Source organism: Sorex fumeus, unplaced genomic scaffold (genome assembly GCF_029834395.1).
Source record: "Sorex fumeus unplaced genomic scaffold, SorFum_2.1 ptg000098l, whole genome shotgun sequence".
Classification (NCBI taxonomy): Eukaryota; Metazoa; Chordata; class Mammalia; order Eulipotyphla; family Soricidae; genus Sorex; species Sorex fumeus.
This window is the reverse complement of record NW_026606155.1, coordinates 66,491,642-66,563,730: the sequence shown is the minus strand read 5'-3', so window position 1 is coordinate 66,563,730 and position 72,089 is coordinate 66,491,642. Positions and strand designations below refer to the sequence as shown.

Below are 72,089 nucleotides of genomic sequence, written 5' to 3'. Positions count from 1 at the left end.
ATATTTTTGAAATTTCCATTGGGATTTTATAAAATATATATATTGCCTTTGGTAAAATTGATAATTTAATTATTTTAATTCTTCATATCCATATGCATGGCCTATCTATTTCTTAATATCTTTTGTTACATCTTTGAACAGTTCCTTTAGTTTGCATTACATAGTGTCTCACTTTCTTTTAAAATTTATTTCTAAGCATTTATTCTTAGGGATTCAATTGTGAATGAAATTGTTATCTTAATTTCTTCTTTTTCTCATTTTCAATCTGCATACAGTAGTCTAACAGATTTTAATACATTGCCTTGTCACTAGCCACTTTGCTGAATTCATTCTAACACATTTTTATGTAATCGTTTATATTTCCTATATATTATCATATCATCAATAAGTAATGATAGTTTCACTTTTTTTTTGCAATCTGAATCGTTTTATTTCCAATTACTGTCTAATTGCTCTGGATAAGGCAATATATTAAATTTAATAGATTTAATGATAGTTGACAGCCTTGTCTAGTTCCTGATTGTTTTATTTATTCAGGTAACATTGTTTTCTGTTCCTAAATATTTATAATTTTGATGTGCATTGTTGCACACCATGCTTGTTACCAGAGCACCAGTGCTCCCTGAACACTTTTGAAAGAATTCTCCCCTTCTACTCTCCATCTTTGGTTTCTTCGGTTCTGTCATCAGAATATGAGTTTTTATTTAGTAAGAGCTTTTTTTTAAATTAGCACATGTAATACTCTCTATTCCCCCATTTGTTTCTCTATATACCACAGGTGAGTGAGATCATCCTAGACTTGTACTTCTGCCTCTGACTTATATTGCTCAGCATGACATCCTTCAATTACACCTATGTTTCTGTGTAAAAAGATGAGCTCAACACTTGCAACAATATGGATGAGATTTAAGTAGATTATGCTAAGTAAAGTAAATCAGAAAAATGGAAATATATCTGATATGTATCATGTAGAATAAAACATAAACAAAGTAAACAAAAGAAAACAGAAAACAAAACCTTAGAATATAACAATGAAATGGTGGCTACCAGAGGAGAAGGCATGAGAGGGAGGTGGATGGAAGATGCTAAAACAACATGGAAAATGGGGTCAAGTAAATGGTAACCAGTATTTTGGTAATAAGTGTGTTATAGTATACATATTAGATGAAGCTTTACTCATAAAACAGCTATTATGTTGCAAACCACTATTACTCAAAAAAATTGAGAGATACACAATACATAGTTGAAATTGAGTACTTAGAGGATGTTGTAAGATTATCAACTGGACTAATTTCAATGTTGTTACATGTCACTGAGAGAAATAGGAAGGCCCAAAGTGAAAGAGAAGGGAGATAGTTAATCTATGCAGCAGTCAAACATATACAAACTTGTAAATTGTTCTCTGTCTTAAATGGAAGCAGTTTGGGGTAGTCCAAAACAATTACAATAGTAACAGCTAAGACCACCAATCACAAATAGCAATAAAGTAATAATAATTATCAGTATTTCTGAATGAAATAAATCAATTATTGCCTGTAATAATGTCTCTAAATATGTAGCATAGGCTCACAATTTCGCACAGTAATATAACTAATCTACAGGGATTGTTTGGTGACTGAATTCAGAAAATAAATAGTTAAAATGTTTAAAAATAGCTTTGTGCTACTCTATTGAAGGCTCTAACGATTATCTGAAAGACTACTCATGCTGGTGGCAGTTTCTAGTTATCAATAATTAATTCCCTTTGGGCTTTAAGGGATTAATCACTCCTTAATTTCCTTTTAATCATTTATCTTGAACTCTTTTGCTCTGTATTTCCTTCGGGGAATAAAAAAAGTAAGTCCTCTTACTATCACAGAGAAATATTAATCACATAAGAATAGAAAATCTTCTCATTAAATCCCTGAAACTCATTAAGGAAGTTTAAGTTATTCTAACACTTCCCTGATATTGTTGTAACTCTTGTAGTGAAGAGCTTTGACTTTCCTGCCAATTAATTGTCATATATGAGCTGACCTAAAAGACCGGAGTGCGTTTTCTATGATGGGTAAAAGAAAGAGTTATATCTGTTTTTGCTAAAGCAACTAATTAAATATTTCTCTGCCAAAACACAATTCTCCCATTTATGCAATTACATTAGTATGTGCATATAAGCATATTACATAGATGCTTCATTTTATTGGGGCTATTTGGGGGGGGGCACACAACTGACAGTGTTCAAAGCTTAGTCCTGACCCTGTGCTCACGTATCACTCCTGATGGTGTTCAGGGGACCATATTGGGTGCTGGAGTTGAGCCTGGGTCAGCCACATGGAATGCAAGTACAGTAATTGCTGGACTACCTCCCCAGCCCCACGATATGTTTCCTTTTATACAACTGATGTTCTTCATACTCAAGGATATTTTTCATATGATATACAGAGATTTCAAGCTAACCTATGAAAAAATAATGTGTTGAATGAAACAGTTTTTTTTAAATGTAGGAACACTGCTATTTATTCAGCTATTGACTAAGCTGACTGAATTTGGCATGCACTCCACATTACTTTTTATTATTATTATTATATATTTTTAATCATCATGAGATACAATTACAAAAGCTTTCCTGTTTAAGTTTCAATCATACAATGATCAATACACAATCCTCCACCAGTGTACATCTTCTACGACCAAGGTCCCCAGTATTCCCTCACCCAATCCCACCCCTCCCCCCTGCCTCTATGGTAGACAATCTCCTCCATACTCTCTTTTGTATTACTTCTTATAAATAGCATAAGATGTCGCATGGCTATGACAGTGACCATGTGCTCCTGGAATTCTAAAATTTTAGATAGTTAGGGTCTGGAGATCTCTGTAGCAAGCTGATTGGTTCAGAGATTCTTTTGTGTTCTCTGGACCATGGCCAGTAAGAAGCTTAAGTAGCAGCCAGAGGCAGTTTGGGGGAATGACCTCCAGGGTTCCATGGTGACCAGGGATGAGAGGGACCACCCCATCACTATCCCTTGAGGCCTAGAGTTTGCTGTCACTGAACCCATGTACCTGCACTTCTCATTAGGTTCTGAAAATTGGCTGGTGCTGGGCTTTTTAGGGGGCAGGTGGAGTGCTGAGGCACCTGGGTGAAGTCAGCCTGGAGTACCAGAAAGACAGGGAGGCAACCCCAATGAAAAAGCCACAGTCAAAGAAATCATTGTTGAAAAGTTCCCAGAATTAAAGAATGCAGACATCCAGATCCAAGGAGCCAGAAAGGTGCCAGCTAAAAGAGACCCTAATAAAAACACTCCAAGGCATATTTTAGTCAGAACAATGGATGCTGTGGACAGAGACACAATACTACAAGAAGCAAGGTCAAAGAAGGGAGTCACATACAAAAGAACACCCCTTAGATTCACAGCAGACCTATCAGAGGAAACCCTTCAAGCCCAAAGGCAATGGTGGGATATAGTGAAAAAACTCAATGAAATAAATGCCTCATCAAGAATACTTTATCCAGCTAAACTCTCACTCAAACTCGATGGACCGATACACTGTTTTGTAGATAAACAACAGCTCAGGAAATTTTATAGACTCAAAACCAAATCTAAAAGAAAGATTAAAGGGGCTCCTGTAAGATAAGAAGGAAAACACTCATAAACACAACCAACCCCTACAGAAAGATGTCACAAAACCCCATGAAAATGATCTCTCTCAATGTCAATGGTCTAAATGCACCAATCAAGAGACACAGAGTGGCCAAATGGATCCAGAAACTGAAACCAACATTCTGCTGTCTACAAGAAACTCATCTGAACAATCAGAGCAAACACAGACTCATCGTTAAAGGATAGAAAATAGTTCTGCAAGCGAACAGCTCCCTCAAAAAAGCTGGGGTGACCATACTAGTATCCGACAACATAAATTTCAGGTTGAAAAAGATTAGAAGGGACAGCCAAGGCCATTTTCTATTTATCAAGGGATACATACAGCAGGAAGAAATCACACTCTTAAATGTATACGCACCTAATGAGGGATCAGCTAAGTATTTAAAACAACTGCTAACAGATCTTAAGGAGGACATTGCTAGAAACACAATAGTAGTTGGATACTTCAACATTGCCTTATCACCTCTGGATAGATCAACAAGAACAAAACCCAACAAGGAAACATTAGCTTTGAAGGAAGAACTAGAAGAGAGAAGGCTAATAGACCTATACAGGGCTTTACACTCCAAAAATAAAGAATACACATTCGTTTCCAGTGCACACAGAACATTTTCCACAATAGACCACATACGAGGTCACAAAACATACCTCAATAGAATCAGGAAGATAGAAGTAGTATCAACAATCTTTTCAGATCACGATGCACTCAAGATAGAAGCGAATCATACAAAGACATCGAAAAACAAATCAAACATCTGGAAATTAAACAACTCAATGTTGAACAATGAGTGGGTCAGGAAGGAAATCAAAGACGAAATCAAAAGATACCTGGAAACAAACGAGAATGAAGACACGAGCTACTAGAACCTATGGGAGGCAGCTAAAGCCATGCTATATGAAAAATTATAGTGTTGCAAGCATTCCAAAGGAAATAAGAAATGGCTTACATAGATAACCTAGCCACATAGATCAAGATTTTAGAAAAAGACCAACAAAAGGAACCCAAAATTGGCCAAAGGAAAGAAATAATAAAACTTAGAGCAGAAATTAATGACATGGAACCCAAAGAAACAATCCAAAAGGTCAATGAAACCAAGAGCTGGTTCCTTGAGAAAATAAATAAGATTGATAAACCATAGCAAGACTCACAAAGAAAGATAAAGAACCCTAATAAACTGAATCAGAAATGAAAAAAGGGACATTACAATACAAACCAATGAAATCCAAAAGATCATCAGAGACTACTTTGAGAATCTATATGCCACGAAACAAGAGAACCTAGAAGAAATGGATAAATTCCTGGATTCCTATAATCTCCCAAGAATGAACCAGGAAGACTTGGGATACTTGAATGACACATTCATATCAAGGAAATTGAAGTGGTAATCAAAAGTCTTCCCAAAAACAAAAGCCCAGACCCAGACAGGTTCACTAAAGAATTCTTCCAAATATTCAAAGAAGACCTCTTGCCAGTTCTTCTCAAGCTTTTCCAGGAAATTGAAAAAACAGGAACCCTCCCAAACAGCTTCTATGAGGCACATATCTCCTTAATACTAAAGCAAATAAAGACACCACCAACAAATAAACTATAGGTCAATATCCCTGATAAACACAGATGCGAAGATCTTCAACAAAATATTAGCAAATAGAATCCAACAACTCATCAAAAAGATCATACACCACAACCAAGTGGGATTCATCCCAGGGATGCAAGGATGGTTTGACATTCGGAAATCAATCAACATAATCCATTATATCAACAAAAGTAAGGATAAAAACCATATGATCATATCAATAGAAACAGAGAAAGCTTTTGACAAGGTACAGCACCCATTTATGATGAAAACACTCACCAAAATGGGTTTTGAAAGAACTTTCCTCAAGATAGTCAAAGCCATCTATGACAAACCCATGGCAAGCATTATCTTCAATGGGGAAAAACTAAGGGCCTTTCCTCTAAGATCAGGGACAGGACAAGGATGCCCACTATCACCACTTCTGTTTAACATAGTACTGGAAGTACTTGCAATAGTGATTAGGCAGGGAAAAGACATTAAAGGTATCCAGATAGGAAAGGAAGAAATCAAGCTCTCACTATTAGCAGACAATATGATACTATATCTCAAGAATCCTAAAGACTCTACCAAGAAACTCCTAGAAATAATAGCCTTGTACAGTAAAGTCGCAGGCTATAAAATCAACGCCCAAAAATCCATGGCCTTCCTATATGCAAATAATGAGAGAGAGGAAAGTGACATGAAAAAAATAATCCTGTTCACAATTGTGCCCCAGAAAATCAAATACCTCAGAATCATCCTAACTAAAAAGATAAAGGATCTCTACAATGAAAACTACAAAACACTACTCCATGAAATAAAGGAGGACACGGGGAAATGGAAACACATCCCCTGCTCATGGATAGGAAGAATCAACATCATCAAAATGGCAATACTCCTGAAAGCATTATATAGAGCCAATGCGATCCCTATAAGGATACCCATGAAATTCTTCAAAGAAATAGATCAAGCACTCCTGAAATTTATATGGAACAACAAATGTCCACGAAAAGCTAAAGCAATTCTTGGGAAAAAGACATGGAGAGGCATTACCTTCCCCAACCTCAAACTCTACTACAAAGCGGTAATAATTAAGATAGCATGGTACTGAAACAAAGCCAGGGTCACAGACCAATGGAACAGGGTGGAATAACCCTACACACAACCCCAAATGTATTAACATCTAATCTTTGGTAAGGGAGGAAGAAATGTGAAGTGGAACAAGAAAAGCTTCTTCAACAAATGGTGCTGGCATAACTGGACAATCACATGCAAAAAAATGGGCTTAGATCTTGACCTAACACCATGCACAAAATTCAGATCAAAATGGATTAAAGATCTAAACATCACGCCAAAATCCATAAGATACATTGAAGAAAAGGTCGGCAAACCCCTCCAGGATATTGAGGCTAATGGTATCTTCAAAGATACCATTATCCACTGACCAACCAAGTGGAAACAGAGATAAGCAAATGGGACTACCTTAAATTAAGAAGTTTCTGCACCTCAAAAGATACAATAACCAGAATACAAAGACAATCTACAGAATGGGAAAGGATATGTACCCAATATCCTTCTGATAAAGGGTTGGTATCAAGGACATACGAAGCACTGGTTGAACTCTACAAGAAGAAAACATCTAACTCTATCAAAAAATGGGGTGATGAAATGAACAGAAACTTTCCCAAAGAAGAAATCCAAATGGCTAAAAGGAACATGAGAAAATGCTCTACATCACTAATCATCAGGGAGTTGTAGATCAAAACAACAATGACATATCATCTCACACTACAGACTGGCCCACATCCCAAAAAAACAAAAGCAACTGGTGTTGGCATGGATGTGGCGAGAAAGGGACTCTCCTTCACTGCTGGTTGGAATGCTGACTGGCTCAGCCCTTTTGGAAAACAGTATGGACGATTCTCAAAAAATTAGAAATTGAGCTCCCATTTGACCCAGCAATACAACTCCTGTGAATACATCCAGGCGAGGCAAAAAAGTACAGATGAAATGACATTTGCACTTCTATGTTCATTGCTTCACTATTCACAATAGCCAAAATCTGAAAAAAACCCGAGTGCCCGAGAACAGATGACTGGTTAAAGAAACTTTGGTACATCTACACAATGGAGTACTATGCAGCTGTTAGAAAAGATGAAGTCATGAAATTTACGTACAAGTTGTACTACCTGGAAAGTATCATGCTAAGCGAAATGAGTCAGAGAGGGAAAGACATAGAAAGATTGCATTCATCTGGGAAATATAAAGTAACAAATTGGGAGACTATCATCCAAGAATGGCTGAGATAAGTACCAGGAGGTTCACTCCATGGCTTAGAGGCTAGCCGCACATGCTGAGGGAGAAGGCAGCTCAGATAGAGAGGGGAGCACCTAGTAAAGAGTATTGGGAGTACCCTCTCAGGATGAGAGATGCATGCTGAAAATAGACTACAGACCAAACATGATAGCCACTCAATGCCTCATTTGCAAACCACAGCACCCAAAAGGAGAGAGAAAACAAAAGGGAATACCCTGCCACAGGGGTGGGGTGGGATGTGGTGGTGGGGGTGGGAGGGATTCTAGGAGCATTGGAGGTGGGGAATGGGCACCGGTGGAGGGATAGGTACTCAATCATTGTATAACTGAAACCCAAGCACAAAAATCTGTAAGGTCAACAACTGTACCACATGGAGTTTCACTAGTAAAAAAATAAATAAATAAATAAATAATATCATTTGGGTAAGCTTAGATGACTCCACTTTGAAAATGCTCTTCCTAAACCTGCAAGTCCATGCTTCTATATTAACCAGTGTAAATTTCAATTTGGCCCTACTCTTTTTTTTTTTTTTTTTTTTTTATTTATTTATTGAATCACTGTGGGAAAGGTTACAAAGCTTTCAGGTTTATGTCTCAGTCATGCAAATATCAAACACATTTCCCTTTACCAATACTTATTTTTTACCATGAAGAACCCCAATAAAACCCCACCCCCCACCCCTCCCCGTCCCTGTGAAGCAGATGAATTCTAGTTAACACTCTATCTGCTTTGATTAGATTCATTGTTTCAATAAAAGATTCACCACTATTATTTAGAGTTTACCCCCCCCCCAAATCAGACATGCTGAAAAAGCATTGTGAAGTGATTTGCTTTCTACGGCTGGGTTCAAGAATTAAATGTTGGTTTTGGATTTCTGCTCTTTTACCTATTGACCCTGGAAGTATTTCTACTGAAAGTCAGATAGTTAAGAAATTGGTTTCTGTGTTCTGGAGTCCTGGCCGTGCTGGAGAGCCGCTCGCGGGGGGCAACCGGTGGCCTCGGTAGGGCGTGAAGGGCGGACCGAAACGCCCCCCTTCCCATGAGGTTTTAGTCGCCCCCACACTCCCGGCTCATACCTGCTGTCCACAAGGCTCCCATGTGGCCGCCATCTTTCTTTCCAAAGAGGAGAGGGCGAATGGGGCAACACCCTTTCCCCTCCGGCAGACTTGATGGCCTGGATCAATGCAGAGTCCGTTCACTTTTCTGCTCCAAGCTGCTGGGTTCTGCATTAAGTCCTTGTGCTTCTGGGGCCGTGGCCGTGCTGGAGAGCCGCTCGCGGGGGGCAACTGGTGACCTCGGTAGGGCGTGAAGGACGGACCAGAACGACCCTCTTCCCATGAGGTTTTAGTCGCCCCCACACCCCCGGCTCATATCTGCTGTCCACAAGGCCCCCATGTGGCCGCCATCTTTCTTTCCAGAGGGAGGAGGGCGGAAGGGAGCAACACCCTTTCCCCTCTGGGCAGAAATGATTGCCTGGATTAACGCATAGTCCTTTCACTTTTCTGCTCCAAGCTGCTGGGTTCTGCATTAAGCCCTTGTGCTTCTGGGGCTGTGGCCGTGCTGGAGAGCCGTTCGTGGGGGGCAACTGGTGACCTCGGTAGGGCGTGAAGGACGGACCGGAACGTCCCCCTTCCCATGAGGTTTTAGTCGCTCCCACACCCCCGGCTCATACCTGCTGTCCACAAGGCTCCCATGCGTTGGCCCTACTCTTATTACACATGTAAGACTCTCCTTTATCTCATCTGCAAGATTTTGGATTTTGATTTGGGGACACTCCTGGTGGTGTTCAAGGATCACTCATGGCAGGCTCAGGGGATCATGGCCTGGAGTGATCTCTGAGCACAGATCAAGGAATAAACCTTGAGCACAGCCAGGTGTTGCTCCCCAAAATAAAATAAATATTTTGGTCCAAAAATAGAAATAATATATACTTTTAGGAGATACTGAATTCCTTTCTTAATCCACTTTAAATATTAACTTTATAATGATAGTAGTATGCAATAGAGATCATGTAAAGCTATGTGGTTCCGAACCCACCAATATTTAGCAAAAACTATGAGGAAATTTTAAGTATAGTTTAAAATTCAAAGTTCTTCACACCTAGAGTTTAAATGTAATTCTAAAGTTGCTTATATATCTCTCTAGTTTTAAGTCAATTTACCAAGTATGAAAATGTTAATATCCCTCAGTAACTCACAGCATGCCACTATCAGCTTAATTTGGTATTATTTCATAGAAATGTTGCAATTACAATTTAGTCCACATTGATCAGCAAAAGTTAAAGGGCAAAATTAATTAATGGAAATAGTAAAGGGCAAAAAATTAATATGACACATCTAAAATAGTGTAGAGAGTCACTGTTATTTTGAGATTATCCTCATTGATTTTCAAAAGAACAGAAGGAAAATGCTGTGACTAAAGCAGCATTTTGACACTCTAAACTGTATATCGACACTTTCTTAAATTACTAAAAATGACAAGCATATTATAGATTTGAAATCTCTGACTAATAGATCTAACAGTGACTAATGCAATGACATTACAGAAAAAATGTACAGCAAATGTATTACAACTATGCTTTCAAAATTGGCATGTAGGTTTATATCAAAACCTACATAAAGATATTATATCACCCATGTCCCTGTGTGGAGGGTCTTGGGCACTTTGACAGTTGTCATAGGAGGTAACTGCATATACCAAGAACATACATGTCAACGTAAAGTAGACATATTACCTTAACTATAACAAATTAATATGTGTATATGATTTCACCAGTTGGAAAGAGAACTCAACAGTCCTTAGTGCATGCTTTGCATGTAGGATGTCCAGGTTCAATCTCTGACACCACATGAACATACTGCCAAGAACTGCCCAAGAGCAATGAGTAAGGAGTAGCCCTTGAGCACTGATTATAGGGTGCCAAACCAAAATAACATTTTTTAATTTAAATATGACTTCAAGTATTAAATGTCACTAAAAGTCTTGAGTACCACATGAGGATATACATTTTTAAAATAACACTTTATAATTTAGATATCATGGTTATAATAATATCAAGTTTGATATTAATGCACAAAGTTACTGCACCCCACCCCACTGTAACCAAAGTGTCCAAACCTTCTACCACTAACCTTCTGTCATCTATGGTCACATCTTAATGAAACTTACTTTAATATTTAAAGAACGAGATAATTTTTGACAATTAATTTAACATAATTATAGAATATATGAAGATATGAGGTTAAAGTAAGCAGTTGATGGCAACTGAGTCATTAACACTTAACTTTTTCTCCCTTTGGTGGGGGGAACCCTATTTGTTCCACCTCTCCCTTTATCACTTGTCTTTTTTTGTTTATTTTGGGGTTCCACACCTGTCTGTGCCTGGGCTTCTTCCTGCCTCTGCACTCAGGGTTCACCCCTAATGGTGCTCAGGCACCACACAGGGTGGCAGGAATTGACTCCAGGTCAGCTACATACAAGGCAAATGCCCTACCCACTGTATTATGATTTTGACCCCAAGTCACTTGTCTTTTGACAAAACTGCTCAATAAATTGTCTATACTCTATTTCAAAATCTTCTCATTCCATTTATTTATCTTATTTTATTGGGGGGGTTTTATTGGGGGGGCACACCCAGGAGTGCTTGGGGCTTACTCCTAGCTCTACATTGAGGGATTGCTTCTTGCAGGGCATAGAGGACCATAAGGGGGCCAGGGATTGAACCTGAGTTGGCCACATGCAGAGCAAGCTCCTTATCCACTATGCTATGGCTCTATTCTCTTTTCAATTAATTATAACCATGACCCACAGACTTCTGTTTCTAACAGATGTCTTTATTGTAATAAAATTGCAATACTCATGGTCATCAATGACATCCATATTGCTAAACCTAATCAATTTTCTTTTTCCGTCTTACCTGCAGCAGAAGAATATTTGATACAATTGATCACCAGTGCTTCCTGGATTCCAAGTCATCATGAAATCTTTGTTTTAATATCTCTGAGTGTTTCTTCTCTGTCTTTGTGTTCATTCGTTCTCATCTCTCAAACCTGTTAACTACTGGATTCTTTTATTTCATCTCTGTATATTACTCTCTGAGATTTCATTACATTTCACTGATTTTAAATATTATTGTCTATGATGACAACTTACATATTTATATCTCCAGCTCATAACTATTGCTTTAATTTCAAAGTCTCATATTTAACCATCCATCTAATATTTTGACTTTGGATATCAAAACAACTTTATTTTAACCAGTATTCTGGATGTCATATTAAAACTTCAACTACCCCAAATCTCTACTTCATTGGTGAAATGAAACTCTAGTTTTCTCATTGTGCAGGTCAAAAGTTTTTCAATCAACTTTCATTCCTCTCTTTAATTCATATCTCATATCTCATCAGGCAAACATATTCTATATTTAAAACTCTTACAAAACAAAACTTCTTTTTAACCACCTCCCTTGCTAATAATCTAGTGAAAGACACCTATGGTTTTTAAAAACTTAAATCATTGCAAGTTACAACGTTATTCATGACTGAGTTTCAGGCATAGAATGTTTGAGCTCCAATCCCTTCACCAGTGTGTCCACTTTCCCAGTTTAATGCCTATCATTTCTTAATGGTAATTTTGCAATAGTCTTTATCTATGAGCTTCCTACACGATATTCAATAGTTCATTCTCAGCAGGGTAGAGGGAGAGTTTATTTAAGTGTGCGGTGTGTTGTCCTGTCTGTCCTCCCATTGTTCATCGATTTGCTCGAGCAGGGCCCAGTAACATCTCCATTTTGAGACTTGTTACTGTGTTTGGCATATTGAATACATCACGGGTAGCTTGCCAGGCTTTTCCGTGTGGGCGAGATATTCTCGGTAGCTTGCCGGGCTCTCCGAGAGGGGCAGAGGAATCAAACTCGGGTCGGCCCTGTTGGCTGCTTGCAAGGCAAATGCCCTACCTCTGTGCTATTGCTCCAGCCCTGTGCAGTGTGTTATCTGCTCAAAACTCTCTGCAATGGCACCGATTTCACTCATACTGTAGTTGAACTCCTTACAAGGCCTTCAAGAGCCTACACAATACCCGCCTCTTATTGTCTCTTATTTCATCTTCTAATCCCATTAGAGCTTCTATTTAACAAGAAAGGAATGTCCCTTCTGTTTCTGCTATTATTAAAACACACCAAAGTACTTCAACTTCATAGTATCACAAAGATTATTCTCATACCAGGAATGTTCTTTCTCCAGATACCCATATGGTTTACTCTCTCCAACTCTTGATTTATTCTCAAATACCACTGTGTGATAAGTAGGACTCTTTGTGGTCTATGTATTACAAAGAGAAAAATGACTGGATTTAGCAATGTGTAGGTAATTTTGTGACCATCATATTGGGAGAACATATTGAAAAAAGAGAATGTCATATTGATGATAGTTCAATAAGATAGATGCTTTCATGGATTGCCAGTGTAAGAGTACGTTAGTACAACCCTAATACACAATTATTTTTATACATAACAATCATCTTTCAATACAATCATTCTTTGATACATAAAAATCATCTTTGTGGTGGGGAGAGCAAAGTAATATCAGGGATCAAATCCTTCATGTAGGCATGATATATTCTTGATTGTTGAGCCATATGCCCATATTGATGCAACTGTCTTATTTTTTTTTTAATCACTATGAGATACTGTTACAAAGCTTTCATGTTTGAGTTTCAGTCACAAAATGTTTGAACATCCGTCCCTCCACTAGTGCACATTTTCCAAAACCCATGTCCCCAGTATACCTCCCCATCCAACCCTCCCCCGGCCTCTACGGCAGACAATTTCCCCCATATTCTCTCTCTGCCTTTGGGCATTATGGTTTGCAATATAGATTCTGAGAGGCTATCACATGTGGTCCTTTATTTACTTTCAGCACACATATCCCATCCCTAACGATCCCTCCTACCAGAATTGACTTAATAATCCCTTTTTATTCCAGCTTCCTTCTTCTCCAGCTCATGAGGCAGGCTTCCAATCATGGAGCGATATTCCTGGCCCTTGTGTCTACTGTCCCTGGGTGTTAGTCTCATGTTATTTTATATTCCACAAATGAGTGCAGTCATTCTATGTCTGTCCCTCTCTTTCTGACTCATTTCACTGAGCACAATGTAGGATAACATTGGTTTGTCTTTTCTGCCTTGTTAACCTAAGGGAGCTTAGGTTTTTTGGGTTACTCCCATCACAGTGCTTCCATTCTCTGTGTTTATTTGTAACCTCTTTCTTTGTGCTCTACTTCCCAACTGGTCAATCACATTTATTTCCTAATCAGACTCTGTTAACTTGTAAATATTGCTTTTATCTTCCCCTTAAGTCCTTTGTATAGCTAATTTAAAGCAATGTCCTTTTTGTGTGGGCATAGGAAGACAGTTAATGCTGTGCTTTTGTAACTTAGGAGTTAATTGACTCCAAATGATATTCACTCCTGGGCATCTGTTCTCTTGACTTAAGCCTCAGTGGCTTTTACTTCCTAGCACCCCAAAAGCAGGGTCCTGAGGAGGGACTGGATGGACCCAAAGCAAGCTGTGAGCTACTCTGGCATCAAAATGGGCCAGGTCAAAGTGCCATAATACCTGACTATAAGTTAAGAGCATGGTCATGGACAAATTCTGTTATGATCCAAAAAATAACAACTAGATTAGGACCCTGCAAGTATTAGGAAAGACTAAACTGGTCTGAGTGCTGTAGTCTAAGATCTAAAGTGAGATGCCCCCAGAGAGCCACCCTACAAGCTTAATGTATGTTTTATTATATCCATACAAACTAACTAATATTAAGAAGTAAAATTAAGATGTTGATTAAGTTATTGGACTAAGGAAAGGAGAAAAACCACTTGGTGGTATTTTGCCCTTGAGCCTGATCAGCGGTCAGGAAGGGCTTTCATATGTGATTGTGCTACCCGACCTGGGTGTGTGGTTGCTACCCCCAATGCTGGGGGAGTTGGTGAGAGACTAGAGAGAGACCAAGGCGGCTAGTCAGAGAATGGAGAGATGAGCGAGGGAGACTGAGGAGACAGGAATGAGGGGCTTAGTGAGATTGGAACAGGTGCGTGGGGAGAATGGAATAAACGGCAACTGATCACCTGAAACAGCCTGTCCCTCATTTCCTCCTTTGTTCACCCATGGTATCTGTTGACCATCCAGGGCAGGGAAGCTGCGCAAGACCACAGGCAGTAAGAGAAAGCCACGGGACCTAGCCACCTGGAGTTTACACAGCATGATATTCTCCATGATCATCCACTTCTAAGCAAATTTCATTAGTTTATCTTTCCTAACAGCTGCATAGTATTCCATAGTGTAGATGTACCAAAGTTTCTTTAACTAGTTGTCTGTTCTCGGGTACTCAGGTTGTTTCCAGATTCTGGCTATTGTGAACAGTGCTGCAATGAAAATACAAGTGCGAATGTCATTTCTACTTTGCTTTTTTGCACCCGCAGGATATATCCCCAGAAGTGGTATTGTGGGGTCATATGGAGCAACTGTCCTTTAAAAGGTCACAATATATGACCCAAAAGATACTTCCCCTAAAACAACTGAACCTGGATCGTCAGAGATAGACATATAAATCTATGAAAAATGTGCATATCTCAAGTCATTTCAGCATAAAAAATTAATTATCTAAGTGTAAGGCATCATCTAAATTTTCATCCTCTGTTTCTTGGTGTCATATAAAATAATAATTTAGGGGTTGGAGAGATAGTATAGCGGTTAAGAGGGGTTAAGATGGTTATACTTATTTTGCAATAATGTTGACCCTAATTTGATCCCTAACACCACATTGTCTGCAAATCACGCCCAGGGAGTAGTCATGAAGACAGCCCCCCTTTGCCCCCCCCACCCCATCTAACACCAGAAGGTGAAACCCTGGAGGGTCACAGGATACCTTCAGGTAGTCCAGATAATCCCTGGCATCACAGGGTCCAAGAAGCACCACATCCTTGAATTGCTGGCCCAGTTTGCCAAAAAGCACCAAGAGTTGCTCCCGTGGTTCCTGTGCATCACTTGAGAACCTCCCTTCCCCTCTAAAAGAATTGTTTCTGGTACAAAAGACAGAAAAGGCACATGCAACTATGTTGCTGCATGTACTGTGTGCAAGAAGGGTGACTTTGCAGTTCTAAAAGCATGTTGAATGATTTTTTTTCAGCTAAGCCATGAAAGACAGGTAAACTATTTTATTAACACCTGTGCCCAATGCCATTGCAGATGTGTCAAGACCAGCTCTGGCTGGAACTGAAGTTAGACAGTTATTCTTATTCATAAATAAGTGTATGAAGCCCTTCTAAATTTCATGCTAAGTTTCAACTTGAAGAATTAGAAACAGCTGTCTTGACAAGAAGATTCTATGTCTCTGGTGGGTAACTTGAACCTAAGTGAAGGCCATGCTATTTTCCTGAGGAATGACAGATAGTTGTAGCCCTGAGTCCCTGGTATCACACTTGAAAGAACTCATTAACCAACAAAGCATTTTTAAAAATTGCATTTGCAATTAGTGTCACTATGACCTTGCTGGGTTTTTTCCAATCCAGTTTTACTTCAGTTGAGACAAATACTGAATACAAACAAACCTAATTTTTTTTAAAAAGAGAGAATATACCTGTTTAGTTATGACTTCTAGTTATTTCATATAAAAGGGAGGAAATGACAGGGGTGGAGGCAGTACAACAGATCCCCAGCATCTCATATTGTCCCCCAAGCATGAGGAGTGATTCCTGAGTGCAGACCCAAGATTAAGCCCTGAGCATAAGCAACACCAGATGTGCAAAAGGTGGGGGGGGGGGGGGGAGAGAAGGAAGGAGAGAAAGAAAGAGAGAAAGAGATAAAGCAAGAGAGAGAAGGAATGGAGAGATAAAGGAATGGAGAGAGAAAAGAAGAGGAAAGAGAGAGAAAGGAAGGAAGGAGGGAAGGAAGGAAGGAAGGAAGGAAGGAAGGAAGGAAGGAAGGAAGGAAGGAGAGACAGAGACACAGAGAGAGAGAGAGGAGAGAGACAAATGGAGACAGGGTGAGAGAGACATACTAGGTCCGGAGATTTAGTACAGGGGATAAGTCTCTTGCATTGTGTGTGGTTAACCCTGGTTAGACACCCATAGAGTCCCTGAGCATCGCCAGGACGATCCCAGAGCACAGAGCTATGTGTGAGTCCTGAGCACAGTCAGGTTTGGACCCACAACAAATGAACAAGCAAAAGAATGAATAAGAACAGAAAGTTTAGAAATCTGTAGTCTAGTATAATATTAGGTTAAGTATATTTCAACATGATAATCCAACATAAATTTACTTTTTCAAGTAAGTCCTAAATATTCTAGCACAAAAACTTGAAAATTGTGAAAATGCCCTCCTTCACAGTTGAAAATAATTATAAAAAGTTAACAGGTAAAAAAACTGTAAGAAAAGGTCCTGGGTTCTTTCATACTATGAAAACTATACATATTATGCTGAACATAAGATTTAGTGAGTTAGCACAGACGCAAGGGAGCTCCGGTGGCTTAATGCCAGTGGAGGGCAGCAGAGAGCTACTTGAGAGTCAGGACTCCCAGCTAGGAGTAGGATTCTTAAGAGAAATCTATAGTGCAAAGGGCGCATTTAGAAAACCAGGCCTCAAAATGACCAGCAAGAACAGAATTCCAAAATATATTATTAAATAAGTTCAAGGAATCATGAAGATAAGAAGAAAATTTCAGGATACTCAGAATAATCAGGAGTCCTATTTAGTTCCTGGGGAAAACTGATTCTGATGGTGTTCTCTCTCCTGAGCTACTAAATCAAATATCTTCCATGTGGTGGAATTCATTCCAATTCCAAAAATCTCAGACCTTTAAATTATTAACAAATATGTTTTTAGTACAATCTTTTTTGCAAAGACGACATGTGCTGTGAAAAGTATATAAAACTGCTAGCATTCAGAGGAGAAAAATCATAGATAAATGATGAGTAGCAAGCATGGTTACAATGGTTACCTGGAATATTTTAAAAGCTGAGGCTTTTGAAATGTGCCTAATAAACCATTCTTTCCAGTAGCCTTGTGAAGGTGCGAATTCGAAGGCAAGCCAGGAGCAAGATGTGATCTATCCAAAGCCAGGATTCATGTTCCTTTTCTGTGTCATCTTAGTGTTATGAACTTAAGCAAATGCGTTTCCCTTCTAGGTCAATTTTATTCCTTTTCAAAATAATGCTACTTTCAGGCTAAGCGGGATTGGTGGAAGGAAACTGGGGACACTTGTGGACGGAAGATGACATTGGTGGTGGGATTAGTGTTGAAACACTATGTGCCTAAAACTCAACTTGAATGCCTTTGTAAATCATGGTACCTCAATAAAATAATAAAAAATAATGTCTCCCTCTATTAGATTTGAAAAAACAACATAAGATATCCATGATAATTTTATATAGCTTTTTATTGCTAGTCTGATCATAGTAAAAGCAGGAAGATACCAGCCCAGAGAGATAGTATAGGTAAGGAACTTGACTTGCACGCATTTACTGGAGTTTGAATCCCTAGTACTGCATACAGTCTCCTGAGACCCTCCAGAAGTGATCCCTGAGTACTGCTTGGTGTGGCACCAATCACCACTCCCTAAAAAGAGAAAGTAGGAAGATACCTAGAGAACAACAGAAAGGTATTTATAAAGCAAACCTTCAAAGGATTTAATTATTTTCTTCAATAAACCCTGAACTTTCTGTCAATTCTGGTCAGTATAGTTTAGATTCTCCTCAATAGACCTTTAGCTTAATGGTGAATTAATTAAATGCTAAGCATATTTGCATCTTAGATTAATATTTCCTTCCTGTGAACAGGATTTCCTTACTAAATTTATTTGATAGTGTTCCAAGCCAGATAGAAATGGCAGACATTTTATTGTCACTTTCTAAAAAAAAAAAAAATTATTCTCGGGGTCATAGAAATAGGGAGGAAATTTGCAGCCCAAAGACTTTGGTACTTTGGAACTGGCTCATAACAATAATAATAATCTGAAATAAAGTAGTGATAAATAATTGTTCCTGTGATGATATGGGGACATATTAGATAAACTCAAATATAGTTGTCATAGCTTTGTGTCTGGTTTAGTTACATCTCACACTGTGATTTTTCTGGATGGACAACAAGAGAGAACTGAGTGCATGTCAATGAGTTGTTAAATGTTAACTGCAAGTTCAAGACTTTTGTCAATGTTTTCCTAATCAGACAAAGGGTGATAAGGGAGGGATATGGAGAAAAAGGACGTATGGACTCTCTACATTCTCGTTTATAATCATATTTTTAACAGGAGAATTCAATACTGTCCTGAAAAGCCAGACAGTATAGAGGCACCAGAAAAGGTATCTTTTCTTTGAAAAAAAAAGAATTCAAATTTATCATTTGGGGGAGGGGAGATGGATAGGTTTAATGGTGTCAAATAGTTACTGCATGCATAGCATGCTAGCTAACCCATTGAATCTGCTCAACATCCCCAGCTTCATCATTTTGCAGAAATATAGAGATACTAGGGCTGGAAAGAAAGCAAAGTGGGTAGGGCACTTGCCTTGCACTCTGTAAACCCAGGTTAGAGCCCCATACTTCAGATGGTTCCCAGAGCTTCACCAGGAGTGATCCCTGAATGAAGAGCCAAGAGTCAGTCCTGAGCACGGCTTCGTCTAACCCCCAAATGAAATCAAGACAAAACAAAAAGAAAGAGATCTTAAAATCAAGAAGAAAATAACAAGGTCAAGGGTTCCAGCATAATAGCAACTAGTCTAATTATCTTCATATTCTGCAATTCTATTTGATCAAACTTGTTAACAAATCTTGGTCAAAAAATAAAACAGAGTAAGTAAAATCGTCTTCTTTACACTGAGTCATTTACTCCAGTAGTATTCAGGTGTTTTGTTAATAGAGCTCATAGTAAATAAATCCTGAGCACAGACAAGAGTGACCCCTAAACCAAACCCAAAACAAAACAAAAAGCCACAGAGAATGAGAATTTTTTTTTTCATATTGCCTCTATCTAAAGAGTTAAATTCCAGCATAGGTTAAAATTGTTATTCTGAAGAGTCTTAGGCTATATAATCTCACTGTCATAATCTTTATATATGCCCAGATATTTCATTTCATATTTACAGTAAAAAGAAGAGAAGGACTCCATCTGGGATTGGGAATTCCATTTATATGAATTTTAAGGTATTTTGAGCAAAAGTGATAGGGACGTATACAACATGTACACTGTGTTTTATCTTGAAGATAGCAATTGTTTACAGTATATTACCTGATATTAACTAGATAGCAATCCCAAACCAACTGATAGGTTGGTCCATACAAAACTAAATCTAAAATGTCTATTTTTTCATTGTTAAATATTTATGCCAGAATGCATCTGGATGAAATATGGAAATTTGGGGAGCACATGCTTTACATGGAGGAGGCCTGAGTTTTGTCCCCTATTGACCATTGGGTATGACCACCAAAATGGGAGGAGGAGGAGTAAAAACAGCAAACCTACAAAATTAGTTTTAAAACTTGTCTCTTGACCTAGACCTTAAAACACTTGAAAGTGTTCTTTAAAACCATAATTGCCCTCCTGAAGATTTGAGGTTGTTAAATCCTTTTCCTTCTCTCCTGGCAAACTTACTAAAATGCTCATTGATATGACAAAAGCAGTTTAGCAATTAAGATTTTTTTGAAGAAAAACCAAGATGTCTCCTCTGAAAATCAGAGATCACACACCTTCCGTACAACTATTGAGCACTGTGGTCACTAGATGGCGCTGCTGCCGTTTGAATGAGATTCTTTTTCCTGCCCCCGCCCCTCCACCTTTTTAAAAAAATTAAGATACAGTTCTGGGCACTGTTTTGGTTTTTTCTGTTGTTGTTGTTTGTTTTTTGTTTTATTGTTGTGGTTGGGATTTTTAGTGAGTTAATGGAATTTTATATATATATTTTTAAATGCAAAGCAATTTATTTGTTCTATGAAGAAAGAACTGAAAGATGCAGTAAACTGCTTGCTTCAGGAACTATAGAAAGTTATAGAGCCAGAGAAGGAAGTCTGTTCTCCGGTTTACACTTTATATGCATTAAGAAAAACTGCTGCATTGAAGAATTAACGAAATCAATCGGCTTTTAACCAAAACCCACTGAATAATATGTACTACATATTATTAATTTTCTTTTTCTTTTTCTTTATTTCCTGCATGCCTTCCTGGAAACTGGATACAGATGAATCATGAAGACCCATAATTTTCCCAAATCAGACTTGAAAGAGAAATTGACAAAAGTCTTCCATCCAAGTTTAGGTGAGTTCTGCCTCCAAAAAAATGTCCTCCACGGAGCAGAAAGGTAAATGCCAGCAAACCCAGAAAAGTTTCCTTCAGAAAGTTATTATAACTAAACAAACATACACGACCTACACGGTAAATCCAATACAGAGAGAATTTTCAATGCAGCCTTCCTGTCAAAAGAGGGAAGGGGGGAAAAAGCAAACCAGATGGGTTTTTCTTAAGAAGACTACAGCTAAAAAGGATGCAGATGCAGCTGTGAGAGCAATGCTGACCTGCTCTTTCAGACTGAGGAGAGGAGACAGGGAATGGAATGACTGGACAGGTGGGTGAAGGCAACTTAACGTCAGAGAAGCCACCACATACCACTGCTGATGTGTTCAGCTACCCCTCCTCTCAAGAGAAAGCGAGAAATGTACTAACTAGCCCTTGTGTGGACTGGCAGGGAGGAAATAGGAGCCAGGAGCTCTCCCACACTTGCTCAAAGTTGTTGGACCCCCTTTTTATTTTTCATCCCCCACCTCAAGAAAAGAAAAAGTAGGAGGGGGGGAATGGGCTTGCATTGAAAAGAAAAGAAAGGGGAGAGGCAAGCAGCCTTGGGAAAATCTCCCAATGATGAGCATTTTTGTTGCGTTAAGTGGCCGGCATTAGCAGCCTAAACACGTAGGGGAAGGCTAACATCGCCTGTTAATGTAACGCAGGGAAGGGATGGTAGATCTGGGAGTTGAGCTAGAAGCGCTAGTTTCATAGAAAACAAAACTGAAACACCAGAGGGCTTAAATTCATAGGTGATTGGTTAGAGGGAGTTTAGGACAGGCCTCATTTCCCAGAAGAGGCAAATACTGGGTTATCACTGCTTGATAGATATAGATAGATACGTATACGTGTGCATACACACATCACAACCATCTTAAATATTTGCCTGCAGCATAAAAAGAAATTCTTAGTCCAGAATTCTGAGGTTGTCTCTGGGAGGAACTAGAGAAATGTCTCTGAATCTCCTTTAGACAAAGGGTGTCACCGAACTTAGCATAAACCTTTAGCATCTCCACCACCCTCAAGCCGTTTCTTTTCTTGAGAGGAAGAGAGAGAGAGAGAGAGGAGAGAGAGAGAGAGAGAGAGAGAGAGAGAGAGAGAGAGAGAATACGGGACAGGGATAGGGATGTGGTGAAGTGAAGCTGGGAGGAGATAGGGAGATATGCTGGGATAGTGTGAGAGAGAAAAGAAAGGGAGGAAACGTGAGAAATGGAAGAAGGCCTGGAAGAAGAAAGGAGGCCACTCTGAGGGTAGGGAAAACTGAAGGAATAAAAGGCAATTACAGTATTACAGTTCAGTTATTTATCAGGGTTGGGATGGGTTTGGTTCGGTTTTGTTTTTTGTTGTTTTTTTTTTCCTCAAAACTACTTTAATTGTTAGTAGCTTCCTTTCCTTCCCAGCAAACTTTCAGCCTTAGTAGTGTTCGAATTGCATTAAAGTCAAAAAAAAAAAAAAAACTCTGGACGGTTGGGGCGGGGAGAAGACCTGGAGGGTGATGTGCGCTGAGGTCCAGTTCGCTCTGCAGCCGGACTCCCTCCCACAGGAAGCTAACGCACATCCAGCACCCTGTCGCGTTGCTTCTTCTGCCAAGGCCGTTGCACTTTCCTGGGTCTCTTCCGTCCTCAAGCTTTGCTTTGTGACAGCTGGGCAAAATAGGAAGTGAGGCCGACTTTTTCTGTGCAAGCAACCCACGAGATCCACCGAGCTTATGAAAGGTGGAATGGCCATCAGTTCCCCGGGGGCCGGCCTCGAATTTCCCATCGCTCTAGGGTCGTTTCTCAAAAGTTCCAAGTGTCACCACAAGGACCTAGGATTTCTCCGTGGGTCTGGCCTCCTGGATCCCAGGGGCTAGCAAGCCATGCATACATACACCATCATCTCCCTCAATACCTGTATTTAGGACAGCGCCTTTAGGAAATCCAAAGAACCCAACAATTTGGGTTCAACAATTTGATTGGAAACTCGCAGCGTCTCAGATCTGGCAGCCGGTGGCGGACTAGCGCTATGTGGACTGGAAGGAAGTCGGGGGGTGGGGGGTGGGGGGAGCCCCTGCCGCAAGCTACTGCCCCTGGTCGACACTGGGATTCACGTTATGTTTTCGCGAAGAAATCCTTAAGCAACAGTAAATACACCAGGACTCCCCTGGTATGTGGTGGCCTCGGCCTGGTATGTTCTTTCGGAAACCCTAATTCAGCCTGCTCTGGACAAATTTGGGGTGCAAAAGGGATGGGGATATTCTCTCCCACATCCGAATACTCTCATCTTTCCCAGTGCGCTCTTGCGCTTTCCTGGGAGAGCACGGCGCTGCCGAGACTCGAGCTTCTGTCAATTGCACAGAGCAATTACTAGGAAAATATTATGACGATGTTGTAGGGCGGAAGGGGATGTGAGGGGGTTGGGGAGGGGGAGTTAGTTTGGAGAGTAATTTGCAAAGGAATATTAACTTTGATTCCCGAGGTCACAGCCCCGTAAAGGGGTTAAGCATTTGGGTGAGTTGCCTCGCTCGGCCTCTAGGTGGCGGGCGTTGGTACCCAACAACCATCAGGCGAGTGCTGACTCCAAACAAGATTAAGCTTCTTGCTGGTTAAAAATAATAATAGTAATAATATCGAGGTGTGGGGCTGTTTTTTTCCCCTTTTGGATATTTATTTATTGCAGGGAAAAGTCATTGATTTTCCTAAGCAAACTGTGTTTCTCCTTCACTTGGTGGAAAATAAAAACTGTTTGAATAAATAAGTTATTTCTGAACATTTTGTTGTCAAAGTGTTAAATGTTCCCGTCATTTTTATTCAAACACTAACATGATTACAGCCAATTATATATTCACCAGTGTTCTTTATTTTAGAGTAATTGTACTTGTCACTAATAAAACAGAGGCATAATGGATCGCTACTGTTCTGGATTTTCAAGCAATTTTGTGTAATTTGATTGAATTATACATCTTATCTGCTACATTTTTATTTTTATATTTGGGGATCCTATTTTCTTGAAAATTGCAGCTCTGTGCTTGTTTTGTTGTTTCTTCAGTAACGTACACTTCGGTAACACTGATAAATAGAAAGAGTCCCTTTGAAATGTCGAGAATCAGCGGTTTTCTTCCCCACCCCTGTCCCCAACCCCCCTCCCTGCACTTGTGCGCGGGTAAGACCTGAACTCTACGCTGACAGGCACTCTGAGTCAGTGGGTACGCTTACCCAAAAGTCCAAAGGCAAGACAAACTCCTCCACCCACCCCCAGAGACAGCCTCCTCCCCAAGTGGAGTCTTCAGGGGTTTGCCTCTTTCCTGTAATGATATCGTTGAGTGTCTGGGGCTTCAAACATGCCAAGACAAGTCGGCCATAAGTTCAGTTCATGTGCAATATGTATCAAGGGAAAGAGTATACACAGTGCAGCCTAAAGATAAACTGTATATATTACTCCAATTACACAACCCCCAAACGCCCTACCTACCCAATCATCCCTCTGGCAATTACAACAATTATCTGTCTACTGGCCTATGTTCTTTTCGGTGTCAGATATACACGGAGAATTGGGATTAATCGTTTCTTCCTTTTAAAACACCTCAATAAAAAAAATAAGGGCAGAAAAAGACACATGAACATCTACCCAGCGTTTGCCCCGCCGAACAAATCAATAAGTAACTCTGACAACAGACAGAATGTAGAATTTTTAAGGGACCATCTCTAAAACTAAAGGAGTCGAAAATGTGTAACACCCCTTCGCCCCCACCCTCCCCAATAAACCCATCCAGTTCCTAGGGCACATCTCATACGCCCCGCTAGGAACTGCAGCTGCGAGATGGAGCCAAAGGCTCTGACAAGTGGTTTGTGTATGACCCAATATTTATCAATAACAACAACAACAAAATCAAGTGAAACCAAGACTGGGGATTTTGAACAGCTTCTAAAGCCCTGGCGTGGATACACACGTGGGCGGGAAGAAAAAAAAAAGGAAGGAAGGAAGGAAGGAAGGAAGAAAAGTCACTGGAGATGAGTTGGCTCCAAGTGTCCGCCCTGGGGAGCGTTCCTGGGGCAAAATCCAGTGCTAATTGATCCCAACCAGGCTCACTCACCGCTGAAAATCTTCTAGGGAACAAAGAATGGGGAGTCCGTGGTGAAGATACTTTAAGCCTCCCCGCCCCCAAGTAAATTGGAGTGTTTGATCAATAATGTGTGCATATAAAAATAGGGGGAAAGGAATTGCTTATAATTAATGAGAAAATTAAAGTTTCGTGTGTGATTCCCGATTTCTTAAAACTTGAGTGTCCCTCACTCTGCGAGGCCATTGTCTTGGGGTCAAGACTTACAACTTCCTCCAGGAAAACCCTCTGGGCCCCGTTGAGCATTCCAAGGAGAGGAGCTAGTCCCCTTCGGGGGGTCTTTCCGCTCCCGTCGGGGGTAGACTCCGCCACCCAGGCGGGGAGACAGCTGGGCAGCAGCGACCCCCGCGTGGCGGTGGCCGAGGAGCGAAGGGGACAGGTCTGGAGCCAGCCTCGAGCGCCCCGCGCCCAGACCCCGCGCCGCGCGCGGCCCGCCAGCCTCACCCGCGGCGCTCGGATGGAGCGGGGCTCTCTCGGCCCTCCCGGCTCCTCTGCCCGCTCAGCCGATGGAAAGGAAAAGGTGCGGGGAGGGGAAAGCGAGGAAACGTCTGGGCCTCCGCGCTCCCAGGTTCTCAAACTAGCTCGCCCGCTCGGCCGAAGCTCAACTTGCGGACGGCGCTTTGCAGGCGAACGTTACTTTCTCCGCGGCGCGCCCAGGGACCGACCTCGAAGGAGGACACTAAAATGGGTGACTGTGTAGCTAACTCTCGGGAATGGTATTGTTCGTTGGTTTGGTTTTTCACAAAAAGGGATCCTCGACACCACCTTTGTTGTGGATCCCGACACGGATGCGTTTGCGTTCGCGTGATAACGGTAACTTGTTCCTGACGCCAAGCCCCGGGCGGCGCCCGCACTCCCTGCGCGCATCTCCTTCCCGGGGGCCGGAGGGAGATCGAGGTGTCACCGCTTTCCCCAGCTGGGTTCCGCTCCTCTTCCGGGCAGGGGCACACTCGAGTCAACTTCACCTGCACCGCTCCGGGGTCTCTTAACTGAGCTGTGCTCTAACAAAAACCTGGTTTCTCTCTCTCTCCTCTTTTCTCCGCGGTTACCGTGGCAGATGACCTCCTAGCCCAAAAATATTGATCTGTTGGCGCGTGTTTTGCTCTCATGTGCAAACACGAGACATCAGGCTGAAAAGGTAACTTTCGGGGTGGGGGATGAAGGAGGTGGAGGCGGGGGTGGGCGGGGGTGGGAATCTGGAAATTGAACCTAAAAGCGAGACCTCGAGCTTGATTGTGTTCGGCAGGCTCCAGCCACAAAGGAGCGCAGGGCCAGCGCGCGGGCAAGCGCGGGGAGCCCCGGCTCGATGCGGTCGTCCCCGGGAACCCGGGCAGTCACTGCCTCGCGCTGCTCCGGAGACGGAGAAGTGCAAGACCTTTGGAGAAAGGTTTCTCGGGCAGATTTTTCTACAGTTCCGGGTGATGGGGGGAGGGGAAGAGCGCCTAGCATCACCGGTTGGGAGACTCATGAGGTGGGTCGGTATGAGAGAGGAGCCTAATGAAAACTGATTTATGAGTCTATCCCGTAGAGACTTTTTTGTTTGTTTTGACTTTTTTTTTTTTACATTACGCAGGTGTATTTGAAAGTAAATAGTAAATTGTTTACATTCCCATGACCTTCCCCATGCTAAGGGGCACTCTGGGGTGGACGGTTCTCTCTGAGCCTCCAGGCCGGCGTGCCCCATGTAGACTTCCTTCTGCTCCTTCCTCCACCGAGCATCAGTGGGTGCGATCACTTCCTAGAAGGGACTAATATAGGCTCACCAAGGCATCCTCAATTTCTCAGTGCTCTCTGTGTACTTTTAACTCCTGAAGGGGTGATTGGTTCAGAGCTGACACCCAATAACCGCTCTGGAGTCACACCTTTTTTTATCTTTCCCCTCAATGATTGGAGTGCGGGGGACCATTTGGAAAGGTGCTTCAAAATAGAGGAAATGGTCCACAGATCTCCCAAGAGTACTGTATCACTTCCCAAAGTATATTGTTCTGAGTCCTACAAGAACTCAATTGAAGCTCCAACTAATTATAACTAATTAATGAGAATAGTGATGGGGCGTTCAACATTTTGAGCCCTGTAAGCTTTTATTTCAGCCTGGTTGTGTGTGTGTGTGTGTGTGTGTGTGTGTGTGTGTGTGTGTGTGCCTTTTCTCCCTCTTTGGTGTCATACTGATGAGAAATCCAAAATAGCAGTGTCTTGTATTCTGACTTTTGCCAAGTCTTATTTCCTCCCTTTTTAGAACAGAGAGCTTGGTTTACATTCTGGTTTACTATCACAATATCCCCCAATTCTTGCCTCATTTTAGTTTCTCTTGACCCTTTCGAAGGATGGGCTGCATCAAATCCTTAGGCAAATAGAGGGGGGAAATAGGAATTTGGCGCTCTGGGCTCACTTTTCAAAATGTGTGCGATCAAGTCTCCTAAATGGTTCCGGTCAAAGAGATGAAACAGGCCTTTTTCTAACTCTCAAGAGCTCAAATCCTCCTGTGACTGGTCCATGTGTGAAGATATCTGAGTATGCTGGCATGTTACAGGAAACAAGCAAAAGGGTAATGAGTGTTTCGCATTTACAGGAGATGTGCACAATATTCAGCGGATAAGTTATTTGGAGGAACTTTAAGGTGCCTTTTCCCTGGGGTGGTAATATTTCATGGTAGATCTATCTGTGCCTTGCTCTCCCAGTGGTGATGTTGAGAAAAGGTATTTCCCAGGTGTATGTTGCTGCATAATAGAATGAGTATGTACTTGCCTTAAGGAAGCTTGGAACCTCTAGCAGCATCACGGAAACCTACTTGGGAGAATCTCAAGGGGCTCTACTGAGGCACTATTGTTCTTTTTACTCTTCTTCTCCATCTCTCCTTGCTCCTTCTTCTTCATCTTAGACTTTCTCACTTCCAAACGGTTTCCTATCCTATACTACTTAAACATTTTGATTCTCAAACAGGAGGCTCTCCCATAATTTTTTTTTCTCAAGGTTCTCAAGCAAAATTGCTGGTGCCACAATGTTATGATGGAAGGATGCTGAAATGACAGGCCTAGTAGACATTTGTCTTAATCATCGGCTTCTTAATTTAGTTTTAGTTCCCTGTGTGTGTTGTGTGTGTGTACGTGTTGTGTGCTTGCGCAGGCACGTGCCCAGAGATATTGAGGGTGCGTGTGTGTGGGGTGCGCGTTCAAGAGCGCACTGAGAGCAGCAGCTTGACAACCTACAGCTCCCTAATGAGTGATGAGGCAGGGCTGCTGCAGGAAAGTAACACTTCCCTGGTGTGAAGACCTCTTACTGAGAAGTTTAGTTCACTACTGTTCTCGCAAACCTAATCATATAACCTGTAACCAAAACCCACAGAACAAAGATACAACACTCTAAAGAGTAACTTATAATCACTAAATGTTAGCACCATTATCTGCTGTTAGAACAGGACTACAGATGAGAGCACTGGAGCCAGGGCAGGTCTAGCTTGTCACTGGATCTCTGGAAAATCTAGATGCACCTGCATGGTGCTGGTTCCCAGATATCAGGGGGTCAAGGACTGCCCAGTGCATCTGCAGAAAGAGGTTGTTTTAACCAGAGCTGGGCGTCACTCCAAGGACACCATGTCCAGGGTTTGGGGAGCTGGTTGGATTTTAGGTAAATATGCCCTGCCCTCCTTTAACCAGCAGATAACAAGGGGAAAAAGGAGGCAAAGTTCCAATCCACAGCTGGAACTAGGACTTAAGGAACACAATGTAACACCATCAGGAAAACTAAATTTGCTGCTGCCTACTTGGAGGCAGTGAGCTATAGACTTTAGATTATTAATTAAAGCTGGAGAATGAATAATCCAATTCATTTCCCAAGTAATTCTTCCCTTGGAACTGCTTGTTTTTCACAAGGTCTGTCCTGGAAGGGTAAGAATAGAGGCTGGGGGTTAGACTACAGGCATAGGGAGAAGTGCATTATTACATAGACTAGAAACTATAGTTGCTTTCAGTTCTTCTTTGATTTGTTAACAGTGTATATTTATTTGTGGATATGTGTACTAAAGGTGAGGATAAAGTTGATATAAAAAATAAAAATAATGCAGAATTTATTACAAATCTGATACTAGTGAATGTTCTCCAAGGTAATCACAGATATTGAGTGAGGTGGAAATAAAGAGGTAGGGAATCAGGTTCTTAGAGACTCTTCCCTAAGAGGTAGCCCTGGGCAGTCCTTCAAATCTAATTTGTACCCAAATTGGCCCATGGGACATACAAAGCCCCATCAGGGACTTTCAACTTGCACAATACTCTGCCCAAGAACCCCCCCCTCCACTTCATCTCATGGCAGTTCTAAAAAGAAGCTATGGCTAAGACAAACGTGGGCTGCTGAGTAAACAGTTCATGTTTTGAGGAACATATCTAGCCCACACCTGTATAAATGTATATGCTTATATATGCACAGCACTTGTTCATCATAAAGTCCAATTAAAATCACTAATAGGAATTCAGACTCCCTTCCCCCCAAATTGCAAATGCCCTTTGTCACTGAGAATAAATCTTTAATATGGTCATATTAAACTATAGTCTATTCCTACACAAATATCCTATTTTGAGAGACTCCATACATGCCATTCTTAATAGAGCACATTCTTAATTTGCATGCAAAACATTTTCCCAGTCTATATAAGCTTCTGGGCACATAAAATCAGATGAATGCAGTCTCATCAGCAGACCCTAGTTTTTGTTGTTTGATATAAAGCAGAAGAAAAATTTATTTTCACCTGCTAAAATTTCGTGCAGGAGTACAAAGCAACGTACAGTCAGCTTTGACCTAAGAAATACCTTAAAGCATTAAAAATTCATCAGTCAGTGCTGGTGTTGTATTCAAGGAATGCTTCTCCAGTTTGCTGTGAGCTCAGATTTGAATAAAATGTCCAATGTTAACAAACAATACCCACGTTTGGCACTTTGTGTATTAAATTGATCAAACAGATTTTAGAAGGCACAATGCACAATTTGTACAGACCTGATTGAGTTAATATAATATCAGCAAATTTTACATCGAAATGATTCTGTTTCTTTTCTTTGTGTTTAAAACCAGCACAGATTACAAATTTTAATGATCTGAAAATGTTTGGTATACAAAATCATGCTTATTTCAGTATTAGCAAAAACACAAGAAATTTTTCAACACAAACACCCAGCTGTGTCTATTTTAAAAGCAGTTCAATGACAGCTTGCACTTATGAGCATGCAATCAGCTAATTTCGCTTTTTTTTTCTTCTGTGTTAATCAACACTTTCCTTCCTGCATATCAGAGTACAAATAGTATAGTTACTCCACATCAGTAAATGTTTACGTAACCTGTCCTTTCCCAAGAATCCGGTTACACCGAATCATTTCACGCTAGACCGACTACGAAAACGTACCGGGCAGCCCACCTCAGAGGGAGCCCTTGTGTGCCATTATAAGTGGTGATGAGAAGGGGGGGGTAATAGAGGGTGAAATGGGGAGGAGTAGGTGGAGGAACGGAGTGGGGGAGAGAAATGGAGGGAGAAGCTAGGTGGGGGGAGAGGGGAGGAGGGAGGAAAGAGTTGAGTAAAAGTAGGAATAATAGGCCAGAGAAGGGGAGAAGAGTGGGAGGAGGAAAAATGAGCTCGAAGAGGAAGGCCCATAGATCTCTGGCCCATTGCAAAGCCCATTAGCTCACCGGCTCTGTAAGAAATCCAGAGCTAGAAGTCAATGTTTGGAGCCATGTCACTATCAAGGATGATCACTGGAACCCTTGAGTTTTTCAACATGCAAATAGTTTGTATCAATGTAAGGAAATTTCTAGACATAGGGGGCAATACATACTACACATATACAGTGGAAGGCTATTGGAGGTGACTTGGTCCAATGTTCAAAACTCTTTTATTATGGCATTACTAATAGGTACATATGTAAGAATCACTGGCTACATACAATTGTCTATTTCTCTCTGACTCAGAATATAAAGGGGGGGGGAGAGGAGGGGAGGGAGGAAGGGTGGAATCATCCCTCTCATCCCCCCATTAGCTTGACCTGAGTATTCACCAATTACGTTTTTTACATTGGAGCTGAACTTTAACATAGCCTATAGGCACCACTTTGCTTCCTCCGTTTTCTTAAACACCGGATTGGCCCGGTGACTTAGCTGAGTTTATCTAAATGACGAAATGCTTGCATTGCATGATTATTTACCTTAAGGAGGAGGGAAAAGGTGCTTTTCGTTTATGCTTCTCCGCCACCTCCCTCGTCAATCGGGGCTAGATCCTTGGTAAAATGTGGTTATGTACCCATGTGGGGTGAAACAGACTTTGATCAGTGTGCTCCGCACCAAATTCCAATGCCTGGGAAATGCTGGGCCTTAGCCCTGCCCCTGGCCACGGGATCCTTTTAAAGCCCCCCGAATCAAAACTCCCCCACTCATTTCAGCCTTCAGCCAAATCTTCCCAGTCCTGAAGCCCAAGAAGCTGGGATTGGGGTAACCTTTATTCCCACCAATCTCCCGAGTGCCTTTCAACAGAGGCATTCTGGGTGGGAAAAGGGCTAGCTCTCCCGTGCGGTTATTTCGGGACAGAGGTCCGCATCAAATACAAACATTTGAGAAAACGGGGAGAAAAAAAAAAAAAAGAAAAGAGGCAGTGAAAATAGGAGGGCTTTAAAAAAAGATGGAAAGAAACAGACGCCCACCCTTGTTTTCCCTCCAATGTCAACAAGCAAAATGAAAACTATTTCCAGGGTGATCGCTCGGGGGCTAACTCGCTTCCAATTCGGAGCAGAAGCTGAGCAAACGCTGGCTGCGGCGAGGAGGCAAGGACTGCGCGCGTAAGCGACGGTCTGGAGCAGCAGCGCAGGGGAAGGAAGACACGCACTCGCGAGCATGTGTTACCTGGTTTATTTCGAGACTGTTTGGTATTGTGTTCTCTCTGAGCACCCCTCATTTGGGGAGGCCGACAGAGACGCCCGCCGCTGAGCCGCCCCCGCCCGCCGCGCAGAGCCTGGAGCCCCAGGCCCGGCTAACCCGCGGCTCCCGAGCTCCGAGCTCGCCGCCGCCGCCCGGGCCACGGGAACCGAGTAAGTAACCCCCGTTTGGCCCCGTGCTCGCCAGCCCACTTCCTCCTCCGCATCCCCTCCGACCAAACCTCTCCCAGACCTTCCTCCCGGGAGGGAAAGGCCAACCCCCCCCCCCCCCGCCCCACGCCACGGCTGGGTGGTCCCTCCCCAAAACCATCGGAAGCCTCCCCGGCGTGTTCCCGAACCAGGGACACAGTTTTCCGTCTACGGGTTCCGAAATACCCGACCTGGGCCTGCAGGGCCGACACGGGGAGAGGGTTGCCTCGCCTCTTCCTCCTCCGTTTCCTGCCCTCTCCTTGCAAGTCCTCTCCCCGCACTCCCACTCCGCACCCACCACCACTGCCGCCCGCCCCCGCTTAAAAAATAATTTTTAAAAAATGGATACAAACTTTAATCGGTAAGGACAATATTGACGCTCACACGAGAAAGACCCCATACAGTGAGAAGGAGCCCAGGCCTGTGAGATATTTTGCCCTAAGAGCGGGTTTTTTTTTCGGCGGATCGGCCCAGCCGGGTGCAGGGGAGCGCCGAGAAGGGCCACGGCGCTGCGTGCTCCCTCGGCGTATTCTTACGCGGTTCGGCGCGGCCCTGAGGCCGAGGCCCGAGGAGGGGGCGGGAAGGGGGTGGGGTGGGGGTGGGGGGCAGGCGAGCACCGAAGGGGCGGGAGCCGGCGGGCGGGGCCCGGGGGGGTGTGGGTGGGTCGGTGCCCGCCGATTGGTCGACGGCAGGGGAGACGCTCCCGCACGCCGCCGGCTCTGATTGGCCCAGAGGTAGGAAAGGTTAAACCAAAAATTTTTTTACAGCCCTAGTGTGCGCCTGTAGCTCGGAAAATTAATTGTGGCTATAGCCGCCTCGATCGCTGTCTCCCCAGCCTCGCCGCGGCCGCTCCGGGACGCGCCCGCCCGCCGCCCGGCTCTCCCCCCCACCCCCCCTTTGGGCTGCTGTTGCTGCTGCTGCTGTGACTGCTGCTGCGAGAGGAGGAGGAGGAGGAGGAGGAGGAGGAGGAGGAGGAGGAGGAGGAGGAGGAGGACGAGGACGAGGACGAGGAGGAGGAGGAGGAGGAGGAGGAGGAAGCAGCAGAAAAGGGGGGGGAGCGGGGGGGGTGGGGGGGGGAGACCGAGAAGTAAGAGTTGGGAGCGAGGGAGCTTCACCCCCGGGGCGGTGGTTGTTTCTTTTTTCTCTTTCTTTCTTTTTTTCTTTTCCTTTTCCCCCCCTCTTCTAATTCCTGAGGGGTGGTTGCTGCTTTTGCTACATGACTTGCCAGCGCCGGAGCCTGCGGTCCAACTGCGCTGCTGTCGGAGCGCTCAGTGCCGCCGCCGCCACCCGCGCCCCGCTCGGCACCCATCGGTCGCCACCGCCCGCCGCGCCGCTGCCCCGCTCCCGCGCAGTCGCCGCCGCCGCCGCCGCCGCCGCCGCCGCCGTTTCCCCCCCGACGACTGGGTGATGCTGGACATGGGAGATAGGAAAGAGGTGAAAATGATCCCCAAGTCCTCGTTCAGCATCAACAGCCTGGTGCCCGAGGCCGTCCAGAACGACAACCACCACGCGAGCCACGGCCACCACAACAGCCACCACCCCCAGCACCACCACCACCACCACCACCACCACCACCACCCGCCGCCGCCCGCCCCGCAACCGCCGCCGCCGCCGCAGCAGCAGCCGCCGCCGCCGCCGCCGCCGCCGCCCCAGGCACCGCAGCCCCCCCAGGCGCGGGGCGCGCCGGCCGCCGCCGACGACGACAAGGGCCCCCAGCAGCTGCTGCTCCCGCCGCCGCCGCCGCCGCCGCCGCCGCCCGCCGGCGCCCTGGACGGGGCCAAAGCGGACGGGCTGGGCGGCAAGGGCGACCCGGGCGCGGGGCCCGGGGAGCTGGCGCCCGTCGGGCCGGACGAGAAGGAGAAGGGCGCCGGCGCCGGGGGGGAGGAGAAGAAGGGGGCGGGCGAGGGCGGCAAGGACGGGGAGGGGGGCAAGGAGGGCGAGAAGAAGAACGGCAAGTACGAGAAGCCGCCCTTCAGCTACAACGCGCTCATCATGATGGCCATCCGGCAGAGCCCCGAGAAGCGGCTGACGCTCAACGGCATCTACGAGTTCATCATGAAGAACTTCCCCTACTACCGCGAGAACAAGCAGGGCTGGCAGAACTCCATCCGCCACAACCTGTCGCTCAACAAGTGCTTCGTGAAGGTGCCGCGCCACTACGACGACCCGGGCAAGGGCAACTACTGGATGCTCGACCCGTCCAGCGACGACGTGTTCATCGGCGGCACCACGGGCAAGCTGCGGCGCCGCTCCACCACGTCGCGGGCCAAGCTGGCCTTCAAGCGCGGCGCGCGCCTCACCTCCACGGGCCTCACCTTCATGGACCGCGCCGGCTCCCTCTACTGGCCCATGTCGCCCTTCCTGTCCCTGCACCACCCCCGCGCCAGCAGCACTTTGAGTTACAACGGCACCACGTCGGCCTACCCCAGCCACCCCATGCCCTACAGCTCCGTGTTGACTCAGAACTCGCTGGGCAACAACCACTCCTTCTCCACGGCCAACGGCCTGAGCGTGGACCGTCTGGTCAACGGGGAGATCCCGTACGCCACGCACCACCTGACGGCCGCGGCGCTCGCCGCCTCGGTGCCCTGCGGCCTGTCGGTGCCCTGCTCCGGGACCTACTCCCTCAACCCCTGCTCGGTCAACCTGCTCGCGGGCCAGACCAGTTACTTTTTCCCCCACGTCCCGCACCCGTCAATGACTTCGCAGAGCAGCACGTCCATGAGCGCCCGGGCCGCGTCGTCGTCCACGTCTCCGCAGGCGCCCTCCACCCTGCCCTGTGAGTCTTTAAGACCCTCTTTGCCAAGTTTCACGACGGGACTGTCCGGGGGACTGTCTGATTATTTCACACATCAAAATCAGGGGTCTTCTTCCAACCCTTTAATACATTAACCTCCCCGGGACCAGACTGTAAGTGAACGTTTTACACACATTTGCATTGTAAATGATAATTAAAAAAAAATAAGTCCAGGTATTTTTTATTAAGCCCGCCCCCAGTCCCCCCCCCCCCATTTCTGTACGTTTGTTCAGTCTTTAGGGTTGTTGATTATTCTAACAAGGTGTGGAGTGTCAGCGAGGTGCAATGCGGGGAGAATACATTGTAGAATATAAGGTTCGGAAGTCAAAAATTATCGTAGAATGTGTATCTAAATAGTGACTGCTTTGCCATTTCATTCAAACCTGACAAGCCTATCTCTGAGCGCCGCCCGAGTTCCATGTGTGCAGTATTATAAGTTATCATGGATCTCTAGGGGGGACGCAGACCTTGAGAACAACCTAAATTATGGGGAGAGTTTTTAAAATGTTAAATTGTAATTTGTATTTAAGAGCATTCGTAGTAAAGGTGCCCAAGAAATTCTTTTGGCCATTTATTTGTTTTGTCCTTTTCTTTGAAAGCTGTTTTTTTCCCCCCTCCTTTTGTTTACTTTTAGACCAAAGATTGGGTTCTAGAAAATGCACTTGGTATACTAAGTATTAAAAAAGAAAACACACAAAAACAAACACAAAAAAGAAAAGTTGTTTCAGTTGGCAGCACTGCCCATTCAAATGAATTGGAAGGGGACAAAATTAATGATTGCCTTCAGTTTGTGTTGTGTATATTTTGATGTATGTGGTCACTAACAGGTCACTTTTATTTTTTCTAAATGTAGTGGAATGTTAATACCTATTGTACTTATAGGTAAACCTTGCAAATATGTAACCTGTGTTGCGCAAATGCCGCATAAATTTGAGTGATTGTTAATGTTGTCTTAAAATTTCTTGATTGTGATACTGTGGTCATATGCCCGTGTTTGTCACTTACAAAAATGTTTACTATGAACACACAGAAATAAAAAATAGGCTAAATTCATATATATCTTGATACTTTTGTCTCTTTTATTAAATAGAGCTAATTTTTAAAAGACCGTTAAAGTTCTAGGGAAGTCAAAGGCTTTTTCAGCCGAACTGAGATTTAAAGTGCTCCTTTCACTGAACTGAGACTTGAAAAATAGTATTTTTTTCCCATTGCGGAATTACATTTTACAAGGAGCAAGCTATTAAATAAACACAAGCTTTAAACAAAATTAAATCTGCTGATATTTTTAATTTTCTGTAGATATACAGCAAAAAGATATAATTTAATTTTATGTGCATAGCTATTTACCTTGTGTTTATTTTCAAATCAGTTAATAGAATGCTTTTTATATATTTTGTTTCAGGTATCTTGTTTATAGGACTTGACAAATTTTAAATAAATATATGTATATGGCTAGATAGATGTGAATATAATGCACACATATGTAACATATATATAATACATATACATAGACACACAGAGCCCTTTAGTTCAGATAAAAATTTGCGCTATGAATGCTGCAAATATTTTGTTTAAATATTTGTATTTATACTTTCTAAGTCAGCATTTATTTTTGTGGCTGTTTATCCACAATGAAAGAATTCTAATAAAGATGTGCTAAAGTTGCAATATAGATTTTGCTGATCACCTGTTGTAATGACTTGCAGATCAATGTTTATATTTTAACATTATATCAGTTTAAAATTCTAGATGTTCAGAAGTATAAAATGCCTCTCCTTTTACTTTTACAATGTAGAGGTATTTATTTGATTCCCTTTTAAATATGTCTGTATAACTTAGAAATTTGTTCCTCTTGGTTATAGTCATAATTTTGTTTTAATTTGCAATATACATATGTATGCATATATATGCATATATATGGAACAATGAAAACATTTTTTGAATTGTTTCAGCAATCCAATTGCTATGAGTTCTTCAGAAAATAATTAGAAAACCTAAGTAAAAGGTTTAGTAACTAATTGGATCCTGTGGTGAGTCTATGGAGGACAAGTTGTTCATTTGTTACAATTGTATAGTCTGAAATGTGTTCTGCAGTAATGCAATAAGCTGGCTACTTCTTACAATGGGCCCAATGAAAAATAATCTGTCCCCGAGATGTTATCGGCAAACACTTAGAGAGTTGCTCAGGGGGAAAAAAAAGTCTAGGAGAGAAACAACCTGACTCGAATAGGTTTGATATAGGAAGCAGAAATCCAGAATAATTAATATTGAAACATGGGGTTGACTGGGTTTTAACATGGGGAGAGAGGGAGAGAGAGATATACAGAGAGAGAGAAGGAGATAAGGGGGAGAGAGAGGAAGAGGAGGGGGGAGGGAGAAAGAAGGATCTTTAAGAAAAAGAAATATCCTACCACCAAAATGAACAGAAGAAAATAGAATGAGACAGAAACCAAAAGAGAGAGAAAAAGATCTAAGAAAGACAAAAAAGATAAGGGCTAGGAAAATTAAAAAAGCTGGAACCAAATATACACAAGTGGGAGCAAACCAAAATAGGCCAAGACAGCTAGTATAATTATCCCCTTTAAGCTCATTGGACATTTTATTTTCTTATTATAAGAGCAGTTTCATGAGAGAGTCATGTTTTTGAAATTAACCTTCAGTTATTATTAAGCATTTCATTTAAATTAAGTTCTTCAGAATATTAAGCATGGAAGAAATTGTCAATGATTATTTTAGAAATCAGATTTGTGCCTCATTAAAAGTAGTAGAAAAATGGTAGTAGAGCCCAAGTGAATGAGATTAGGCAAAGGAATCCATCCCCATTACAATTACAGCACAAATGTGTGTAGACTGAAAATGGTGATGATGTGTTGTTTGCTTTTACTATGGTTTTCATTTGTTGACTGAGAATGTACTAACAGAAAAAAAAAACAGTCTTTGCCTATTAAAAGTTAAGAAGAAAGTTGAACACTTATAATAAGGGAAAGGAGCATAGATACAAAAGAAAGATTTCCCCTTTGCTTATATTTTTTTCTGTTCACATTAAATAACTACTTATTTGTACTAAATATTTGTTTGCATGATTTGAGAAATAGAATTTAAATGGCAAATTTCGTGTTTCAAGATTAAGAGCAAATCCGAGTTCCCTTCAATTTTTAGAACTAACAGTGGAATAGGCATTCTGCTTGGATACATATCCAATATAATGGAGTAAAAATGGCATGTTTAATATGCATACTCAATATTAAGTGGGGTATAAAGAGAGAACTTTGCAAAAGTCTTCAAAATCTCACTATGGATATTTTATTTACCTCAGTCTGCCCTATATTCCCAAGTTTTCTCTTTAAAAACACATGGCAGACCAGTATGGCACTTAATAGTGTGTTTTTTTTTTATTTAACAAATTGGTTGATTCTAATGTTGTGTTGATATTTGTTGTCACCCACCTTTGCCAGGTAAAATTAGCTTATGCCAGAAAAAACATTGCAGAACTTTGTGAAGTCTTTCCTTTCTCATACTTTGTTTTCAGCAAGATGAAAGTTGCTCTTTTTGAAATTTGGAAACTGAACATGATCACCACTTTAAAGTTGAAATCCCAAATTACAAAATATTTTCTGGTTTAAAATATTTTACTTGAATTTCTCTGGCTTGGAGTGAATAAAATTATTAATTTATGAAACAGTGAAAAATTGGTTGTTATAGGGCAGTGAAAAGAAATCTTCCACATGTGTCTTCAACTTGTTACAAAATTGGAAATCAAGTGAACACGTGAAGTCCAGAGCTAGCAAGATTTAATGCAAGTATCTTTATGGCCGTGGAAGATTTCATTTGGTTTCTATAACTTGCATAAAATAGAGGTAAAGAGTCAAAGAATCTTGTATATTGATTTTACTGTATATAAGTGGGTGGATATTTCATTCAAATAGGTGGACACGTGAAATATATTAGAGCTCTAAATATATACATGTGTTTAAAAGTCTCTTTCCAACAACTTTGTTGAGGAATTTGCATGCATTGAAATAATTCTGCTTTTGAGAAATTCTATGACTACCTGCCACTGACGGTTGTGTTTGGTACTGAGTGCCAGTAGAAGAAGTAGGCTAACAAAGGGTGAAGGTGAAGATCATTAGAGGTTTTAGAGCTGGCTGAGACGGGTTTGCTGGGGTTGTGTAACTGTGCCTAGAGGGCGGGGTTCCTGTACATTCCTCCTTCACCAGATAACCTCTCCCCAACACCACTCCAGCTCCTACCAGACAGATGGAACTCTCCAACATGAAAATCTGGACCGCCATTCCAACAAGCAGGGTAGGTGAACCTTGAATTGAAATCGCACCCCTTTCCTTTTTTTGTCTTACTTATGGCCAGATCCTGAAGATGGGGGAAAGAATAGGGGTCATCTAGACGCTGTTTTCTGCATCTAGACGATGAGTTTTCCTAAGAATTACCTACCTGTAAGAGTTCAGAGGCGCCCTCTTTCACAGTACTTATTACATACTCAGTATTCTTTTGCGTCTCCTTTTTTGGGGGAGGGATGTGATTGTTATGATTTGTTTTATAGAACTTTCTTTTATCCAACTAATCATCCCCCCCCCCTTTTTTTACCCTCCCGCCAGGAGCTCCCCTCCTCCCAGTCGCCAGCAGTTAAAAAAATTCCACCTCTTAGTTTTCGGCCCCTAAACCGACCTTTCCCCCTGTCTTGCAGTCAGTTCTCGGGACCTTGTCTCCAGGATGTAGGCCAAGGTGGCTCCAGGGGACATATGATATAGTGGTATGTTTTGAATCTCTTCTCTCTTCCGATTTCTATCCCCGCCCCACCCCCCTTCCACCAAAGACTATGCCCGAGGTTATCCGAAGGATGTCAAGGAAGAGGACGGGAGGACTCCAAGAGAGCTCACTCTCCAGGATCGGTAAGTGAAAGTACTTTCTGAAGGGTCAAGGCTTTGTGGGACAGAATTTTTGACGGGGCTTGCAACTTTGAGTCCTGGGTAGAGGCATCCTCTTTTTTTCTTAAAAAAAATTTTTTTTTTTGGTGTGTTTTTCTAAGCGGATGCACTGTAAACAGAAGCCGCTAAAAGATGCGTGGTGTTTTTGTTTTGTTTTGTTTTTTCCGTGTCGGCAGAATGACACGGTAGGTCCCTAGAAACACGAAGATGTGTAATGGTAAATGATATATGCTAAAGAGAAATGAAGACGGTGTGTTAAAATAGCGAAGGGATGGTAGGCTGCTAAACTAGATCTCCAAGTGTAAAGCAATTCATTTGGGGGAAATAGGACGTCTGGGTCTTGTTGCAGCTTGGAGAGAAAGCCCTACCGGGGCTTTCTCGGCGTTCACAGCCTTAGGATTTGCTCATCTCATCTCAGACAAAGCTCTGCTCTCCAGTCCAGAACTAGCCTCCTTCTCACATTTCTCCCCTCCCTCCTCTTCTCTTTGCTTCTTCCCCCCCACCCCTTTTCTTTTCTTTTTGCTAGAACCCCCTCTTCCGCCTTCTTTTCACACTCACACTACAACCTCCTTCCACCCCTGGCTCCTTGGCCTGCATCAGCCAGGCGATCTCCTGTACCCCCCCACCCGCCCATCCTGACCCCCCAGATTTCCGCAGCAATGCGCGGGCGAGAGCCGGGCGCGGGACAGGGCTGGGGAGTTTCTCTTCCGCCCATTCGAAGGACTGGGGAATTGAGCCCCGTTCAGAGCTTGATTCTGTGTCCCTGCTGGGAATATGCCGGTTCCCGGCGTTGGGAATCGCAGGCAAATAATTGATTCTTAATGCACACTTAAGAGACGGCGGCGTTAAGCTCGAGAGCCCGGGTTGTCCCGAGAGTGGCTGAGCGCGCGCCAGACGCAGGTTGGCTGGGCCCGAAGCGAGCGTTTTTCTGGAGCGCTCGCTGCGGGTTTCTCCCGGGCCTCGCCGGCGCCTCCGGGATTCACGAAGCTGGGGCGGGGTGCGATGGAGGCATTCGACGCGGTGGTAGGGACCCGGTGTTGGTGTTTGCTCGGCGTGGGGAATGCTGTGCAGAAAGTGACTTGGGCGGCCGTGTGGCGCGGCGCAGCGCGGCGGAGCGGTGCTGGCAGCGCCGTGGCCGCGATTCCCCACGAGGGGGAAGCCGGGCGCTGCGCAGGGAGCAGCAAGGTGAGGGCGCTCTTGCCCAGGACAAGCAGAGCTCGAGTTGGGTAGTTGACACAGGCTGGTGCCAGGAAAACTGACTCCAGAACCTTGGCTGGCGCGCTGCCCCCCACCTATTTCTTTTCTTCTTCCTTATTCTGTGTCCACCCCTACCCCCGCCCCTCGCCCCTCACCCTAGCCCGCCCCCCCACCCCATCCCACGAAAGTTGTTTTTGTTTACTTGGTGCGGTTTCAGAACTCAGCACTTATTCGCTAGTTGATAGAACTGTTTTCTCTGGAATAGACTCTTCTCTCTAGTCCACTGTCCTTTCCGTGCTCTTCTTCCGTGTCGATTTCCAGCGCGGTTTGGCTTTTCTGCCCAACCCTGTGTGGTCCAAGACGAAGTGTTCTTACAGGGAATAGGGTAGCCTGGGGTAAGAACTCCCTCATCACTCAGAGCTGCTTGGACTAGGGGACAGCAAAGTAGTGTGTGTGTGCTTGTGTGTGTGCGTGTGTGTGTGTGTGTACACGCGCGTGCAATGTCCCGCGTGTGCCGGGAAATTATCAAGTCTTGGAAACACAATAAGAGGTAAAGGACAGTGCAATATAGAGCTCACCCACTTTCGACCTACCCTACTCAGACCAGATCCCACAGAGCCAGTTTCCATGCTTTAACACCTTTGGCACCCAACTCTCTATGAAAGCTGGGAGACTGCGGAGGTTCCCTAAGTTGTTCTCCAAAGAGGTATTCGAAATATTCACAAACAATTAAAAACTGCATTTGTGTGGGTGGAAGGAGAGAGAAAATGTCCCCAAACCTTTTAGGTGACTTGTCAAATGCCTGTGATCCTTTCCCCTGGTTTTCAGCCTTGTGGGGAAAACTGCATTAGAGGACAGCACTTGGAGAGATGTGGAGATTCATAACTGAATTGAAAGGGAGTGTTTAGTTGCCAGACGTGTGTGGATACTTCGTTTCGGCTGAAGTTGAATTTTCTTATTCAGCTAGCAACGTGGTCCTCTTTTTTCAGTTTTTTAACCACCCCTTCACTCCCTTTTCTTATTGTCTCACTCCTTGCATCACAATGCTTTCAAGGTGCAAAGGCGTCTTCCTCTGGAGTCCTGGGTTCTGTGGATTGGGCAGGAGGGCTAAAAACTATAGTGGATTCGGGAGCTTTGTTTCTCATTTCTTTCCTTGTCTCACTGCTCTGAGATTTAATGACCTGATCATTGTTGCTTGATGTCAAATTATCTGTTAGATTAGCCCTAAAAAATAACTGATGATGTTTTTTGTGTTCACTGGCTTCTGAAATCTTTTTCCCTGGATGGGGAGATGAGGAATCAAAGAGACAGGCTTAGTCATAAAAAAGTGTAAAGATAATCAAAATTAGTATTTACATGTTCACAATATATATAGAAAAAAATCATTTCCTAAGAACGCAAATTTCAAAAAATAAGATATTTTTAAAGGCCCATTCTTCAGAAAGATCACACTAATTCAAGAATTAATGTAAATAAGCATCTTTGTTGATGATGAAAAAATATGGACACCGTATTTTCACTATTCTACAGAACCTACTCAAAGGCATCATACACCGGTGCCTGCTAATTAAATTAATTCTGGCCCTCGGGGGTAAATATTCTCAAAAAGGAAATTTGAGTTTAAGCAAAGTCTGAAAAGTGTTTTAGCTCTGAATTTCTAGAAATCCAAAGCATGTTTATTTCTTTGAGTTAGACATTTGTGTGTTTTCTAGTCATTACTTGAAACAATCTGGAATAATGCAGATGCTCCCCTCCCCTTCCTTGTTTCTGAATGCTTGTATGTACAAGCATAGGAAGATTCTAGGATATAGGGAGAAAATGACATTTTTTTCCATTTGTTTAATAAAAGGCCCCAAGAATCTTAAAATTCAAAGGTAGTTGAAAAAAATCTTTTAAAATAATGAGCACCATTGTGTTTTTCCTATTAAAACGTGCTGAATGAATAATTAGAGGTTAAGATGAAGGCTGAAAATTTCAGAACAAGAATAAGGTAGTAATTTCATTATTTGATACTTTTATAATTTTTGTAATTAATGATGTGGTTTAAAGTTTGCCAAAGCTTTCTTAGAAAAGGTAGAGAAGTCATCCTATCCTATCAAAAATATTCTAGAAGGAATAACGTAAGATCAGAACTGGAGACAGAGCCTATTTGTTTGTTGATTTTCTCAGTAGTAGTAGAAGAGGAGTTGAAAAATATAGTTTTAATTATACACTGCAAGATCTGATTGCAGTTTGGAAAAATAAAATTGATCATTCTCACATCAATAAGGTTGTCAATTACTGCATTGATTTGTGTTTATTTACGCAGAAGCTTTCAGTTATTTTCTTATATATTTCAGTATCTGTTTCTTATTTATTATAGCGGGTTGGTTTTAATGAAAGAGCTTATATAGGAAATACACTTAACAGATCAATTTTAAATAAACTTGATAACGACTTGCAGTAACGCAAAGAGTTTACACTATTACTTATTCATAATTGCTTTTTAACAATTAAAAATCTGTTTCTGATTAAGTTTTCAAGCTACCTTAAAATTTTCATTCTTCTCTTCACACATTTTATTGCTATGTTTCAAAAGAATAGAAAAAGGAATTATTTTCTGGTGTCAAAATTAATAGCATGAAACTTGTGAATAAGTGTTGCCTTTTTTCCCATTGGCATAATGAAGTTACCTCATAACAATAAGATGATCATTAGATACTGGGATAAAAAATGGAGGAGTAAGAGGATTTGAATACAGAAATGCATTTTTAAAAAAATGTATCAACTCAAATTTTGTGAGAGACATTTGTGTTGAATGAGATATTCCAGCATTCATCAGTACTTATTAAAGGCATATAGAAATACATATGTATATTTTTGGTATATTAATATTTCTTATCAAGATTTGGGTTTCCCTAAATGAATAAGACAAGTAAAGACCACAGGGTGTGTCCTTTGTATGTACAAGGCTATAACAGGAGATTGAGATACACTAACGTTTGTGTTTCTCTTATTGTCATAAAAATTATTCGAAGATGATTGAGAAGGTGGGGGGGCAGAGTGGGGTCTGAGGGAGAGAATCCTTATTTAATTGAGGAGTATTTGGACCTTGTTTTCTAGGACTTGCAGTTTTGAAGATGAGTCTTTCTTTGCTAATTATTGGTAGTGCTACCAAATGTAGTGAACAGCCCCATTCTTCATTCTTCGTGCCCCCCTTTTTCCCTTCTAGTATTTAAAAGGAATATAGGGAGGAAAATGAACTCAGTCTCATTTTTGAGAACGAAAGGATTTTGAGAAAAAGAAATTAATCTGTGAGTTTTACTAAAACTATTTATCCTCAGCATCAGCGCTTGAGAGGTGGAGCCTAGCTGTTCCGTGACTATAGGCAGAGGTGGGCCAGCCCTGGAACCTTAGGCTTTGCAGATGATAGAAAGGAGGAGCTGAAGGTGAGGTGTGTGTTTGTTTACTTGGTTTACTTTATTTTACTGTCTTGTGCCAAGCCCTTGAAGTTCACACAGCGATCTGGCTGTTCAGGATTAACCACTCTTGGCATTCTTTCGAGATTGGAGACTGAGATTCCAAAGCATCCGATGAACAGGAGTCAGAGATAAAGTGTGCTCATCTCACCCCCCTCTCAGTCTTTTTACCCACGCACTAGCTCGTCCTCATGTGGAAGGAATAGTGGACAGTGCTGACTTGAATTGCTCTGGCTCGCTCCAAGCCTTTCCTGTGAATGAACCCGAAAACGCTCGACAGGTCGTGAATAATCGTTTTAATGAGTGTGCAAAGTGTGCGATGGGGTGCACGGAGCTGTCGGGTTAAACAAACAACATGTACCCTGACCAAATCGGATTGTTAAAGTGCAAAGTGATGTCAGTACCATTTCCACTGCCCTTCGGAAAACCACAGATCTGACACGCGGGAGTCCAATTTTCCCCATTAAAGAAAAATAACAATATTTTCCAACCATGTATGTGATCTTCTTTAATATTAATCTGAGCCAAACAAAACCTCATTTGAAAACCAGAGAAGTAGCTGTGTCACTGACTCATTCAATAACAAAAGAAAACAGAAAGAACTTGGAAAAAAATATAAAATGTCTGAGAGTGGATTTCTTTTTGATAGGTTATACAGCATTATGGGTCAACATTGTAAAAAAAGATCTTAGAGAATATATAGAGAGCTCAGTAGAGGCAAAGGTCAAGTTGATTGTCCCCAAACAATTGGTATTGGTAATGTAGTCCTGCACTAAGATTGAATCTCTGTACCTGTAAAGACGTTTTAATTGAAAGAATGTGACTGAAATATAGCCCATGAGAGAATGAAGGGACAAGTAATTTCCACAATCAAGATTTTTTTTTTTAAGTTTGGAGGAAAGTAAAGGGAAAAGGACCATGACAAAGCCACTCCTCCCACTTCCAAAACAATAAAAAGTATGTGAGCTTTTTATAGAGCTCTCTCTCTCTCTCTCTTTCTCTCTCTCTCTCTCTCTCCCCCTCTGTCTCCCTCTCTGCTTCCCCCTCCACCCCCCATTTTGCAGAACTGCACTGAGGAAATAATTTTGTGTCCTTCCCATCCAGTTGAGACCTTCATGGAATCAGACACATGTACTCCTTTTCTTTTTCATTCTGTCATATTCTCTCATAATCCCAGAGCACCTCATGAAAACATGGTAAATAATATCTCAAAATACTTCCTACAAAACCTCATTACATAGCCCCTCTAAAAATTATGCTGAAAGGGAAAGCATGTAAAATTTTCCCCATGCCAACACCTCATCTACAATCACAGATTAAATAAAATGTCCATGATGGTTGAAAATTAATGTATGAAATTCAAATACCTCCTTCTTTAATTCAAGAACTCCATAGGGTATTAAGGTTTATATTTCTACTGAATTATTATAAATTTGTATTTTATTAAAGACAGTATAACATCCTATGGTTTCAAAAATTAATCTTACAATTTTTATGGTTTATATAAGTGAAATGCTAGAGGTATGGTATGCTTGAATATGGAGGTTCATTTAACTGCTATAGTCCATATTGTCATTCTACATATCTATCCTATTTTACATGAAAATATGTCAGTATACAACTGATCACAATTAAATGAATTAATTCACCTAAAACATAGATCAGGGGTTTGACAGACTAAGCAATTTCTTGTGAAAGTCATGTTGATTTTGTTATTGTGGGTGCTAGTTTTTAATACATCTATGTCAATTTAGCTCCAATTGGATAAAATGGAAGGTATGAAATTTTGTTTCCACCAAAACTTGGAAAAGGCAAACAGTGGTTCAGGACAATGTTTTTGTAATTTTGACTATTATCTAGTAACTATTAGAATATCAATTCATACTATCCTTTATTTTCTAATAAATTTGACCAAAAAATGACTATCAAAACCTAGGGGCTTGCATTTTTTATTGTCTTGAATATTTTTTGGCATACAACAGACTGTGCAGTTATTACCTTAACAGATTTCGTCTCTGTGGGTTTACTGAGTTGAGGAATTTTAGGAGTCACTGAAAGAGTCACATCCACTTCTGCTTCAGATGTACAAATAGCAAAGCTAGAGGGTGCGTCTGTTTTTGTGTGTATATATATAGTTAAAGAACCACACTATCAAAACATTAATTATATTTGAAAGAGCAGAGAGTTTGTTGTGGAGAGAAATGCATTACTGAATTTATATTCCATGGAATCTCTCTGTGGAAAGACTCAAATTGTATACCTGTCTTAGATGATGCACCCTCTTCAAGGATGTGCATCACCAGAGCAAAGAGAAGAAACTTGAAGGGGAGTGAACTTCAATGTTTGGAGGGTCCCAAGGATATACACATGCAAATGAAAGTCATGGGAAAGAACAAGCTTGAGGCTTTGTTCTCTGAGAACATGACCAGGAGGCTGATGACTGACTCCCTTGACTCCCTCCTTCTTTCTCTCTCCATATATATATAATATACACTTGTATACACACAAATATATATATATATATTTTACATACATATGGATACACATATTCTCATCTATAAAGAAAATCTCAGAATGATCTTAGCTGAATTTAGAGGAGGGGGAGAGGTTGAGTGACTAAGAATATTTCAATTATATTTTGATCTCAAGTCCTGTTTATTTCACAGCTGCCAAATTTTATATTCAAAATTTAGATTCTCTTCTTCCCAAATCCTACATTGGTATGAGTCATCCCTGATCATTTTTAGTTTTTGGCTTAATTACCACTTTTCAGCTTTTAAATTACCAATAAACTAATTAATCTGACTAATCTTCCTAAACTTCTTTTGAATAGTATAATAGCGGCGGCAACAACAAAAATAAAATAGCACAAACTGCAGTGATAATAACAAAAATAAGATGTTAATAATAATAATGCAAACGCTAATAGCAGAAACAATTTTAAAATGGTTTCTCTGGCCGACAGGATGAAGACGGATCCATGTCAGTGTGAATTTGTGTTTCACAGCTGCTGTCGGGCATTCCTCCATTCCTCCATTTGTTTCACTGGTTACATGGATGATCCATTCCAGGCCAACTCAAGTGTCCTAGTAGAGACTTCCTTGGTCTAATATGGTAGGTCCTTTTAATGGAACTGAGTACTGTGTATCTACTCTTCTCCATTGCTACAGAGATCTCCTCAGACACCGTTGCCAAATAAATTAACTAAGAAAGGAGACTGGGAGCAAAGGCAGCCAAATAAAGACTTCCTTGAGTAGAAAGACCTAGTGCCCTCTTGCTGGATTTCTGCTGGAAAATTTGGGCAAATGTCATATTTGGGAAGCATACTTACAGAGCTGAGTCTGAGAACAAATAAACAGGTTGTCATGAGACTGAAGGGGGAGTTGGTCCTGAGGAATACATGGGATAGGCGAAGACTTAAAAATTAGAAATGAGCACCCTGCCTCCACAGTCCATCCACTTTTCAGATTCCTTTAGGTATGGAGGACCGGGAAGGGGACCATAAAATGAAGGGAGTAGAAATAGAGGGAGGAGATCAAGTGTGAAACATTAACAGTAACGGGGGGGGGGGGGGGGGGGCGTGATCTAACTGGGAAAGTTAGCCCCTTTTCCTAGTAGGAGGCAAAGGTGATTTTCACAATTGTATACCTGGCAAGCATATTGCTGTAGGTGTGAGAGCTGCCACCAGTTCCTGACACTAAGCTGGAAAAATTTGCCAGAATGAGTCTGTACCTGAAGAAATGGAACTCTCCTCTCAACTCCAAGATTCTCTCCATCTCTGGAGCCTCTAACCCTTCCCCAAGAAAAAGGAAATGAAAAAAAAAATAAATAAAAAGGGGGTGAAGTGGGAATGGAATAAGACTCAGTGTTTGACTCAGGCAAAAGTCAGGCAGGTATTTTGCTAACTGCTTTCACTTGTGGAGGAGAAAGAAGGCTGGTCAGGAGAGAAAAAGAGTGGGTATGCAAGAAGAGAACAGAGAGGTGATAAAAATTCCTTGGCAACCCAGTGACTGGGGCCAGTTGGAAAAAAACTTTAATTGTAGGTCTGTGTGGGAACACGGAAGGCTAACTGTTAAATGCTAGCTGTTAAATGTTTTTGCTTTGTTCTGTTTTCCTGTGTGTTGATGTAGCTCTGAAAATTATGAGAAAACAAGATCTGCACGTCTTATCTGGGTGGGGGTGGGGGATTACAACGGGAAAGGCATTCATGTCAGAAATAGCCAATCTTGTTCTCTAGAAAACCCCTTTCTTTAGATATTGTCTTCAAATTCACACATATACTAAACCAGACACTAGTTCAAGGAAGTAAGGGAGGGGGTCAGTAGAGGAAGGATCAGTTTCCCCTTGGTATTAGTAGCATACTTCTCTAGCTTTGCCTTTCACACTAGTTAAACAAAGCTATCTTTTTGTGATTTCTACATAAATATTTTCATTTCAAAAAGTTTGAAAATGTTCCTTTTGTGAGAATATAATTTTACAAAAGATCAGCAAAAAGAAAACAAAAAATGAAGCTTTCGTTTTAAGGAATAATTTCTTTGAAAGTTGACTCAATCTGCAGGAGAGAGCTGGCTTTGCTGTGACGGAAGGTTGTTCTGCTCCTCCCTGGTAGCTCAGGCTGTGTCGGTGCACTAAGAATGAACTGAGAACAAGGAGTTCTCTAGAACTCTTCCTGAAGTAATGGTCTACCATCTGAAATCAAAAACCCAATCCTAATTAAAATTATATTTTAAAGAAAACATTCTCAGTTGTGATTATTTGTTTGAATTGTTTCTTTGATTAAGAAGGATTTATTATTTGTTCCAATAAGAAAATGGAAAGAAATTTACATTACCAGCCAAAGTCTCTGGATCCTACTATGAATCCTTAAGTGTGGTTTTAAGAATTTATCCCCAAACTCTTTGCTTTTAATTGTCAATAACTGTAAAATCTTGAGGACAAACTAAAAGAAACTAAGTTTTAGACTTTGATGATATTTGACAGAACATAAATGCTTAACGGATCTGTTTGAGAAGTAGTCAAAGTTATGTAGGCATTCTCATAAACTGAGCTTATGTTCGCATTTAACAAAATAGGCTTCTACACACCCAAGTTCTTAAAAAATCCTAAGCCAATAAGATCCATGTTTAATGTGTTTTGGTATATACTTTGTATATACCATTCTGCACTTAGTTCATATATGTATTCTTGTATTTATAGAAACTAAAAATGAACAAATAGTAGCATTTCTAACTTTTAAGTTATGACTAATCAGGATTTTTGATCTGTAAATACTGAAGGAAAGCCAGAATCACTTTATACTGCTTAGATCATATTAGGAAGTAAATATCGGTTATTTCTGTCTTAGTGTCTGCAAGAGTGAGAACATTAGGGGTGAGTGGAATCAAGATCTATATGAACCAAGGCGCAGTAATTTCATTCTTAAAATATTTGTATCTTACTATTTTAGAAAAAAAGAAATTATTCCATTTCTTAAGATAGGCAATGTAAGCCCAAGGGAAAAGATGATATTTTAGAAAGAAATGAGTTCAAATGGTGCACTGTAGCATTTTTTTCCAACTAGGAAAATTTCAAGACAGATACAGCCAAATCTGTTGCACAAGTGGCAAAGCAAATATTTTAGAAATGAAGTGTGGGGGGATTTAATAGACTGACACTCTTTGAATATTTATGAAGAGTAGAGCTCCTATAAAGAGGATTGTGTGATTGTCTACGGAGGTACTTAAGAATGGGGAGGGAGCAGTGGGAAGTGTTGGAGGGAGGGAAGTCCAAGCATTCCAACTATTGCTAATGGTGAATCTACCTGTGTGGAACAGAAAAGGATTCAATGCCATGAGAGGCAAGTTGGTTTGCCCTATCACGTTTACTTTCTTTTACTACTCATTTTAGAAATGGACGCATTTTTAATTTTTTATTAGAATCTCATTTCCAGTATGGCTTCACAAAGAGAAATGTCAGGTTTGTATTAAAATTTGGTCCAATACATCAGTTCACTTAAAAAAAAAAGTGGACAATAAAAATAAAGTTACAGTCTTAATCAATGAAGAAGCTGCCTCTCTGGCTGTGTAAAATATGGAAAAAGCATGGTTTCAAGACTGGGCAGTGTGGGGGAGGGGAGGCAATGCTCTTTAGGTGAGTTTTGGGAAGATGCGAAGTGAAACCCTGTTCAGAAATTGGGATTAATCGGGCCGTTTAAATACAAATCTGCCGGAAATCGTGTTCTGTGCGAATGAAAATGAAGGAATTTATGCATATTCTAATTTTCCCTCTTGGTTGCTATTTTGGAGGAAGAGACTTCTTTTGCTGATGGTGGGACTTTTTTGTTCTGCACAGGAAATGTGTAAATGAACACAATTTTTTTTTATCCTCTCTCTTTCCATTTCTTTCCTCCGTCCCTCCTCCCTTTTTCTACAATCAGAAAGTGCTCTGCGCTTCTGTTTTGCGGCCACTGATCCCAGGATCTCGCCTCATTTGAGGCGGTAGGAGAAGCAGGGAAGAGCATGCAAGGGAGTAAGGACTGCGGTGGGTCTCGAGATCTTTGCAAGTTAACGTTAGAGTTTCGATTCCATCTCTGGACATGCAAAGGGAATCGAGGGTGAAAAAAAAAAAGGAAAGGAAAAGAAAGGAAAAGGAAAAGAAAAGCAAGGCAGCACATATTTGAAGTGATTAAAAAAAATCGTTTGGAAACCTATTTCCTCTCCCAGGCGAATTCTCAGTGGCGACTGGATTAATGAGAGTTACAGAGTGATCCTAAGATCCCCGTGTTGTGGCTATCTAGAGACCGTTAGCGCCGAGTTCACGTTCCTTCTCCCGCTCCTGGGCACCCGCGAAGCAGCGCCTTTTCCTTACTGCCGAGAGCAGCCGAGAACTGCGGCGCTCGCCCCACGCAGACGTCGCACTGCAGAGCGCTGCAGTGGTCCTGGGTTTCGTGGCACCTGTAAAGTGGGCCAATGACGAGAGTGGGATGAAGGTAGGGGCGGGGACGACTCCGTCCTAGAGGTGGGAGGGAGAGGAGGACGCGATTGTAGCTGGGGCGCTCCCTTCCCTCCGGCTCCGCACGTGCAGGCCAGGCCCAGCGCTGGCGAATAAACTCGGGGAGGGAAAGAGATGCAGTCTCGGCGCGTGGACTCTTCCCTCCCCACCCCATACGTGGGATAAAAAAAAAATCCCGCAGACCATTGCAAAATGCAAAGAGCCCCCCCTGGCGCCTCCTCCATCTCCCCACCCCACCCCCACCCCGACCCTGGCACTCACCGGGCGCAGTCCGAGCCCGGCCCGTCCGCGGTCGGGTTCACCACCGGCCCAGCTCAGCCGGCTCCCAGGCTCCGCGAGGGAAGGAAGAGAGAAGAAAACACGCCCCTCACCTCCGGGACCCCCCCACCCCTCCCACCAGGTCCTCGTCATCCCCACCCCAGTTAGGTTTCCAAGGCGCTCTGGGGAGCAGCGAACCCTTGCAGGACCGGCGTCTCGCATCCCGAGGGCCGGGACCCCCTCCCGCCTACCTTTTTTTGGCTTCTTTCCTCCCTCCTTCCTTCCACCCTCCCCCACCCCAGGGACCGGGCGCCACTCGCGGGCCCCGGAGAGCTCCGCACCCCGACTCTGCCCATCCAACTCCAGGCGGAGCTGCTGCCTCTCCTCCCCGCGAGCGGGCGGGGGACGCGGACTGGCCCTGGGAAAGAGCTAGGTGAGGAGAGTGGACCATTCCCAACGGCCTGGACGTCCGGGTGGCCGCACTGTGTAGGAACGTCTTAGGGAAAAAAAAAAAAAAAAAAAAAACAACTACAAAGTCCAAACAAAAAACAAACAAAAATCTCCTTTTGCGGAGAGCCTGCTCTGTTGATGGGTCCTTGTGGTGGGAAAGTGTGCAGCAACACAGGCCACCTTTCCATCCTCCGCGCCCGCACTCCCCGACCCTTCCATCCCGCCAGTGTCCTCAAATGGTCTGGCGGCCCTCATCCGGGGCTATAGCTTCCTGACACTGCAAACCCTTCAGTTCAGTCCCCCGGGGGGTGTCCCTGATCGTCCCTAACCCCTAATCTTTTGCTCCCATAGACTCCTAACTCTTCCCCCCCTCCCTAACCCCCCCCCTCCCCATCGTCCAACAACAACAACAACACACACATATACAGAAGTGGTCAGGGATCTCTTGAGAACTGTTTTCATTATTTCTCTTTCCCGGTACTCTTGGGACCTGTCCTTCCTTCCTTTTTATTTAGACTTGTCTTTTAGTTCTTTTCATCCTTATACTGGGCATGATGGGGTAGGAGGAGGGAAGGTCCAGGAGTTGAGAGAGAAGGTCCATTGAAGACAAATCTGGGATTACCTCCCCCCACGACCCCCCCAGCTCCATTTCTGAATTCCCTGCAGAAATTCACATTACTAGCAGAGATTTAGATCTCTGTGTTTTCCTCAATGTTTAGATCAGTGACTTCAGGTAGTAGGCATTCAGTTAATGTTGACAGAAATGACTGAATACTTGGTTTGCTTGATTGGACATATAGTGCCTGGGGATTAGTGGGTTTTCTCAAAAGTTAATTGACCTCTGACTTCTAGTGTTTTGTTGAATTCAGTCCAGTAATAGATAAATAAATGATTTTTGCAGGCAGTTGGATGTTATGTACTCTCCTGCCAACAGTGGCAGGGTCTCTTAAAGTTGTTGAAAATGTTTTATTGAACTTCATATATATAGATACATATGCAGATATATGATATAGGTGTTATGGTTTTTAGAATTTGAGGGATGCTGTTATTATCGATCTTCATGTGTCTTTTCCTTTTTCTTTCTTTCAAAGTTTTGCTTTCTTTTAAAAGAGGTCAAGGACTTAGACAATGAAGATAACTCTTTTAGCCACTATGAGACAGAGACTGAGACATTTCTTTTTTGCTCTTCTTCCTTCTAAAATGCTGCTAGTTTAACCTTGCCAACCTCAATATACTTCTTTATTATGTATTCTGCATCATTCAGCTATTTTTGTTCTTTATGTTTCTGCCTGTTTTTAAATACCATGGGAACTTTTTGTAACAAGAAGAGTTGTGAGAGTGGATTCATTCGGAATATATTAAATACAGAGTCTCGAATTTGGAGTAGTAGCACAGTGGGTAAGGTGCTTGCCTTGCATGTAATCAACCCGGGTTTGATTCCTTGGCATCCTGGTAACCTATATGGTCCCCAGATCCCTGTCAGGAGTTATTTCTGAGTACAGGACTAGGATTTTTCCCTGAGCACAGCCAAATGTGATGCAAAAACAAAAGCAAAACAAAGGAAAATTAAAAAAAAATCTACTGAAAACCAGTTTTGTGGCCTGTAAACTAATTCGTAGAGCACTTAATGTCCCACTCTTGTTGACTAGTAAAATACTGAAACTATATAACCAATAAGTTAATAATCATGAAAGTAATTTGAAAGATTAAAATTGTTAATCAAAATTTAAGTATATTAGCAGCACTATTTAGAGACATCAGAGGGACAGAAATAAGACCAATTGTATCCTCTGGGAACTTATAATCTAGCTGGGCATGAATAACATAATTGTAATTTGACAGAAAGAGCTACTAAAGCAATATTCAGTGTCTTGCATATTGAAAACATTCAGCAAACAATTGCCTCACATATTAATTGGCAGTTATGCCAATCTTTTAACAGAAATATGATATAAAGGAAGGATTAATTAGGAAAACTCTTGAAGGAAATGAATTTGTCCTTTATGTGCCACCTATGAAGATTGGAATATGCAAGCTGTTTGTGTTTGTGAGGGTTAATGTGGCTTAAGTGCAGAATGAGAAGGGATTTGGAATCGATTTTTAGTAAACCTTAAAGACCAAGCAGAGAAGTTTGTACTGATGAGGTAAGTGATCAAGATTTATGGTGGACCTCTGAGCAGAGTATGGCATGATTAAAATCAAGATTTATTTTGAAAGTGATTCTAACCCATGCTTAACTGTAGTAAGAACTGATGGAGAGCAAGGAGAAATGGTTTTGGAGCAATTCTGAAATGGGATATTGCTAAAGAATGGCTTAGACAGAGGCATTATTAGGCTCTTTCTCCCTAATTTTTATAAGATAGAAATCACATTGAAATGGTAAAATCAGTAATGAGCGTGAATTGAACAATCGTCACAATATCACTGGAAACAGTTCTGCCCCTATTCTTCATTGTGGGGTGTGTAAGGAATACTTGGCATTGATTGCTTGTTACCAATTTCAAGATACTTGGGGCTGGAGAGACAGAACAGGGATTAAGGCGCTTGGGGTGCATGTGGACAACCCTGGTTCAATCCCTGGCACCACATATGGTTCTCTGAAACCTGCCAGGAGTGATCCTTGAGCACAGAGCCAGGAGTGAGCCCTACGTGGCACCGGGGGTGCCACCTCTCACTCAGCCCAATTCTAAAATATCTTCCTTGCTAGTTAAGCTCAAGTTATCTTTTTTCGTTTAGCATTTAAACACATTTCCCTGTTGCAGTGGTTCAAAACTGAGTGTAAACCCTCCCCTCTCTCAGTTCCACCCCTACCCCCCAAATTTGGCAATGTCTAATGACATTTTTAGTTGTAATAACTATAGGGCCCCCATTCGGCACATCCAGGAAGTAGAGTCCAGGTATCCATATTGCTCCATAGCCTGTAATGAATAGGACAGAAAAAATGTCAGTAGTGCCAAGAAACTTCAGTTAGAGAAATGAATAGGACTTTGACTCCAGAGAGCTACATAGTGTGTCCCAGAACCTACTTTGAAGAAATATTTTATTTGCTTCATGACTCAATTGTTCCTCTGTAAAAAACGATTTTATGCCTATCTTAGAGCCTGAGTAGAAATCAGAATCTACCTGCTTGAAATTTTTACTTAAAAAAAAAGACGTTAGAAATCTTCCTTAAGAATCTGTCATGTAAATGTTATTTATTAAATTTATAAAATGTGCCTTTGGAGTTGCTTAGCAACTTATGGAAAGCTTTCTTTTTAGAAGTTCATTTGTTTGTTTAAAACTAGGGTAGGTTGCATATTATTAGCTACATTACATAAATCAACAAAGAAATGTACACTGAAAATGGAATAAGATGTTTCAACACATCTTCTACTCTGGTGTCTGGCAATTAAAACACTCTAATTGTCTAGTAGAATTGCATCAAGTATTCGACAAACATTATTTATATATGAAACTTCAACATAATATTGAGTATGTAAGAGAATCAAAGGGGAAAAATTAAGCAGGTTTGTCATAAAGTATGTGTTTATCTTAACCTTTCTTCTTCAAAAATCTTAACTTCTAAGTATTTTTTATCAGACACTAATTATACTCTTTCTGAAAAGAATTTCTCCAACACCCTTCAATGCCTGCACCCTTTAATCATATCTCATTACATCTACCTAATCCATATCTTTTTCACATTGCCAGGGCTCATTAACAGTTTTAAAAGCCAATCTTGGACATTATTATTCCATGTAATCGAGATGAAAATAATGCCAATAATATTTTATTTCTAAAATGGATCATTTGAAATTTGTTCTGAAGCCATTTCTTTAAATATTAATGAGAAATTAACTTTCAAACATGCATTAAGTTAGCAGAAATGGTGAGATGTGCCTGAAAGCCCTGAAGCACCTTTTCCAAGGAGAAGTTATTTTTATAAGCTGTTTTAACAGTGGATCATCAGTCACTTTGAAGGGAAGTGATCCTTGATTAACAGTTGGCTGATATTGTGCTTCCACAGATGTGTAGCAGCAATACAGGTGCTACACATGAAACAGAACAGGTAATTCACAGGATCTGAGCGTTTTTCTTTTTCTGATTGAAAAATGCAAAAGCTTGAATGAGTTTTCATTTTTGTATATTACCACATCAGATTGTTTCTAGTCAAGGGAAACCAAATGTCCCACTCAAAGAAAACATTACAAGTGTGCCTTGTACTTTATCCCTTTTGATTTCTCATATTTATAAAAGGAAGCCTGGTGATATTTGCAACTACGTACCTAAACTAGAGCCTCATAATAATGACTTTTTAGGACTTGTAAGTCTGATCTTGACCCCTAGAATAAAACTATATAGAGCTGCCATGTCATTCTCAAAAATGAAGATTTTTTTTCACAATACAACTTGAGATTCTTTCTTGAAAGTAATGTTTAAGAGAACTAGGAAAGAGGCTGGAGCGATAGCACAGCAGGTAGGGTGTTTGCCTTACATGCTACCAGCCCTGGTTCGATTCCCATCATCCCATATGGTCCCCCGAGCACTGCCAGGGGTAATTCCTGAGTACAGAGTTAGGAGGAACCCTTAAGCATCTCTGGGTGTGACCCAAAAAGCAGAAAAAAAAGAGAACTAAGAAATGATTAATGTAGGTTTTTATTTATACTGTTGATATAGTATTTGACCAAAAAAATCTCAAATCAAACGTTAGTGTCCAAAATAACAGCTTTGAATAAAGAACCTCAGCCTTTTACTCAGTAGTAGCAAAGAGTTAAAACTTTTATTCTGAGATCGAGAACAGAGCTTAGCAGCCTGGCACGCCTATTGGAATTTAAGGTCCAATCTGCCCCTGCATGGTACTTGAAGCAGCTCCAGGAATAAACTTCTGAGCACCAAGCTGGGAGTCACCCCTGAGCACTGCCAGATGTGACCTTCCAAACAAACAAAATGAAAATTTTATTTCCTTTTTACCTTTCCCCATTCATTAGTTCTGCCAGAGAATAATGGTCTCATTTTGGGTTTTTGGTTAGATATTTCTGTAGGATTTTCCTTTGAGAAGAAAGTCTCTCTGAATGTTTACTTTTTAATGTTTTTTATTACTGAGGTAACATGATTTACAATAGTGCTAATGTTTATGCTATAGGTGCATTTTCTTTTTTCTTTTCTTTTTTAAAAAACTGTCCAATTTTATTTTATTTTTTTGCTTTTTCTTTGGGTCACACCTGGCGATGCACAGGGGTTACTCCTGGCTCTGCACTCAGGAGTTACTCCTGGCGGTGCTCAGGGTACCATATGGGATGCTGGGAATCAAACCCAGGTCGGCCGCGTGCAAGGCAAACGCCCTACCTGCTGTTCTATCTCTCCAGTCCCTAGGTGCATTTCCTTTTAAATTTTATGTTTCATCAGATTTTCCTCCCACTAATCTGGCATGCTCTATCTTGTCTTTAATAGTTGCTAAGAATTGAATAAATTAAGATGTATAATTTTTTGTTTGATTTTAGGCCACACCCAACAGTGCTTAGACCATACTCCTGAATTGCCTTCAGGGGTCACTTCTGGCAGGCTAAGGAGTCCATATGGGGTGCCAGGATTGAACCAGGTGGCATGCAAGGCAAGCACCCTACCCACTGTACTGTCTTTCAGGACCTGATGGTTTTTTTTCCCCCAAACTAATCTTTTAGCATTTTTCATGTAAAGTCTAAGTTTCTTTCCTAATAACTTGGGGAGAGATAATTGTAAATCGATTCAATAATACATGAACATTTTGAACAATGTTCTTTTTAAAAAATTTGGTTTTGAATCACATCTGTTCATGCTCAGGGGGTATTCCTGGATTTATGCTCAAGGGTCAATCCTGGTGGTGCTTGCAGGATCATATATGGTGTCAGGGGTTTGAACCAAGGTCTGTTGTATGCAACTACCTTACCTCCTGTACTATCTCTCTGGTCACATCACACATTTTCTTTTTTTGATTTATTGCAACAGCTCTGGGCTGGAGCAATAGCACAGCGGTAGGGCGTTTGCCTTGTGTGCAGCAGACCCGACTGATCCGAGTACAATTCCTCCTCCCCTCTTGGAGAGACTGGCAAGCTACTGAGGTTATCTCGTCCGCATGGCAAAGCCTGGCAAGCTTCCTGTGATGTATTCGATATGCCAAACACAGTAACAACAAACCTCACAGTGGAGACATTACTGGGCCCGCTCGAGCAAATCAATGAAAAACGAGAGGACAGTGACAGTGACAGTGATTGCAACAGCTCATCTATTCAGATCTTAAAAATTTTCAATGATGAGAACAAAAAAAATCAAAGTAAACAAAAGTCTATTAATTCTCCACTATTACTGAGTGATAGTCTGAGTTTTCTTTTTTTGCTCAGAGCTATTCTTTTGGACATTGACCTTTGATTTGTGTTTCTTCCCCACAAACATTGAAAACAACATATAGGCAATACATATTTTATTTATTTAAAAATCATATTTAATTTTGTAACTCTTTTACCTTCCCTTTGTTGTGATGATCAGGGTTTGCTCACAAATTCAGCTGTGGGTATTGCATGGTCTTTGTGGTGCTTACTGCATGTTGTACATCAGGTTGTGGTATTTGTACACTGGGTCATGTTGCTCACCTAGCTTTGAATATCTTCAGTTGTGGTGATTGCACATCTATTCACTCAGAATCAAACTCTTAAGGGAGGAGCATAGCTGAAGTGATTGACACCCTTTTTATGATGTTACAACATTGGGAATTAATGATAGCAGAACCACTAGGTGCAAACAACAGAACTGCTGAAATCAAGCTCGACACCTGTGGGACACTGGGCATTTGAACTTGCAAGGTTGGTGCTTTGAGCCTCCATTTAACTTTTCTAATACAAACAAAACATAGTAAACCTAATGTAATACTGAACAAAATTTGAAATTATGAATTCAGTATCAATATAATTTAAACATGGTTTTATTGGGGTTAGAATGTGACTCAGTAGCAGACTATATGTCTTGCATGTATGAAGCCCTGTTTGAGTTCAATCTCTATCATTGCAAAGCAAAAGTTTTAGCCTCTGTAACTTAATTTTTTGTCTATTGATACAGTACTTTAATAAATTTTAGTATTTTCTGTAGGTCTCACCTGTTGTTTTCTCTCATTTTTTATGCTGTTATTTTCAGAGACTACTCACTGATCTCTACAAGATCATCCACTTTGCATCAGATGATATTTTTCTCATCATTTTGCTGTTTGGGGTCAAAGTTTTTCAAATGACAGTTCTTCAATTCAAATAAAAGTATTTGGAGCTCAGCACGAAGGCATCAGGGTGGGTGGGTAGGCGAGAGGAACAACTTCCTGTGTGTATGTTATATACTTCCAGACAAAGTTGCAACACCATTCTTCTTCTTCTTTTTATTTTTTTGATGTAAAATACTCTCTGCAGTAATTTCCCTCCTCTAAACTAGTAGTTAGACTCTCAAGTTGATTCAGATCTGTCCTACAGAGTACTTGTTCTGGTTCCACCAATAAAAAAGACGTAATAATAAATGAATAAAAATCATTGTTTCTGTCTGACTGAATCATTCTAGTTCTGAAGCACCCTGGTGGGTTAATTAACATTATTATTGCATTTACTATCTCCCACATATTTATCTGTGAGAAAATGCTCCTCTTGGTATTTGTCTTTTTGCAAAAACTAACACGAATACTGTGCACTGGACTTGCTCTTCGAGTGCATGACACTGTGGTAACACAAGTCTTGGACAATCTTAGTTTCTTATGTGTGTGTGTGTGTGTGTGTGTGTGTGTGTGTGTGTGTGTCACACCCAGCGATGCTCAGGGGTTACTCCTAGCTCTGCCTTCAGGAATTATTTCTGGCACTGCTTGGGGGACCATATGGGATGACTGGGATTGAACCCGTGTCAGCCACGTGCAAGGCAAATGCCCTACCTGCTGTTGTATCACTCTGACCCCTTTAGTTTATTTTTTTTAATTTAATTCTATTTATTTATTTTTTAATTGAATCACCATGAGATACAGTTACAAGCTTTCATGTTTGAGTTACAATCAAACATGATCAAACACCCATCCCTCCACCAGTGCACATTCCCCACCACCAATGTTCCCGGTAAAACCCCCCTTTCCCACCCTGCCTCCATGACAGACAATTTCCCCCATAGTCTCTCTGTACTTTTGGGCATTATAGTTTGCAATACAGATTTTAGTTTCTTTTTTGATGATATGATTGGCACAGAACATATTTCCCTGTCATTGTATGTAAACTTTGATTTATTCTGGACCACATCTCTATCCAGAGCAACAGGCCTAGTTATCTAATGTGGTATTTGGTACCAGTATATATCGAAACATGGTACCTTTTTAGGACTTTGGAGGTCTGATTGCCAGAAGTTTAGGTGCATGTTAAGATGACTAATAGTCTTATAGATTTGTTGCCTCTAGTTAAATGAAAGAAAGAGAGAATGGCTGTCATTTTATACCCTTACTGATTTCTCATAAATTAGTAGTGGGATTTTGCAGGGAGCATTATTGTTGTCAGAAGTAATTTATTTCAATTTCTTATTTTTTCTTTATTTTTTGGCCCCTCTGGCTAGTACTCAGGGGTTACTTCTGCCTCTGAATCCAGGATTCACGCCTAGCTAGGCTCAGTGGAACATATGTAGTACATGAAATGCAAGCACCCTACCCTCTGTACTATTTTTTTGGCACCTTATTTCAATTTTTGCCTAGGTATTTATTATAAATAATAAAGAGGAATTTGTAAGAAATTTAAAATAAAGGACACAAGATGAGATTGTAATTTGATATTTAAAATTTAAGATCAGTATAAAATACCATAAAGATTTACAAAGTCATCGTCAGTGAATAAACACTTTCTGTGTACCAAGAACTTCACCTATCTAGTAGAAAGTATCCACAAAAGGTTTTAACCTTGAGATCAGATAAAAGGTAGGCAAACACCTTTCAGTGATAAGGAGTGGACTTGGTAAACTCCCTTGAACCTTTTTCTTAATGAATAAGATAATTCCCATTATAAATGGACTATCAGACAATTATTTATTAAACTTGATGTTATTAAATATTGTATCCATGAAACAATTGTTAGCCTGAACTCATATTTTTCAAGCAACACCATGATAACAACTGAGTTTCAAAATTATGTCTGCTCCAGAATACAGCCTAATGACATGAATTTCAGATATAGTAATTTTAATGATACTTAAGTTAATTTTAGTTTATTAGTTTTAAATTTCTTCTTCTTTCTTTTTTTTTGGTCCTATCCTGGTGGTGCTCAGGGCTTACTCCTGGCTCTGTACTTAGAGGACCATATGTGGTGATGGCAATTGAATCCATGTTTGTTGTGTGCAAGCAAGCACTTTCCCTCCTGTAATAACTCTCCAGTCTAGCAATACCTTTAAGATGAACAATGACTATATTCCAAGCTCAATGAATCTTTCTCATTTATTTATCATAAATGACTGGTATGAATTCTGGGTCATAAAACTAGTGACTGTTGCGGTAGGGCATTTGCCTTGCGCGCAGTCAGCCCCGATGAGCCGGGTTCGATTCTTCTGCTCCTCTCGGAGAGCCAGGCAAGCTACCGAGAATATCTCGCCTGCACAGGCCAAGCTTTCAATATGCCAAACACAGTAACAACTAGTCTCAAAATGGAGACATTACTGGGCCCGCTCGAGCAAGTCGATGAACAATGAGAGGACAATATGACAGTGCGACAGTGTTGTAAATATATGCTTAAGAAATAAATCAGTGTTTGACAATGACACATTCTAAAATAGTGTGAAACTTTTACTATGAAAAGCAGATCTAGAATTATATTTCCTAAGGAAAATCCTTCCTGTAAACCTTTTCAGTGACATACAAAATGAACCTAAAATTATATAATTTTGTTTGTAGGTAGGAGAGTAGTTGAAGTAAATCAAAATTTCTCAAACAATAATTTTAGAGACTAAATATTATCCTAAAGCAATATTGTATATTAAAAGCATGGTCACAGAGTTAAAAAACATTTTGCATTTTAGATTCACCACTTAATAGCTATAAGAGCATCTTGACTTTTACAGACTTAAGTTTCCTCTGTAAAATGATTATATTTTCATAACTCCTTCATACAGTTACTTTGAAATTAAATAAAATAATTCACATAAAGTGCTTAGCATTATGCACAAAATGTGGTAAGAAATGAATGGTAGCTAATTATTTAAGCATTTGTCATTAAGAACAATAATATTGTAATGAATTTATTCAGCATATGTCTGAGGAAACAAATAGGAATCAATGCAGAATTCTTGAGATCATATAGTTTCTACATTTTTTTCTTTTTGGGTCACACCCGCAATGCACAGGGGTTACTCCTGGCTTTGCACTCAGGAATTACTCCTGGCGGTGCTCAGCGGACCATGTGGGATGCTGGGAATTGAACCTGGGTCCGCTACGTGCAAGGCAAATGCCCTACCCACTGTATTATCACTGCAGCTCCAGGATCATATAGTTTATAAAAAAAACTATTTCTACTCTAATACGTAGACTTAGTATATAATTGTACTCATCCAAAGATGATAATTCATTTTTAAACAAATTTATTAATTTATTTATTGAATCATCTTGAGATCGAGTATTACAAAGCTGTTCATGATTGGGTTTCAGTCATACAATATTCCAACACCAATTTCTCCACCAGTCTAATTTCCCAGCACCAGTGTCCCCAGTTTCTCTCCCACCCCTCCAAGCCATCCCCAACCCCTCCCTGCCTCTATGGCAGGCACCTCTTCTCTCTCTCTCTCTCTCTCTCTCTCTCTCTCTCTCTCTCTCATATTAGGCATTATGGTTTACAGTACAGATGCTGAAAGGTTATCATGTAATGACAATTCATATTTGCATTCTTCTGTGGCTTACATATTTGTATTTAACCTGGGCCTCATATAAGACCTATACTTTACCATTTAACCATGTTCTCTCTCATCTGTCCTCACCAAGTTGTATTTTCACTTCACATTTGTTATAGTTAATGTTTGTGGAATAACTGAATCAGTGAATGGATAACCTTCTAGTCTTCCCCAAGTCTCAGTGACTTGATACTCTCAAGATTTGTCTGTTTCATGTTGCATTTCCTGTGGGTTGGTAGAGATATGGGGCTCTTGTTCCTTTCAATACTATTCAGTCCTTCAGAGGCCCAGGAGTGAATCTGGATCTGCCATCTTTACTTGAGTCTTTCAACTGGTAGGTAGGGAAGAAAGTGTGCTGAACATTTTGATTAATATTGCCTTATTTCATTGACCTTAAGAAAGTCACATGATACCCATTAATTGCAGGGGAGGTTTAGGACTATAATTCAGTTGTGTATTTAGGAGAAGAATAAATAGACTCGTTGAACATGTAATTTCATGTCTACCTGACCAGCCAAGGAAACACTAAATCGTCTTGAGTGTCCTTTGAATTTTAGTAAATTATGAAAGAGTTCAAGAAATTCTGGTTTCAAAATTCATTTGGATATATTTTTTAGATCTATATATCTCATATTTGAAGGGCATTCTACAGGATTTAGATTCTAGGAAGAGTTTCTGGCAACTTTTGATAAGTTTTTGTTCTCTACATGACTTTTTTGTAGAGCATTGTGGAGCATTTTTGCTATTTTATTTTTACTTAAAACTGATATATGTGAGAGATTATATCCTCAAATGAGCATTTTCCTTGCTTTTATCATCTTGTGTCATTATCCCAACATTCTTTTATTATAGTTGTTATTGAGAGCATACTTTCAGATTTAACATGGAGATTAGCTGTAAAATAAGTAAATAGTGAATTGTTTTGTTAGAGTGAAGTATAAAAGTCAATGCTTTTAAGAGTTTTTTTTTATTGTTAACTGCTATTTCTAAGTAACTATATACTTGGAAAACAGTGCATTGACAATCTTAGATTTAAGAATTTTTTTCTATGAGAAATTGTTGTGATGGTAAACTTTATATAGTAAAAACTTTATTATGCTACTCTCAAATATTATTAAAAATTTGCACTTTATTGATGAGAGCTTATAATAAAATTTACTTAATACATGGGTTCCTAGCAACTCTCCAAAAGACATACTTTTAATGTTTTCATAATGATGTTTATTCATCATGGTTAAGGAAATAGACTGAAACTTCCTGTTTGTTTTCTATTTCATCCAACAGATTGCAAATGATGGCCACCAGCACTTAATACTCACATTTTAGTAATATCAACAATTTGTCAAGTGACTAGCTATGTATATAAATGATTTCCTTTCCACGAAGAGTATTTTTAATGATACTGACATGATGCTATTTTGGAAGGCATAAATATTTAAATTATTTTCTCATAATTAATATGAAAATATAAACTTGATCTTATATTTTGATATTTTATTATATATTAAACTAGTCCTTATTCTTTTTAATTAAGAGATATATATATGTGTGTGTGTGTAACACTCATTTGGATGCATTTTTAAGTGACCATTTTGATGAAGTCAAGACAAAATTAATATTTTAGATAATTATATGTGCATGCACACCTTATGGGTTTTGTATTTATAACACTAATTAAAATTATTAAATAAAATATTTGTTTTTTTAACTACTTTTTAATGCATTCTGCAGTTTTTCCTATAATTACCTGTTTGCAAATGAAAAGAGGTTATGGAGTTCAAAGTAACAACATAAATTTTGTTTCCATGCCAGCCTAGTCAACTTTAGTCTTTCTAAAATAATATAGATAAATGAATAGCCATAAACAAACTTGTTCTGTAATTGGAAATGCATGTTATTTAATTGAACAATTCTGTGGAATAAAGTGTTTGCAAATACACATTTTAGAAAACTAGACATTTTACTACTTTATTAACTAGAAATAATTAGTAATATACAAACAGTGATTATGTATGTTAGAATTTATGCCTTGTTAACTCCGTTGTCTTATTTTATCTATGCTTACATATAGCATTCCATTGATTTATATTCTTTGTACAATACAAGTTTTCTCTTTATATTTAATAATAATGGTTGTTTCTGCTGAGCAATAAATCGAAAAAGGCATTTACTGAAAAATAAATGTGATTTATTTTAACCTTGACACAAAATATCTTACATCTTTCATTTATTCTAGTGGATGTGAACTTCCAGGCAAATTTTTAAATTTTTTTCCACGTGGACAAAAAAGTTACTGAATATTCATATAAGCAATTATTACTTTGAATGCTACATATTTTCATGAGATGTCAAATAATATATTAAATATTAATATTATTTATGTTCTTTACTCTTTAATTCTGCTTTGTAATTGAAATTGATCTTACAAATTCTTTGTATCACTATTTTCATATATTATACAACATTTTCTTTTTAGCTTAAGGTTTCATGTACCCTTCAAAAAATTATTTCAGTCTTAGAGTAGTTAAGCAGAAATTATTTAGCATTTGAATTTGCAACGTAAATGCTAATTATAACTCATTGGCAAGCCATTTAAGACTTTATGTAAGTTGACTCTAAGACATTTTCTTCCAAAACAGTTGTTACATTTCCCCATGTTTCCTGCATGGTAGATTTTGAATTTAGCATCTGACATGTTTTCTCAACTACTGGTTTATAATGAAAACATGTAGGTACTCGAGGGAATGTGTTAAAAGCAAAAATTTTATGATCCTTGAAAGGTAAATGACAGCACTGAGATTGTCACATCTGGATCAGAAATGTTTCATCTGTTTATCTATCTAAACAAACACAAATAAGATAATTAGGACTCTAACAATGCATCTTAAAAAAAAAACTAGCTATGGCTTTGATAAGGCTAGAATCCAATGTTTAGAAAATTTTTTTTTGTTCTCACAAATTAATCAAAGCGAGTTGACCTTCAGCACTAAGTATTTTTAATTGATTAAATAAAATCCATCTTTTATCTTTTTAAATTTGAAAATCAAATTATTCCTTGATCTTCAATTATTTTATTATATTATTAAATATATTTATATTGCAAGATACATAAACATATATACAGATTTGTAATTTTTTACATTATAATATGTCGACTTATTTAGCTAAATTTACATCAGCATTCATTTTTATTAGGATAGAAGTAATATATCTCAGAACTGCTAACCTGTAGCTGTGAAAATCAGTCACATAATAAAGTAAAATGAATCTCCTAAATAATCATCACCACTGTTTATATTTAAAATATTTTAAAAACAAAGTAAACTGTTAATTGACTTATAAATTTGACTTTGTACTGCAGTAGTAAACCGAAGAAGAACTTTTAATATAAATGCATATTTTCTAACTAAGATTAGTTTTAACTCTTAAAAGAAAGCTGTTTTTATATCTTGAAGATAGAAACTTATAATATTTTGTTTACATTCCAATCACATGTCTTGATTTTAAATTAGTATAATCAAAACTTCTTGTTGAGCATTTTCTTTAGATTCAGTCACATGTCTAACTATTAAATTAATATAATCATACTCTCTTGTTCAGTTAGGTATAAAGTAGTTGTTTAATTAAACATATCATTTGTTTACAGTATAGTGTTTCAGAAATGTTAGTTCAAAAGACAGGTTAAGGATTTATATCAAACATTTCAATCTGACAAGTAAATTACATTTATCTGCCATAAAGAGGTAAGCAGAAAACTGTGCAGTGATGAAAAGACATATTCATATTACTCAGTGATATGATATGCATTAGTCTAAAAAATATGACCATTTCCATTTTCAAAATTAAATAAAACTTCTATAATTCATGAGACAAGGATTTCATAATAGATATTCTCCAAACTTTCTAGTTAAGTTTATGAAATAAAAAAATGAATCAGTGAAGGTTATATACCTAATATGAAACTCATAATGTAGTACTCAATTTACATGAATGTTTGTGTAATCTAAAGTTCTATAGACTTAGAAAATAACTTTGCTATTTTGGTTATTTTTTTATATGTCTGGAGTCTAATGCTTGTTTTTGAGAAAATATTTCTGCTTTTGATTTTTTCATTGAGATAAAACATTATATAAGAAGACTGAAATATTACTAATAGATATGCTTGAACTTGTAGTTTATCAGAACAGGGTATATTGATGCTATTCTATCACAAATGCTCTGATTTACTGTTATTTACTCAATATTCAGCTATTATGAGCTTGCTAAATCTCTAAGTGAATGATAAAGCAAATATAAATGTTTAGTCTTTCAATTTCCAACTAATTCCCTCTTGATTTAAACATATTAACAAGGATATTAATATAGTTAATATTTAGTGAGTGATTATTCTATAAAAGACACTTTACGTATGTTTAATATTTACAAAAATTTGTTTATTTTTCCATATAGACATACTCTTATGCTTATAATACGCTTACATTTCATAGAATAGATTTAAGGTTTTGATGACAAAGAAACTAAAGCAGTCTTTTATAATTAAGTTAGTAAACTGGGATGCTGAAGTGTGATAAAACCATGCTGGTATTGTTTTATTTTGGCAGTTATATTTTTTTCTCCCCTCAGTGAATCACAAAGGAAGAAGATGGGTATGATTTTTACAGGGGTGAAATAGGTTGTCTGTCAGTTGGGTTTAGGCGACAGTCTGTCTGCAAGCAGTAAGATGATCTGCAGAGCGCCAGTGGAAAGCAGGCAGGATTCCTGGCTTGCAAGAATAGATATTGATCTACCTCAGCCACCTAAACAATGCCTCACCTGTTTGCCTTGTCCATACCTTATTTTACGCAGTCTAATGCTTGTTTTGTTTGACTTTTCTTTTATTTCTCTGGATCTGAGCTTTGATACACTTTGGGGAGTACATAAACACAGTGTTGTACTTGAACATCACCATACTTCTGAGTCCTCTAGTGGTTTAGGACCACCCCTCCCTCTTGAATAGCTCTGTTATTGAAAATTATGAACCAGAGCTAAATTACTAGGCCTTAGACAGAAGTGGTTGATCCAGCAGCCAAGTGTCCAATAACACTGAATGTGAGATGCTGCTAATTACTGCCCTATGGACCTAGTTTAATATTTCTTGAATATCAACTTGCAAAATAGGTTTTTTTATTATTAATTTTCCTCCTCCCCAACAGAGAGTTGAAAGATAAGTTACTATAACATTTAGAATTCTATGCACTTATTTTGAAGCACAACTATGTTACTATGATCTGCCTCAAGCACTAATGAAATACAAAACTATATTCAGCTTCCCAGTAAACTATAATATAAATATTTTACCAGCACTTATTATTAGTTTGCCATTTCCTGCTGACAGCTATTCCAACTTTGCCAGCAGGCACTGGGTCTCACAATTGTATTATGTTTTGAACAAATAGCGACAAACAAAAATTCTTGCAAATAAATGAACAAGATTTCCTGGGGAAAAAAACCCTCTTCCAATGTTAAATGAATATTTCTTTCAAACTCTGACATGTAATATTCTTTAATTTGCATATTGCACATTTCACTTTTACTAGAAAACAATTAAATTAACAAGGAACCAAACAATGTACACTCAGGGATAATTTAACATCACTGGTTGTTTGATATTTAATGTTTTTTTAAAAAACTTTTTACTAAGCTAGAGCAGCTTACATATTAATATTTGTATTGATAATGGGAGACTCTAGTTTTCAAGTAATATGGTTTAAAGATCGGCAGAGAGGAAAAGTAATTCCTTTGAACAAAAAAATAAAAATACATAAAAGTTTGTGTATTGTCTATGCTGTCAAGGAATTAGAAAATGTGATTAATCAATTGAAAGTCAAAATTGCTTACACATATCTTGCCCAAAATAGAAAAGATTCCCTAAACATCTCATATTGTTGGTAATAACCCACCTGTAAACACCATTCTCTCCTTTGCCTGGCTCTCACTTCAACATGCTTAGTTGGATAAAGCACCACAGTTGTTAAAATAAAATGTTAAACTTATTCAGTGTTTGCCTACAGAGTTGAGTGAATCTGGTGAACAAAATACAAAGCAATGCTGACTAATATCACCTTAAATTTAGGATCATTCTTCTCAAGTGGCTCCTTATACTGTCTAGCAATCACAATACATCTTTCCCAGTTTATTTATAAGACTTAAATGATTATTTTACATCTTCTTTCCTAAAATTTTCAATACTTCTGTACTCATCCTAAACTATTGACAACGATTTCTACTACAAGAAAATTGGAGCAAACAGAAGAGACTTTCAGAAGCTGGAGAGATTGTACACTGGGCAGGGCGTTTGCACATGGTTGGTCTGGGTTTGATCCTGGGCATTCCACATGGTTCCCCAAGTTCAACAACAGTAATTACTGAGCACAGAACCAGTGATAATCTCTGAGCATCTATGGCTGTGGCCCAAACAAACCTTAAAAAAAAGAGACTTTCCATGAGCTCTTATGATGAAATGTTTTAACATAACTATATTTATGCAAATGTTTCTTAAAACTTGTATTAATATAATCCTGAAAAAGACTATCTCCCTATTTGTATACTAGATTCTGTCCCTCAACCATCTAGTAAGTGGTTATAGCATGACTTCTACTCAGATCTCTTCGTTAGCCACATCCAGCTGCCCACATACCAAATTCCGCAGGATGAATATGTTGTTCCCAATGTTCTCTCTTTCAAAATCTGACAAGCGATTTTGTCGGTAAAGAAGTGAACAGCAACAGGCCCAGACAAGTTCAGACCTGAACACCTAAGGAATCTGCCATCGGTACTCATCAATACACTAGCTCAGTTCTTCACATGCTACCTGTCTGAATGCAAGTTTCCATCCCAATAGAAAACCAGCAGGACTGTACTTCTGTACAAGAAGGGAGACATCCACGACATTGGCAACTATCACCCAATCTGCCTATTGTCTGTAATCTACAAACTGTTCATCGAGTCATCCTAAATCGGATTGGCACAACACTACATGAAGGCAACCCAAGCTGGATTTCACAAAGGATTCAGCATGATCGATCATATCTACACGATAACCCAGCTCATTGAGGTTTCTTGGGAGTTCAAGATGCCACTCTGTCTAACGTTTATTGATTTAAAGAAGGTCTTTGATTCTCTTGAGAAAGAAGCAGTCATTGAAGCCCTAGCCAAACAGGGTGTTCAAACTCAATACATCAGGATCTTCCATGAGCTGTATTACGGATTCACTACCAAGATCTCACCATTCCACAAAGAAGTGATCATCAATGTCAAGAGAAGGGTTAGGCAGGGTGATACCATTTCACCGAAACTCTTCAGTGCCACCCTAAAGAACGTAATGTGATGACTGGAATGGGAAGGAACGGGAGTGAAGCTAGATGGTCGGCAACTACACCACCTCCGCTTTGCTGATGACATCGTTCCAATAACACCAAACATTAGCCAAGCGGCACAAATGCTGGTCGACTTCGACCATGAGTGTGGAATGGTCAGACTACAGCTGAATCTCACAAAGACAATGTTTTTGAGAGACAGTTTTGTTCCTGACGTCCCATTTGCTCTCAATGGAATGAACATCTCCAAATGCAACAGTTTTGTATACCTAGGTTGAGAAGTCAACATGACAAATGATCTGGCACCTGAGTTGCACAGGAGGAAGAGAGTGGCGTGGAACGCCTTCAAGACTCTTGAAGAAATAGCTAAGAGGATGAAGAACCTCCGGCTCCAGGCACATCTCTTTGACTTTACCATTCTTCCTGCATTAACATACACCCCAGAAACCTGAGTCCTACGAGAACAGGATGAGAACACTATTTGGGTCTCCCAAAGAGGAATCGAAAGGGCTATGCTTGGAGTAACCCACTTCACTCAAATGAGAAAAAGAATCTGGAGTTCCAACCTCCGTCAAGGGTCAAGAATAAGGGACGCTGTCTTGTTTGCCAAGGCGTTGAAAATCAGATGGGCTAGACACGTAATGAGATTTGGAGATGATCGCTGGACTAGAGTCGTTACCGACTTGATTCCACAGGCCATCAAAAGATCACGTGGCCGCCCACCTATGAGATGGTCAGACTTCTTCATCAAGACCCTGAATGATCGGTTTGAGACTCTTCGTGTTCCTAGAATGAGCAGACATCGTTGGGCTACACTAGCATGTGACAGGGATGAATGGAGATGTTACTGGTGCCTGTCCAAGCAAATCGATGAGTAACGGGATGTCAAGTGATCAAGTGATCTACTTTAATCTATTTCAAACACATTTTTAGCACCAAATCTGCTACTGAAACTGATTTTATCAAGATCACCCATGAACTCCGTGTTGCTAAATCTAATGGTCAGTTCTCAGGCTTCAACTAACTGGAACTCATTAGCATTAGACAAGATTGATTGTATTCCTTCTTAAAACATTTTCCTTATGTGTCTTCCATCGTTTATAATAGTATGGTCTTTCCCTTTTGTTTTGCTTTCCTACCTTTGGACACTATATCTCAGTTTTTTTTTAATTCCCCTTAAACTTTCCTATTTTTGAAATATTGTGACGTCCCTAGATCCAGGACACATCATTTCTCTTTTATATGTTTACTGTTTACTTGAATTCATCCACTTTCTAGGCTTTTATTTCTTCAGATATTCTTGTATAATATGTGTATGTATAATGTAATAATAATATAAAAACACATAGCAATACTATTTGTAAATATCCACTCGACCTATTTTATGTAAATGCATGCATATTTATTAAGGATTATATTTCAAAGCAACCAACTGGTGTTCTATCCTAATTTGCTCTTTTCCAGTTTTTTCTTTTCAGGGTAAGGCAACTTCATTCTTCCAGATGTACAAACAAAATTTTCTTAGCATTGTCTTCTTGTATTACTTTTCTTCCACATAAAACATCAAATTTGTTAGTAATATTTGTTGGCACTATTTTCAAAAGAATCCAGTACTGGTTACTGCCATCCTCGTTGCCACAACTTAGGAAAAAGTCATCCACCATATATCAATGAGCTATTGTAACAGCTTCTGCATCTGCTATTAATCTCTCTTTAGTTATTTTTCTACCAGGAGCAAAGA

At 40.4% G+C, this 72,089-nt stretch overlaps 1 protein-coding gene and 1 long non-coding RNA gene across 2 annotated transcripts; both read left to right on the top strand.

Annotated features, from left to right (window-relative positions):
- Positions 1 to 31,676: 31,676 nt before the first annotated feature.
- FOXG1 (forkhead box G1) lies at positions 31,677 to 35,866 on the top strand. Its single transcript, XM_056133725.1, has 2 exons — positions 31,677 to 31,980; positions 33,245 to 35,866. The coding sequence occupies exon 2, from the start codon at positions 33,424 to 33,426 to the stop codon at positions 34,906 to 34,908; it is 1,485 nt and encodes a 494-aa protein (XP_055989700.1). The 5' UTR covers positions 31,677 to 31,980; positions 33,245 to 33,423; the 3' UTR covers positions 34,909 to 35,866.
- Positions 35,867 to 39,648: 3,782 nt separating this feature from the next.
- LOC130041563 (uncharacterized) lies at positions 39,649 to 47,785 on the top strand. The gene is made up of 3 exons (XR_008795072.1): positions 39,649 to 39,720; positions 44,277 to 44,381; positions 47,377 to 47,785. It is a non-coding gene; the product is annotated as an uncharacterized LOC130041563 (long non-coding RNA).
- Positions 47,786 to 72,089: the final 24,304 nt, after the last annotated feature.

Bases quoted from the DNA above. Each gene is read 5' to 3' on its own strand.
- FOXG1 (XM_056133725.1), top strand. From the start codon at position 33,424: ATGCTGGACATGGGAGATAGGAAAGAGGTGAAAATGATCCCCAAGTCC.